The sequence below is a fragment of the Sceloporus occidentalis genome, unplaced genomic scaffold, assembly GCF_023333645.1.
Source record: "Sceloporus occidentalis isolate IW3139 unplaced genomic scaffold, rSceOcc1.0.p SCAF_1, whole genome shotgun sequence".
Taxonomy (NCBI): Eukaryota; Metazoa; Chordata; class Lepidosauria; order Squamata; family Phrynosomatidae; genus Sceloporus; species Sceloporus occidentalis.
Genome location: NW_028316981.1, coordinates 174,446,681 through 174,503,918, shown reverse-complemented (window position 1 = coordinate 174,503,918; position 57,238 = coordinate 174,446,681). Strand labels below are relative to the sequence as shown.

Sequence of the window (57,238 nt, the reverse complement as noted above, 5' to 3'; positions counted from 1 at the left end):
CGAACTGACTTCCCATTGCCCGAAAATAGCTTGCCATTGCCCGAAATTGTGTGTGGTAGTCTATCAAACAATAATGTGAAACCCCATGATTGTGTTCAGACTGATTTCCCATTGCCCAAAATTGTGTGTGGTAGTCTATCACGCAATAACATTAAACCCCATGATTGCGTTCAGATTGCCATTGGATTATACTTCCAATTTCCCTTGTCTGATAACATCCATAGATTGTAAGACTCAGGCAGACTCATATCATCCCTTGCTAACATAACCAACAGAGAAGAATGCTGGGAACTGCAGTTCATTAACTTCTGGAGGGCGATACCATTCTCACCATACTTTCATTTCTGGACAGCTTATTTTGCAGGTTTAAATTTTATTTATAAACAAAATTCAAACATATTTAATCAAAGTATCAGAAAGAAGACATACACACACACACTGGCCAAGGTATACTATGGGAACAACTTAGTTTTTAAAATGCAGAGTCTATCTCATACCTTATGTAGAACAGAGCCTAAATACAATTGCTTGTCCTATCTAGAATAGACTTATCGAATTCATGGGATTTATATATGTCTTAATTTACAGTTTTGACAGTTGAGTCAATGGGTTTACTCAGGTTTGGACGAACAAATAAATTTAGGCCAAAAATCAAGAATGTCACATTTCTGATTTCTACTGATGTGTGTCCATGTGTGTGTCCATGTGTGTGTGTGCCTCCATGAATTTCATAGGATTCACAGGGCCAAGAATACCTAGAAATTGTACTCAGTGGCAAATCAATGCTTTGAAAATCACGCTGTCATTAAAGAGCAACATGTCTCTTTTCCCACACATTCACAGCAGGCTGGGGATTTCAGTGCCTCCCTGAAGGTTATCTCTCTTATTGTGATACACATAATGACAAAGAGTCTTGTGTCATCACTTTGTCTGCGTCTTTGAGATCCAGCATGAAAGTTGTTTGCCCTGGAGGAATAACCTATATTGCACATCTCTTGTGCTGGCAACAAGTAAAAACTTGTATGATTTTAAGTTGTGGAACTACAGGTAAAACTATTTTATTTATATACTTTCTTCCACAATGGAGCTCAAGGGGGGATGTGAGCATGTGCAAAGGGGTTTCCAGGGATCATCCATCAAGGCAGGACCCAAGCAGGGGAGGGAAAAGAAAGATACATTTTACTGAGTACATTTCATTGGGATCCTGTGTGTGTGTGTGTGTGTGTGAACTGTAAAGTCCAAGATGTACCCCATTACAATAAGGGGAAAACTTGTAGATCATAGAATTGTATAATGTTAGAATCTTAGGGTTGGAAGAGGTCACAAGGATCATCTAGTTCTACCCCTTGCCATGCAGGAATACACAATAAAAGTATTCCTGAAAGATGGTCATCCAATTTCCATTATAGACATCCAAATACAGAGAACCCACCACCCTCTAAAGAAGTCTCTCCCACTGTTGAGCAGCTCTTATGGTAAAGAAGTTCTTCCTAATGTTTAGATAGAGTCTATCTTCTTGTAATTTGAATCCATTGGTTCATGTTCTATTTCTCCATATTTACATACTTGCTCTTCAGATTTTTTGAATTTTTTTTGCAGCCAAACAAAGACAGTTTTAGAGGCTGAGCAGAACAAGCAACATGCTCTGTTCATATGTTGCATTTCCATTTTCACTGTGTCTAGCTTCCCTTGGCTCATGCTTCACACATTCCATGTCCCTGTTTTATGTGTGGTGCTGCTTCTGATGGGGTTTGTCTTTCTGAGAGCATTTACTGTTTGCCTTGTCATTTTTTACTGTCCTTAGTTGCTCTTGCAAGTGTGTTTTCCTTTAGTTTAGTATCTATTTCTCTGTTACTGCTCCTGTCCTGCTTCTGTGACAGTTTTGATGTCTCCTCATAGGGTTTTCTAGGTGGGGCATTACACAAGGAGGACCACCTACACCACCCTGTCTGCAGTGCTAACAAGTGTTAGCTATGATGTCCCTGCTGCTCTTCACTTTAGTGATATCCACCACCACTGCTGCCGCCTAGTAGTTGTTTTCCTTTGTCATTCTCTCTCCCCCATTACTGTTGACTTGATCGTTTCCCTACCCTTCTCCTCCCTCCTCTCTTTGCCCTCCTTTTTCCTTCCCCCTCATGACCTTCTTTATTTTAGTCTCTCATCTGTCAACTGGCCCTTGTTTGATTTTCCTTGTCCATCCTCTCTGTTTTCTCCTCTCCTCCCTCTGCAAGGCAGGGCAGTGGAGCAAAGATGGTCTGTGCCAGGGCTGAGATGGACTTAAATGGCTGGGTGGGGATTAGATGTGATCTTTCCCCACCTCTCCTTGCTGCTTCCTGAAGCTCTTTCAGGATGGAGTTAGATGGTGTCTTACCCTGTAGTTTTCCATGGCTGAGCAGAGATTCAAACTCTGGTTTCCAGTTGTAGTCCAGCGCTCCAGCCATTACACCACACTGGCTTCCAAGCATAGCTTGTCAAATTCAATGTGTATTTTAAGAATGTCAGCCAGTCTGCTGATGTGGCTATAAGAAAATATGAAATAATAAAACTCTTCAGCTTCTAAATTTGGGATGAATCCAAACAGCTTCTTATTTCCTAGAGTCTTGGGGCCCAAAACAGAATATAGGTTAGTGAGTTGCTTGACCAGCCTCTTCTCTGGAATGGGCAAAGTATGTTCATACAGTTAAACAAGGAATTCTAACTATAAAGAGAGAAAACAATTCTGTCTGGTGCCTTCAAGGTCATTGTGGTAGGCCAATAAATCATGGAGCTCCAGAGTAGGCCTCCTTGCTATGCTGGTTTGTGATGATGGATGTTGCAGTTAAAAAAATGGAACTTCTGAAGGGCATAACACAGTGGAGAAGGGGGCTTCAGACCTAACCTTTACACACTACACAATTACAGTGCTATTATTCCACTTTAACTGCTTTGGTTTCATCTTATGGAATCCTGGGGTTTGTAGTTTGGTCAAAGGCACATCAGTGCTTTGACTGAGAATGTCCCTCCCTCAAATGCCAAACCCAAGATTTCATGGGATATTGCCATGATAGTCACACTAGTATCATAGTGTTATAACCGAGTGGTTTGAATGGGATCCAGGTCTTGGAATTCCAGTTAGTTATAGTGAAATATTGCGAGTGTTGGCACACAGAAAGTGTATGGCTAACATTAAATGGACAGGAAATGAAAATGAAGGAGAAAGACTGCAGGGATAAGGGTATCCAAATGTTTATTTCTGTCTCTTCCCATTCCAGTGTTTATAAATACAAACATTTTTCTTGCTGTGGATTTAGCAATTGGGGATGGGAAAACCATGAAAATAGTCTGCATGTCTCACTGTGGTTAAAATAACAAGAGTGAGTACATTAAAAAGGTGAGGTCCTTAATACACCCAAATGGCAATTGATGTGGGATAACAGGGAGTCAACTAGCAGAAGGAAAACAGGTAAAGGCTGGCCCAGTCCCAAAGAGCTGTTTCAAAAATATTCTTTCTTCCTTCTAATTTTAGGAGCACGAGTTGTTCTAACATTGTTATTTCATGTTATATTTCTACACTTGGTATTTTACCACTGTACTGAAAGCTCCATATTTGTCAGGGAACCCCTGATCACAGGTTAGCTTCAGAAACAAAAATCAGAATCCAGATCCATTTGATCTGAATGAACAGCTTTTATTTGCAGAAAAGAAACCTTAACAAGCAAGTCTATAACATCTTTGTCAGATCCAAAATCCAAGCATATTAACAATACTTTTATAGTGATATATTAAAATCCCTCCTCAATGAATTGTTGTAACGAAATGATTGGATGGACTTTCCTGCCATAGAACAATGTCATGATGTAATGGTTAATTGTCTGGGTGTCTGGCATTCTGGCAAAGTCCTGGGAAGATAGTTCTTTTCACCACCACATAATCACAACAACCTTGAACAAAAATGAACCTGCACTGACTGGGTAAACATACACCATAACAACCTATATCTCTATCTATTAGCTTCACTGTTCTGTTATATTAAACTCTATAAAATGCTAATATCAAAATATCACTATCAACAATATAAAAGCATATGGGTTTATAGCATTTTAAACTTAACACATTAATCACCCCTCTAGCCAACCCCCTTGCTAAAGACAAGCCTTGAAAGGATACTGCTGCAAAACAATATTGGCTAAAGGTGCATAATATTATAATTAGAGAACTAAACGTTCAAATCTCTTTTCTCCCTGAAACATATTTGCTTGGTATGGTGGATTCAAAATTGCAGAAACAACATGGTAAACTAATCTTCTATCTTCTTACATGGGCCAGAATTTCATATGCTACCTTTTGGAAATCTGACCAGACCCCATCCATGGAAAAGTGGTTAATGAAAGTATTCGAAATGGCAGAAATGGATAAGATGACCTGTTGGATGAGGGGAAAAAATGAAGAATCTATTAAAAAAGAATGGGAGCCTTTTTATAAATTTATAGAAAGAAAATGGGAAAATATTGTGGTCTTGAGATAACTATGTAATATGATACTCAGTATGTGGCGAGATATAGTAATTTGATAGTCTCAGAAATCAGATTGCAATTTGAATTTAGGTTTCCAATTTATAAACGAATATAGAGCCAATGAAACTGAGAGAATGGTCTTTATAACTAAGTTGAAGTTCGCCTATACAGTTTTCCTTGTTTGAAGTAGCTTTATAGGGTAAAAACTGTTTAAAAATAATGTGATAGAAAATCTACTCCGGAAAAATGGATCAAACAATTTGTGTACTTTGTGAAGAAAACAATTGAGTATTAAATTGAGTGTATGCTCTTCACATTTACTTGTAATATGTTCATATAGATTTACTCGCTTAAGGGAAATTACAGGGTAAAAGACTGTTCAAAAATAATGTGATAGGAAATTCATTGTTGAAAATTGGATTGAACTAATTATGCACTTTGTGAAGGAAACATTTGAATAACATGTAAGATAAAGACAATGTAAAATTGATACACTGTATAGAGATCCAGACAGTTGGAAGGCACAGTATATGTTAAGTGTGATTTTATTAGTGTTAAATGTTTAATGATGAGGTAGAGTGGAGTATACATTGTCTAGGTATATGTATATTCTATGTGTTGTTATTGTAAAATGTATTTGGGGTTTTTTTGTGTGTGTGTGTTTGTTAAAAACTTTGAAAACATCAATAAAAAAAGAAAGGATACTTTAGCTTTCGTTTTCTTGTCTCAGACATGGTTGCACTATGTGAACTCTGAGTTCACATAGTTAACAGATCTTGCAGTTACAGATCTTGCTATAGGAATGGGAACAGTGGCCCCAATAAGGTTTAAGTTCCCAGCCGAAGTCACATCAGGACAGGCTTCTCCTATTGCACCATCTTTCAGGGTGGAGAACCTTTTCCAGAGGCAGAACAGTTTTAGCACATGCACCCTTGGACTAGGTGGACTTACAACTGCCTGATTAATGATCCTAAAGATGTGCTATTTCCAGTAGTGGCTAATTAGAAGTAAATTGTTTGATACCTATGCAATGAGGCTGTGATCTGATGCTTGTTGCTGCTTGATTTTCCCCAGATCCTCTGAAGTAAAGTAGCAGCTATTGGCTTTTTACTCAGGGGGGTAGTGAATCCACTGTGGGTTTTAATCCAGATGAGGAATCTTCCCTCTCAGACAACTCATTTAAAGTTTGGACTAAACTCTACAGTGGATTCAGAGCCCACTAATTTGGAAGCCATAAGTCACCATTGCTACCTAACTCAATTTTCTCTGCATGCTTCAGTCAAAGCAACCAGGCCTCTCTTTTACTCCACATGGGGTAGTGTATTTATTTCTATTTTTAATTACATGTATATCCCACCTTTGGGAAGAAGTGGGAAACCTCTAGCCAGTGAATCTGAATTCATTGGCTGCTAGACAGGACAGGAGTGAACCTGAATGGAGGCTTCACTCCAGTTGAGCAGTTTCCTATAAAGGCAGATCCCCAGTGCTCTGGCCTTCAGTTGGATTCAGAGCTTTTTACCAGCTAAGAGAGTATCCTGCTTGGAGGTGTCTGCCTTGACCACACTCCCAGATGACAAGAGAACAATGCAGAGGTGGCTGCCATCCTAGTAGTTTGCCTGGCACATGAGTTAAGGCTTTGACCACTACAGAGATCAATTGTTATCCAGATCCGGATGTACATATGCACAAAGCCTTTGTGCAGCTGTATCAAATAAAAGCTGTGGCCTACCTTGTTGCTACAGTTAGAACAGAATATGCATAGATGATAAAAATTGTGAAATGCTCTTAAAGGCATGGAAGTGCCACTACGTTTGATAGTCCTGATGAGAAATCAGTATTTATGGCAAGAAGCTACCGTTAGAACACAATATGGAAAAACAGAATGGTTCCCAATTAGCAAAGGGGTCAGACAAGGATACATTTTATTACCCTACTTGTTCAAATTGTACACATAAAATATAATACAAAGAGCAGGGTTAGACTTAGAAGGAGGAGGAATAAATATAGGAGAAGCAAACATCAATAATCTAAGATATGCAGACGACACCATACTACTAACGTAAAACATCATAGACGGAACAATTACTAAAGAAAGTCAAGGAAGAAAGCGCAAAGGCAGGCTTGCTGCTGAACATAAATAAAACAGAAATAATGACAACCTAGATAATGAAAAATTGAAATAGAGACATTCCATATCTTGAATCAAACACTGATCAAAATGGAGACTGCAGTCAAGAAATAAGAAGACTAATTATGGGAAAGCTATCCATTAAAGAACTAGGCAAGATCCAAAAGAGTAAAGATATAAAACTGAGCACTAAAGTTAGTATTGTGCAAGCCATCATATTCGTCATCATCATGTATGGGATGTGAGAGCTAGAGAGTGAAGAAAGTAGATAAGAAGAAAATCAATTCATTTGAGATGTAGTGCTAGAGAAAAATGCTGAGAATACTATGGACAGCCAAAAAAGTGGGTCCACGAACAGATCAGGCCTGAACTCTTCCTGCAAACCAAGGCGGGATACAAACCGCCAAATAGTGCATCATCAATACGTACTAGGGTTAGGAAGGGGCGGTGCTTCCGCACCCCCCAACCCTAATACGTATTGAATACGTACAAGATGGCGGCGCCCTGTTCATACGGGTGCAGCCATCTTGACGTATCGGACGCTGAGCGTCCGTACGCGTCGCGTCCTTTGTGACGTAGCGAGTGCGCCCCTGGCGCCTCGCTACATCGCAAACGCGACTCCAAAAGAAGCTCCATTTTGGAGCTTCTTTTTTGCTCCGCGCGGGAGCCGCGCGGTTTGGCTGCTGCAGCTCCCGCGCGGAGCAAACAGCGGCGGCGGGGAAGCGCCGCAAAGCGGCGGTTTGTATCCCGCCTGAGATGATCAAATTAAGGCTTTGGGTACATCATGAGGAGGCACGACACATGAGAAAAGACAATAATGCTAGGAAAGGTAGAGGCTACTAGAAAGAGAGGAAGACTGTATGCCAGATGGCTAGATTCAATCAGGGAGATCACATGCCTTGATCTACAGGAATTAAGCAGAACAGTGGAATAGGGGGGCTCAGAGATGTCTCATTCATATGGTCACCATGAATTGGGGTTGACCAGAGAGCACTTAACAACAGCCACAATCTTGTTCCAAGAAATTGGTTGTGTTTGTTTTTGTGTATAGGTGGAACAGGACTTGTCCATGAGGGTGCAAAGATGGCTTAGGTGGTTTTAGGCCAGGAATCAGCACCCCTGTTCACATGTAAAACATTTAAAATGGCCCAAGATGTTTTGTTGTCTGAGATGGAGCAGCAAATAGTATTTCTGCTCCACTCCTATCCTGTATACTCATGATAAGGGATTTTGTGCCCAAAGTCAGCCATGTTTTGGAGGCACATGAGGCAGACAATCCCACTAACACTTCTTAACATCCTTGTCAGTAAAAATATTATACCTGCCAATTATTTGCCAATTTATGTCACCTACAATCTGTTGCCTCTGCCTTGTGGTAAGGTTGGATTGGCATTTAAAAGGCTAGCCCTGTCTTAGGTTTTGCCAGTGCACCGTATACTCCAACTGTCCTGTTTTAACAGGAAAATTCCTAATTAATACTTTACCATCCCACTTTTTCTGATGCTTTTATAATGTCCCAGTTTCTCTTTCTTCTTTCCAGTTTCCCTTTTTGACCTCAGTTTACTTCAGTTATTGCAAATGAAGTTCAAAGTGCAAAAGTAGTTTGCTCTCACTGAATCATCAGAGGGGAAAAAGGGGCAGAGTGCTGCCCCTCCCAGTAGACTCAGGCAAAAGCAAACTGCGGCAGTCTTTCTGATTAATGACATCTGCCATCTTAACCACACTTTGATATCACTTGGCCACATATGTCCTACATTTCATCTGTGTTTCATCAGGTCAACAGCTATTCATAATCTTTATGCTGGTGCTTTATGCCTCACTTCCCAGTACATGAAAATGTTCAGCTTCCACAGTAATTAGTTACGAATCCTTCTTGTCCTACCTTTAATTTCAGCTTTGTATGGTCCCCCTGACTCCTGCAAAGGGCGTTGTAATGAGAAATATAACCCCGAGGATGTTTGCCATTGCAACAGTAAATGCAAAACGCATCAGAACTGCTGTGAAGACTACAAGACCTATTGTGGGCAAGGTGAGTGGGAACATGTATGCATCTCTGTTTTACTGGTGTATGCTTGGGTAGATAATGATATGGAACAGGCCTGACTATCACCAAACTCTTCCCTCTTCTAAAGAGTTAAGAGTAATGTCCCCAGTTAAAAATGTGAGGAATGGAATGTACTAACCCAGGCTGAATTTGCACTGCAGAAAGAATGCAGTTTGACACCACTTTAACTGTCATGGCTTAATGCTATGGAATCCTGGAAATTGTAGTTTGTTGGTCATCAGAGCTTTCTAACAGAAAAGGATAAATATCTCACAAACCTAGAAACCCCAGAATTCCATAATATTCTACCTTGGCAATTAAAGTCTCAGTTTGGGGTTGTGGGGGCTAGCAGTTGATGTGGTTTCTAGTACTTATTTATTTATTTATATCCCACTCTTTCCCCAGGATTGGGACTCAGAGCGGCTAGTCTTGTCCCCAGTGGGAATACAGCAGATCTACATGGGATGGGGGGATGTTTGAGGGGGAAGTTTTCTGTGTGGCCCCAGATCAGTGGCAACTGTTGGATTCCTTATCAGTGAAGTGGTGGATCTGGTCCAGGTTTTACTCTGAACTTCAAAGGAGCTATCCTGTACCGCAAATAACTCCAACTTCTTGGATAGCGCCTTTAAAGTTTGCACTAAAACACAGAGTGAATCCACCATCCCACTGGCATGGGAACCACAGAGGTAAATGTGTCCATGGCAATTATATGCATGCAGTTGCACAATCTACTTCCATTTTCCCCCACCCCAGTCTCCATTTTTATCACTACTTATGGTTTCATATTGGAAGAGAGCAGTGGGTAAGGTTGCCAGATTGAAAACTGGGAAGGGGCTCCTGTGCCTTTAATGGTTATATAGAAGAGGAAATTTCAGCAGGTATTGCTTGTTACCTGGTTGCATGATGAGCAACATCTGCTCATATTTCCTCTTCTACACAAACATTAAAGGAACAGGAGACATTTCAAGTTTTCAGTCTGGCAACCCTAGCAGGGGCTGATCATAGGCTTAATAGGACTCCAAATTGTGGTTAACATAGTTGGGTTTTCTGTTTGTTTGCCTACTGTCTCTCTGAGGCAACTGCATCTCACATGGCCAATGATGTTTATAAAACAGGTAGGCCTCCTAGTCAAAACTTTTGCAGAAGAGGATAGGAATTGCAAATAGGACTGATTGGTCAATGACTAACCAGCAGCATCAAGAAGGTGAAGGGATTTCTGTGACTTGCCAATGAGGACGATGCGTCTAGGGGCTGAAAAGTTTTACATGAGGGAACTCTTGAAGATACCCCCCTAACACAATACCAGAAAAATCAATTAATTTTCTCCATTAGTTCATTTGTGGTATTTCTATCCCTCTTTTCCACCAAGGAACTCAAAAGGGAAATAGTCAGTCTTCCTCCCCATTTTTATACTTAACAACAATCCTTTGAAGTTGGTTCTAGAAAACTACACAGTTTTCAAAAACTAAAGATTATTGCTTTGATTGTGTATTTTGGACTGGATGGTCTTTATGTTGTCTTCTTCTGAGAAGAGGTATTCCCAGGAATCACTAGGAGTCAAATTAGATGATGATGGTGATGATTATGACGATAATGCTTTCCCCCCAATATAGGGAAGGGACTCAAGGTAGCTAACAACAAAGTTAAAACAAAACAAATTAAAAACAACACAAAAGTGTTTAAAAATAGAAAGCTTTAAAGTCAATTAATGTCTTGTGGAACATATATTCCTGACAATGTTTTTCTTCCCGCAAGGGGACTTGCTCAGAGATGCATGAACCAGCAATTAGTCTTGCAAAGTAAAGCCTGTGTCTATCTTCCAATGACCAACTACAAAACATTAAATGCAAAATACATTGGTGAGAAAAATCATGCCTTACAACAAACACAGATTTTTCATCACTTGGGAAGCACTTCTAAAAAGTTTCTAAATCTATCATCTAATTGTAACCTGAGGTACTCTTTTAAAAAATTCAAAAAATGAAATTCTTGCTGGCGAAAGAATGTTGAGATGGTTTGGTTTTCATGAAATTATTTCTCCCTTCTTTTGCAGGTAATACAGATGAAAAAGAAATGGGTGAGTACCTTTTTTTTTTTTTTTTGATGAGAGGTATGCTATATATACTAAGTACAGGCTCCCAGTAAATGACTTGATTTACTGATGTAATTGATCCCTCTTGTTGATATATCAGTAAAAGAGTTGGTAACCACCAGGTGATGATGCTAATAGCAGAGACAGGTACATGTAAGTGCTAATTTACTAACAGTTCCCAGATTTGACAAGAAGTGCTTGTCAATCAGCAACCATATACTTGAAGAGATTTCCTACCTTCATTACTAATAAGGATGAATAGTTTTCTGTGGGGTTTTTTGGGCTGTGTGGCCATAATCTGGAACAATTTATTCCTATCTTGAGTATTTATTTATTTATTTATTTATTTATTTATTTATTTATTACTATGGATGCTGGCCATGAAAGCCTTTAACTTCACAGTAAAGATGAACTTTCACCTGTGGTTTAGTGGTAATTTTGAAATTGTATGTGCTCATCCTGACCTCCCCCATAGCTAGGCCCCTAAACTGAGAACAAAAATGCCAGTAGCTGAATGAATTCATATCAATAAACATGTTCTACCACTTCCAATCTGTTATCAGCAGTGAGTCTTTTGCAGATGTAAAGAGTCTTGATTTCTCATTAGAAAGCCCTATTTTTTTTTTTGAAGAGATAGTTTCTGCTGGAAAACTCTATTTCCTGAAATCCTACTAGCTACTGTGAATATTGAAGTTAGAAAGAGCAAGGAAACCTGAATGAGGTGGAGATGAGTGGGTGTGGGCAGTGGTGTTCCACACCGGGTGACATCCAGTGTGGGAAGCAAAACTTCCGAGGGGTGGGACTTCTGGGCCTGGATTTCCAGTGGGGTTTCTGGGGTGGGGGGGTACCCAAAAAAGCCCGTCTGTTGGGCCGGGGCACTAGGAAATGCCTCCATGCAGGGGGGAAGGGAGCTGACCTGGTCTCACCCTCCTTCTTGGGTGTCACCCCCTTCTGGGGTGTCACCCAGTGTGGTCTGCACCCCCTGCATACCCCCCAGTGATGCTACTGGATGTGTGGACAAGGAGTAAATTTCTCCTCTCCCTGCTATTAAAAAAAATCACCTTATTATTGGCTTTCATCTCTCCATACTTGACAATGAGCAGCAGTAGGTGCTTTCTTTCTTACAAGGAAGCAGCTCATTGCCCTTGTCTGACTGAAGCACTGAATCATTAGCCATTATTTGCATAGGTAATTGTGATTTTAGCTAGCCAGAAATCAAATATGGAAAGTACTCGGAGGAGGGAATGGATGGGCAAATCAATCCATTACCAGTCTATGCAACTTTCAGATATGTTCACAGGCAACCAGCTCTGTCTTATTTCCATACTGATTTGCACCAAAGGGAGTGAGGGAAGCTATGTCAGAATGTACATTTAAATATCAATTTCTAATATACCATTGGCATTACTGAAATTTATAAATGTAAAGATTTATGCAGCAATGGGATGTTGTTATTAACTGTTGCCAAGTCAACTTTGACTTATGGTGACCATATGAATGAGAGACCTCCAAGTCATCCTCCTATTAGCACCCCCTACTCGGGTCTTGCAGACTCAGGTCCTTGTTTTCCTTGATTGTGTCTATCCATCTGGAATGAGATCTTCCTCATTTCTTACCACGTTCTACTTTACCAAGTATTACTGTCTTTTCTAATACAGTGGACCCTTGTTATACGCTGGGGTTTGGTTCCAAGATCCCCCGTGGATAACAAAATCTGTGGATGCTAATTTCCCATTAAATATAATGGCATAGCAAAACGGTCTCACTTATAAAAAATGGAAAATCAAGATTTGATATTTGAAATTTATGCTTTTTTAAACATTTTCAAACCATGGATGCTTAAATCCGTGTATAAAAAATCAGTGTATAAAGAAGGGCCGACTGTATGTCTCCATGTACAACAGTGTCAGTTTAGTCATCCTGGCTTTTAGAGAGAGTTCAGGCTTGATTTGTTCTAGGACCCAGTCATTTTGCCTTTTCCTGTGGTATCTGTAGAACTCTCCTCCAACACCACATTTTTAATGAATTGTTATTCTTCCTAGCAGCAATCTTCACTGTCCAACTTTCACACACATACATAGAAATCAGAAATCCAGTGGGCCCTTGGTATCTGTGGAGATTTGGTTTCAGAACCCCCCACCCCACCCCCCACACACGGATACCAATAACTGTGGATGCTCAAGTCAGTATTTAACATTTAAAATTACCTGGGCAACAAGGTCTGGCCACCAGAAAGGCAGTCTTCCTGCTGTGTTTCCCACCTTTCCATCACAAAGGCTCTGCCAGAATTTAGACCTTTTCCAGACTTTTTTTCCCACCTTCTCAGCCTTCCCATTACAAAGCCTCTGCCAGATGTTAAACCCTTTCCACCTCAGGGAGGAGCAGCTGAAGAAATGGGGCAAGCAGATATAGTAGCAACAGGCTTCCTTGCAGAAAGTAGGAAACAGAGGCCTAGAACAGACCAGTGCTAAATGCCAGCATCGGGGCAGAGTGGGGGCGTGGTGACCACGCTGTCTGTAAAGCCCCAGAGTGAGACAGGAGTATAAATTCTGGCAGAGGCTTATTTGTGAGAACATGGGAAAGCAAGAGTTTGAATTCCAACAGAGGCTTCCTTGTGAGAGGATGGGAACTGAGTGAGACAGGGGTTTAAATTTTGGCAGCAGATTTGTGATGTGAAGGTGGGAAAGAGACTGAGGAAGAAGTTTAAGTTCTAACTGTGGCTTTGGGGCGGGACTGCCTTTCATGAGGAAAAGAAGCATTGACTTGTCCCAGTCTTGCTGCAGCAGCCTCTCCTATTGCCCTGGAACCACTTCTCAGCCTGGCCATCACAGATTTTTTTTAAAAAATAAAGGTTTCTTCATTTCAGTCTGCAGTTGTTCAAATCTGTGGATATCAAATTCGCAGATACCGAGGGCCTACTGTACTATGGCATGGACAATCCTGACTTTAGTATTCAATGATACAGCCTTGAGATGTTGTGACTGTATTAATGAACATTTGTAACCCTTATCAATAAGCACTTGTGACATCGTCACAGACCAGAACATTATCTGCAGATCTCTTTGCCTGCATCTGCATTAGAGAAATAATCCAGTTTGACACCACCTTAACTGTCATGTTTCAATGATGCGGAATTCTCAGAGTTGTACTTTATTGTGGCAGCAGAGCTCACTGACAGAGAAGGATAAATGTTTCACGAAACCACAGTTCCAAGAATTCCATAGCATTGAGTCATGACCGTTAAACTGGTGTCACACTGGATTATTTCTGCAGTGTGGACAAGTCCCCCTGTCTTGCTAATATATGTGGGTGGGTGTGTACATATGATCTCTTTGTAGCTGCTTTCTACTACTCATGAAGAAGAGGTCCTGCTCTTTTGGACCCACCCTGGTTTCAGGAGTACATGAGATCTATCTCACCCTTGACAAAGCACATATTTGTAGCATCATGTCTCATGCTACAATAATTGTTTCTTCCAAAGGAGGTTTTTCCAGTAGTGATGATGCAATCACCAATGAAGAACTACAGCAAGCATCTGAGCAGCTTTACCAAAGTGACCACAACCGGGCACAGGAGTCTGACATTATCCTTAACAAGCAACACGTAGCCTCAAATACTAAGGAGCAGGAAGACCAGTCTCCAGAACCGTGAGTTTCTTCACAGAAATGCAATGCATATTTTTTATAAACCCTCTTGAGATGCAGGTTGTTGCCACACTGGTTTGACACGACATTAACTGCTATGGTCAATGCTGTGGGATTCTGGGATTTGTAGTTCTGTGAGATATTTAGCCTTCTCTGTCAGAGAGCTCTGGAGCTACAACAAACTACAAATTCCAGGATTCAATAGGATGGAGACATAACAGTAAAAGCAGCACCAAACTGCATTAATTCCGCAGTGTGGCAGTAGCCACAGAGTCTGAAAAGTGCAAAATGAATGTATGCAGACAAGTGACTACTGCAGGAATACATTCTGTAAAGTGAGATGGGATGGGGATAGTTAGCATTCTAGTTTTTACCTTTGAATGGGAAAAGACTTCTTGAAAGCTGCATGTGGATATCCAAGATCTAAGGAGTTCTGTTCTTACAAGTGATTTTTCAGTTTACAAATAATGAATACATGAGTAGATGTTTAAACAAAGGCAAAGGGACTATTCTTTTAATTAGGTTTCTGTGTATAACTACCTCAGATGCAAGACTTGTGTTATAGCTAAAATTAATAGTTTTCTGAATGGCAAATATGAGACTTCTAAAACACCTCTTATAGCACTACATGTACATGTGTAGTATTTGGTACCAAAACATTTTTGAGGATTTCAAACAAGTTTCATCTACATACATCTGAGTCTGGAACAGGACAATTTCCTCCAGGAGGTCATGAAGACCGAAGTGATGAAAGTGCTTTACAGTTTTCCTTCACAACAACAGTCATGCTTGATTAACGTTGTAAGCCACTAGATTGCATTGCGTAGAGGGGCGGATAAAAAATAATAATAATTATTATTATTACTATTATCATCATATCATTATGTATTTATTTGATTAAAATATATTCCACTTTCTCCCCAAAGTGGGACCCAAAGCGTGTTTTAATATACTTTAAAACAAGACAGCTAAAATAATACATTGTGGAAAAATTTAGTCAGAAATAAATCTCATTGTGTTTAAAGGGACTTAGGGTACATTTATACTCTAGAAATAATGCAGTTTGACACCACTGTAACTGCCACGATTCCATCCTACAGAATCCTGGGATTTGTAGTTTTGTCAGGCACCAGCACTCTTCGGCAGAGAAGGCTAAAGACCTTGTAAAACTACAAATTCCAGGATTCCATAGGATAATACTACAGCACTTAAAGTGGTGTCAAACTGCATTATTTCTACAGTGTAGATGCACCCTAAGTCTTCAGTAAATTTGCAGTATCTTTAGCTTTTGGAGAAAGGAATTAATTACAAGCATTGTATTATTTATAACAAACTACTTCCAGCTCTGCTTACTATACTTCAGGAAGTACATTGTGTAGAGCAAAACAGAGGCTTTATTACCCTGCATCTAAGATGGAATGGTTTGGGAACATAAAAGGCAGAGGAATGGGACTGCCAATCTTGGATGGTGGCTCAGCTGGCAGTAATGTGATAGAGTGAGCTAGTGGGTATAGTAAGGTAGCAGGTGTAATGTCTCCTATGGCACCAGTTCAGTGGTAGAAAAACCCTTACTAGATGTATCTCTGACACATAACTTGCAAGTGTATAAGAGACTGCCTGGGGCAAATAAATTGGCAGGTTCTGTGAGGACCAGCCAGGCTACTATTGCATGTCACAGTGTCAAGATACAAATCTTTATTTATTTTGTTCTTACAAGTAAGAGCAAAAGTATCAAACTTTTTCTCTCTATCATCATCATCATCATCAGGATTTGTAGAGCCTGTGTGAAACAGTCCCACCCCACCAAGATTTTTGCACAGAGATGAGTTTATTGCACAAAATAGAGTATTTCTTGTTTAAATGCATTGTTTTTGTCACAAACCAACAGGTGCAAATGTTACCCATGCTGCTCCATATATATTTTGGTATAAATGATAACCCTTAATGACCCCTAGATGAACTCTAATAGCCTGTCCACCATTGCCAGCAAGGCATGAGGACAGGTACATACACCCCTGAGGGGCACCCACATCATCATATCTAGAGAGTCGCATAAGAGGATTATCATATGACCAGGAAGAGCAAATGTTTGCCTTGCCTGAGGCTCTTGCCCCCTCCCCAGGTCTGTTGTCCGAGCAGCTTAAGACCACTAAGACAATCAGACAGGGACATCCAGGTGAAAAGCAAGTAATTCAACACCTTTGTTCTCACCATCAAGCACCTTTGCCAGAAGCAAGATTTTGCCTATAAATACTCCCAGATTTGCTTGTTCACTGGGCCAGTCTGGATTTCAGGGGGAAGCTCTGTCCCCTTGAACCCTGACCTGGCTCCTGGCCCCTGATTCCTGGCCAGTCATTCCATGGCTGAGCCTCATGCCATCCTCATCATATTCCATTTGGATTCCTGGAGGGAGTCTACATTCTGGTACGTATCACCCCAGTGATGCCTAAAATCCTATTCCATGCTAACCTATGCTTTTCCTGAGCCTTGTATGTGTGTGTGTGTATGCTAGTGAATCGTATGTGTTTTTCCCCTTATAAATAAATTGGTTATTAATTCTAAAAGTCTGTCCCAGCTCTATTTAGTGGGATCCCCTGGTCTACTCCGTATACATATCGGGAGACGATCTCGGTGGGCTCTTGTAGCCAGCCCCCTCTTGCAATATTTGGACTAATAACAACATAATAAAATTCCCCTACGGACCCTTGGCTACAAAAAAAAAAAAAAAAAAAAAAAAAAAAAAAAAAAAAAAAGCCACATTATAAATTTTTGCAAAAGTGCTGATCAGCAGTTGGCATTTTTCGTTGGAGTGCCTCACTGTGACAGGATATCCTTTCTTGCTGAAAATGAGACAATTTGTGAATATTCTTTACATCCTTGTCTTGGGGAAGGCCTCTGTTCTGATTTGTCCCTGTCGGAGTATGGGATGCATCCTTTACTGGTGAAAGAATAGCCTGTGGAGAGAACAGCCATCTTTATAACTAGGAAATGATGTTGTTGTTGGTTTGTTTAATTATACAGGCTCTTCAAGTATGTCAATGAGGAGAAGCTCTTCTCTAAACCAACATATGCCAGTTTCATTAAGCTTCTGGATAACTATCATAAAAAGGTTGGGACGGAGGAAGAATTCACAGCAGACCAGCTAAAGGAACAGGACAATTTCCTCCAGGAGATCATGAAGACAGAAGTCATGAAAGAGCTGTACAACTTCTTTCACAACAAAAGTAAATCATTCATTCCTATCGATTTAATGATTTTATTTTATTTCTATAAAAAAAAGAAATCTCTCTCTACAATTTTGTTTCCCATGACAGAAAAAAAATAGCACAGTTAAAGTGATTTAATGGAATAATGAGAACACAGAGAGGTGAGCAAACGTTTCTTGGTTCCACTTTTGATAATTTACTGGAAAAGTTAATTGTTGGACTACTACTCTCAGAATCCTGGAAGTTGTAGTCCAAAAACTGTTCCAAGCTCTGATTAAAATTGGATGTTACCTAGAAAAGATATTTGTCAGTCATTTTAAAACAAGAAAAAATTAACTCCTCTCCATAAACCATTAAACCTGGACCCTAAGCAGGTGGGCCATGCCCATGCTATCCCGCCCTGGGTCGGTCCCTGGGCCGCTTGGCAACAGGCAGGTATTTGCACACTTGCCCACCACTGTGCCATGGACCCACTACTACCATGCGCCATGTACCTGCCTTGCCATCTCATCTGGTGAGGAGACCCACATCATAACTTAGAAGGGCAAAAACAGGGTGTCTGGTTACACCCATCTGCCAGATATTGACCCAAGGCTAGTGGCCTGTGTTGTCCAGACAGGATGATGTGAAGCTGGGAGGAGCACATGACTTTTGACCCATGAGCATAGTCCCCTGGAGGGCTACCATGCCCCCATTTCCCCTTCTTTATCAGAGCCAAATGTTCTGTCTGTGTGGATTGTTAAAATATCGGGTGATTTTTAAAATGTCTGCTGCTGCTTTGCTTCTTGCACCCCAATGCTGCTTGAGAGCCATTATAGTGATTGGTACTTTAAAGTAATAAGTCTGTAAATGTGTCCTCTTTTTTGCTTTTCAAAATGGTGGTAACTCTTGACTTAAAGCCTCCCATCACAAGTAATGAAGTTTGCCACTCATCTAGATATTTCTCTTGAAAGCAGGTGTGGGGAGACTTTGACCTTCCAGATGTTTTCATCAATAGCTCCTCAGCCCTACCCAACATAGCCAAATAAAAAGATTGCAATAGTTGTAGTCCAAACATTTGTGAAGCCAAGTATTCCTTACATTTTTTTAAAAAAAAGACAAATTATGAATTTGATCTTTCTACAGTTATTATTATCCTAATAAAATCCACCCTATATCAGAAGCCTATCAGCAGTTATATACTTCTAAATGGGTGCTAAGTGGGTGCTGAAATGGCAGCTTTCATGCCCCAGTTATAATCTTCCAAAGCTACTGCTGCAGATAATTTCAAATAGAAAGAGTATTTGAAAATACCCCCCCCCCCATGATCAAAAAGTATCATGTTGTATAAATAATGCTGTTTGCTACCACTTTAAGTGCTGTAACTCCATCCTGTGGAAACATGGGATATGTAGTTTACAAGGTCTTTAGTCTTCTCTGCTAAAGCATACTGGTCCCTTACCAAATTACAAATCCCGGGATTCTGTAGGATGGAGCCATGGCAGTAAAAGTGGTGTCAAAGTGCATTATTAATAAAGTGTAGATGCACCCAAGGAGAATCCTGGTACGACTAATAAAAACCTTTGCAGTTTGGAGCTTATTCTGTGCATAATTGATACATGGAGATTTTTGGCACAGAAAACAGCATTATACATGCAGGAAACAAACATTATTTCTGCACAGGAAATAATTTTTTTAGCAGAAATATTATATTCTGCTCAAACAATTCTATTTCCTGTGCAGTAAATGCTGTTTTCTGCACAAAAAGTTGAAAATTAGTGTAGACTACGTCCTAAATTATATTTTCTGCACAGGAAACAGCACCCTCGCTGCTGTGCGTGATTCAGCTTTGAGTATGGTTGGCATAATCCTGTATACTCTATAGTTCTCTTGCAGGTATGGTTACTTTTGTCTTATTTCAAGGGGCAATTCCTGCTTCTGAATGCATCATTCTCCAACACAGTTGGAACCCTATGTTTCATAATAACCCAGCTATGCAGAATAGGAAAGGCATTCTGACTTAGTAGCTTTTAGCCTGACTTCTTGTTGATAAAGAATTAATAACTTTTCATCTACCTTCCCTCTGCAATCTCTCTCCCAGATCGCTATGACACAGAGTCAGAATTTGTTGCTGATCTGAAGATGATGTGGTTTGGGCTTTATTCTCGGGGGAACGATGAAGGTGACTCCAGTGGCTTTGAGCACGTTTTTACAGGTAGACTCAAAAGAGCATGTAAACAAACAAACAAAAACAAACTCTGCTCTCTGTCCCTTTGAGCATTCTTTACACTTATTTAAAGTCACCATTTGTCTCTTTTTGGTCTCTTCTAGTTTGGTCTAAACAAACATGAGTTCTTTTAATATAGAACTCCTTGGATTTTACCAGTTGGTGTCGCCTCCACATTTACTTGTTCCATTCTTTCTGTGGGCTGTTTGTATCAATATCTTGTATCTGCACTAGGCCTATTCCTAAATTAGTTTGTTTAAATGGAGAAGCATGATGTGTTGAGGTGACCTAAAAGAGAGCCAACATTGTGCAGTGGTTAAAGTGTTGTACTACAATACTGGAGATCAGTGCTTGGTTCCTTGCTTGGCCAGAAAACCCACTGGGTGAACTTGGGAAAGTCACACACTCTCAGCATGAGGAGAAAGCAACGTTGCAAAGAAAACGCCATGATAGTTTCACCTTAGGGTTGCCATAAGCCGGAAATGACTTGAAGGCACACAACAACAACAACAACAACAACAACAACAACAACAACAACAAATTTGTCCTCTCTCTCTTTTCCTCCCCCCAAAATATATCTTAGAGTATTTTATTTTATTTTATTTATATCCCATCTTTCTCACAGTATGGGACCCAAGATGTGGCTTACAGTTACACTAACGGTTACAAACAAAATGAAACTAAGCTAGGGTTATAGTGTTCTTAGCGTTGCCAGACTAAAAACTGAAAATCTTGTACTTGTAATGGTAGTATGGAAGAGAAAGTTTCAGTAGGTGTTTCTTTTCATGCAACCATATGACAAGTAAGACCTTTTGAAATTTCCCCTTCTACATAACTCTCTCCAGGTTTCAGTCTGGTAACCCTACTTGTGGTGTAAAAGTGCCATTTTGCTGATTTGCTGGTGCAGTATGGCTGCATCTACACTGCAGAAATAATGCAGTTTGACACCACTTTAACTGCTGTGGCCCAATGCTATGGAGTTATTTGATCTGTAGTTTTGTGAGATATATAGCCTTCTCTATCAGAGAGCTCAGCTTCAACAAAAAATCTACAAACCCCCATATTTCATAGGATGGAGCCATGACAATTAAAATGGAGTCAAACTGCATTAATTATGCAGTGTAGCAGCACCCTTGGTTAAATTGACAAGTTTTGTTAGTTCCCCAGGGATCCTTTTGATCTGCTGTGTGTTTTTCAATTCACCAAAGCTACTTTGAATAGAGATCACAACTGTTCCTGTTAGGATCATATTAAGAACTGATCTTCCTTCCTTCCTTCCTTCCTTCCTTCCTTCCTTCCTTCCTTTTGTTACAGGAAGCATTCTTGAAATATTCATACTGTGATATGGTTTATTGCATACAAATTACAAATGGGACACATTCTTTGTTGTTTAGGTGAAGTCAAGAAAGGAAAGGTATCTGGATTCCACAACTGGATTCGTTTTTACCTTTTAGAGAAACAGGGTGTTATCAACTATTTGAGCTACAACTATGATGGGCCGGTGAGTATGGGTAATACTATCTTGGGGATATAAATACATCCAGTGGTGTCACTAGGGAGCGGCGGTGGTGGTGATGGGGTGACCACACCAGGTGACACCGTAAGTAGGGGGACACCACTGCTCCCCAAACACCTGCTTTTTGGCAGAAACAGGCTTTGACATTCAACTGCATCTCTTTAAAATATTTAAGAGAAGGTGTGAATGTGGTGAGGCTCAGTGGGAGGAGAAATGATAGGCTCAGGTGTATTTTTAAAAATAAATTTTACATTTTAAATGTTAATTTTTTTAAAAAAATCTATTTTTTAAAAAAATATATTTTTATTCTTTTAATTTTTTTAAAAAAATATCTTCACTTTAATCACATGAAAAGGTGGATATGTAAATATATTTAGGCTGTGAATATTATATTGTAATTTAAAGGTATAATTTTAAATTTCCTAGTTGTTTCTGTCACAACTATTGCCATTACATTCAGTAATATATGGGAATTATGATTTATGAGGAATATTAGTACAAAGATTCTGCATAGTTTGGTATGGGAAGAGATCAATGGGTGTGTGTGACACCATAAGTTACCATACTGGGTGATCCCAACCCTAGTGACGCTACTGAGTACATCTTTTTTTAAAAAAATGCCACAGAATTTGGGTGACAAATAAAATGAAACCCATCAATCACTTGTTTCTGAATTCCAACATATCTTTAAGGCAGTGAAAGCGACTGAAGATTTCTGTGGCAGATTCAGAGGGCATTGCTAGACTAAGTCCCACCGGATACAAATATGCATTAAAATTCCATGTTCCATGTTACAAATGCTGGTTTTGTAATCTATTACATATGAAGATCTATTCTATAGCAACAAACATGGCTTTCATTTAAAGTGCCTTACTACAACAAGATTACCCAAGGCTGCCACCTAGTGATGGCTACTGGTAAGGAATGGCTAGAAGATAACAGCATGGTGATTATTGTGGCAAGTCAATTTTGATTTATGGTGATCATACCAGGGGGTTTCTTAGCAAGATTTGTAATCTGTCATCATCACAAGTGCTCATAATAACATCACCATCAGGGCAAAAATCAGGGTTGAAATGAATGAGGGAGTCAGTTTCTCTCCCTATACCTCTGCCTCCCACATACACAGTGCTTCATAGGTTCGGTGATTTTAGATGTGTGACCTTGTTTCCTTCCATGATTGTGTCTCCAGGCAAAGCACAGGGAAACAGGTTGGAGAGGAGAAGCACTTTCAGCTGGCAATAGCAAGTACATTTCTATACCGCTTATCAGTGTACTTAAGCACTCCCTAAGTGGTTTACAAAGTATAAGCTAATTGCCCTCAACAATCTGGGTACTCATTTTAGCAATCTCCTTGGAAAGATGCAAGCCTGAGTCAAGCTTGAGCCCTTTTGCTGGTATTGAACTTGCAACCTTATGGTTTGTGTGTGAGTGGCTGCAGTACAGGCATTTAATGACTGCACCACCAGGGCTTTTGTAGGGTCTGGGTGAGAATGCAGGAAGCTTCACTCTCCCTTGCTTTTCCTGTGCTTTATCTAGGAAGAAGGAAGGTAGGAAGAGAATTCCTTCCATCTCTGGGTGACCTGAGATATTAAGGATAGTAAGGATTCCCTTTTTCTTAGGCCAGAATACTTAGGGAGCAGCCCAGAGTATTCTGGCACTGGAGCTGCCAGGACTTCTCCTCATTACCTGGGGCCCTCTATTGTGACACTCAGTGGCTTTTGAGACACGCATCCCACTGTGCTATCTGACATAGTGGCTCCGCCATGCATCACCTTCTCTGAGGCCCAAAACGAGGAGCCCAGCATCGTTCACATGACTGGGCACTTTGTTCAGACCTCAGAGGGAGCAACATGCAGTGGTAGCTTCCTGGCATTGCAATGGAGGGCTCCGGATCTTCCAGGAGGATATGGAGCAAAAAGAGAGGGTTTTTTTTTTTTTTTTGTGAAAAGCATTGTAATGGGTTTGGTGCTGAACTAGCTAGATGTTGTCTGGACTGTTTGCACCAGAACTGGGGATTGGGCACTGCGTCGTCCAGACTCCACACTGAGAGGATGGGGGGAAGATGTTATATTTGGACTGTGTGGACAACACATTACACTTCAGGGGTTGAGTTTGAGGGACGAGAGAAGTTTAACTGAAGACCTCAGAAGGCCAGATTAGAAACCTCCATGGGTTGGATCTGACCTTTGGGACAGACATCCACACCCTCCCCATCCTGACTGTGCAAACTATTTTGTGATATATCGTTCAGGCTTGGAAGATATCTCTCCTTTCTTTGGAAATATTTCCTTTTTGCAACTATCTACCAGGAGTCCTGGTAGCACAGTGGTTAGATACCAGTCCTGCAGCCATTCACAGCCACAAGGTTGTGAGTTCAATCCCAGGCAGGACTCCAGGGTCCACTCAGCCTTGTATCCTTCCGTAGATTGCTAAAATGAATACCCAGTTTGTTGGGGGCAATTAGCTTACACATGTAAACCACTTAGGGAGTGCTTATGTGCACTGGTAAGTGGCATAGAAATGTACTTGCTATTGTTATAGCTATAGCAAGCCTCTCAAGTATTTTCTGATGAATTCTTTCCTTCCTCCTCCCCAATTCAGTGGACCTCGTATCCAGATGTGCTGGGAATGCAGTTCAATTGGGATGGATTTTACAAGGAAGTTGGTACATCATTCATTGGAAGCAGTCCTGAATTTGAGTTTGGCCTCTATTCGTTGTGCTTCATTGCTAGGCCAGGGAAAGTGTAAGTATAAATTGCCAGAGGCAAGAGACTTTTTCCTGCAGTGAAACAAAAAGGACACTGAAATGTCAACAAATAATATAGTATTAGATCAACAGACAGTTTTGGAATGTTCTACTTCTGTGACGTAAATCAATAATATATCAGGTTCTGAATAAAGCAGTCAGAACAGTCCTGTTGAGTCAGAGCCAAGGTCCTTCTAGTACAGCAGTTTGTGGTTCTCTGTCTGTTGTTGGGTTGCAGCTCCTGGCAGCCCTAGATACCAAAAGTGAGTTTGCAGTCCAACAACATTTTGAGGGTGGGGGAATATACCCCAACCTGACCTAGTCCAACAGTAATCAGCTAAGCATAAAATCAGAAATCCTCTAATATTTTTGGCCCTGTTATCTGATAATTCAGTGGTATACTGCCTCTGAATAGGGAGGCTCAATTTACCTCTTATGGCTAATAGCCATTAATAGACCTATCCTCTGTCTAAAAATTTTTTGTGAAACCCCATAGCATCGCTATGGCTACATCTTGAGACAGTGATACTCATGCATTGTGTTGTGCAAGGTATTGTACAAATCCCAAGCCTTTCTCTTCCCCTCTACTTGTGGGGAAAAAGTTGTGGACACAAATATCCTTTGTCACTTCAGATGACAAGTATCTAAAAGAAGTGGAAAATTCAGCCTAGGTATTTGGCAGGGAGCATGAGGCAAGTGGCTCAGGTATGCTAACACCCAACATGCCTATACAAGTTGGGTTTCTGTTTGTAGGTGCTGAAGTGATTTTTATGAATGTTCAGGTCACAGCCCAAGGCAACCTTGTTCAACCCATTTTTAAAAGATATTTGAGCTGTGACCTGGACATTATTTGTAATGCTGAAGCCACACTCTCCAATCCATTTTTAAAAAGAGAAAGACAATTTGTGATGAAGGCAAAAACAATGGTTTGCAGTAATCTACTTAATTCAGGCTAGTATTTTCCCTGTTTGAAATTATTCTAAATTATGAGTTGCAGGTTCAGTTAGAGTGGGGCGAGGAAACTGTGGTGCTCCAGCTTTTCTTTGAACTATGGCTCATAGTCCTTTATTATTGGCCAAGTTGGGTGAGATTGATGAGAACTGATATCCTCAATACCTAGAAGGGCAAAAGTTCTCAAACTCTGAAAGAGCAATGACATGTCCATTTTGTGTTCTCCAGATGTCGCCTGAAAATTGGAGGTTATGATTTGGGGATCCAGACATATACTTGGGATAAATCCACCTACGGCAATGGGAAGAAGTACATAGCCACAGCTTATGTGGTGTCCCCATGAGATGACAAGAGATTGAGTGTGAAACATCCAAAGTGACTTGCTGCAATCCACGTGACTCCAACTGTACCCTTGTTTCCACCAGCAGACGTTCTGGAATGAGTCTGTTCTCTGATCATCCAGTTCTACATTAATGTTTGTTTGCCCAGGTCATGTGGAGTCTGCCACTGGGTGCTGAAGTTGGAGCTCTGTAAATCCTTGGACCTTGGAATAATATACATTGTGCTCTGAGCGAGTGTACGTCATACTTCAGAGGCAAAATTCATATTTGATCAAATTCCGAGGAAATGCCTGAGGAATTTTAGTAAGATATTTGTTTTTGGACAGCAAACAACAATGAGGAGGAGGAGGAGTGACAGTGGCAGGAAGATGCTGAATACAGTCAAGTTTCTATATCTATGGATTCTACATCCATCAATTCAACTATCCACAGCTTGAAATTGTTTTTTTAAAAAAATCCAAAAAGCAAACCTTGATTTTTTCCATTTTATATAAGGGACACCATTTCAGTATGACATTGCATCTAATAGGACTTTTGGATCCAGTGATTTTTTTTAATCCACAGGAAGTCCTAGAACCAAATACTAGCAGATACCAGGATCCCACTGTATTCTATTAACCAAAACAAAAATCTGAGGTCAAATGGAGATTCCTACTTAGAAAAAACCACTTAGAAATTTCAGAAATAAAATCCTCCCAAATATTTTTTGATAAAGCAAAGAAAATTTCTCAAGAATATGTTACACTCCACTGCCTGTAATTCAACAAGTTTCAGTTTACTGTGATGTGACAAGATTTCTTCCTTGTCTCTTTATCATTTTCACATTACCAGTGTCATGCCTGATTCACTCTGAACTCCATAGTAAAGCTCCATTTTCTAGATGTATAATTTCAGCTTCAGAATGTGTATACTGTTAAGCCTGCAGAAGCATAAAATGTCTTGATTCAACTGTAATGCTCCCTGCCTGAGTCTCTGAAAGCCAGTACAGTTAAACATAATCCTAGGAAAAGTAAGTTCAAGAACCATGCTGAGCCAAAGTAGCTGCTCTCAGAAGGCCAAGCTGTCTTATCTTAGGTCTACAATGTAAAATAGAAAGAAAAGTTGTTGTGAAAATGGGTGAGAGATGGAAAAAAAGACACCTGTATTTTGGGGTGGGCAAAGGTAAATCTTGGGATCACACCAAGAATGTTTTTGTGGCCCTTCTGATTAAAAAGAAAGAAATGAAACCATAAATTGCCACATGGGAAGCCTCTTGGAGCAGCTCAGTGCTATGGAATTCTGAGATTTGTATTTTGTTGTGGCACCTAAGTACCTCACGAAACTACAAACTCCATAGCACTGAGCCATGGCAGTTAAAGCTGTGTCAAATTGCATTATTTTGGCAGTGGAGATTAGCCTTAAGACTCCCTGTCCCTCTATGAATGTATCCACATTGCAGAAATAAAGCAGTTTAATACCACTTTAAGAGTCATTGCTCCCTTCTGTAGAATTTCAGGATTTGTAGTTTGGTTAGTTATTCAGCCTGGTCTGTCAGGGAACTCTGGTGCCTCACCAAACTACAGATCCAATGATTCTGTAGCATAGAGTCATAGCAGTTAAAGTGGTGTAAACAGCTTTATTTCTGCCTGCCATGTGGATTAACTGTATGCCTCTCTCTGGTTTTTCATCACTTTCCTCACCATCCTAAATTACCATGATGTTTAATCCTTCACCACATAGCTGGTATAGAGATTATGAAGATTATTGCATATCGTTCTCAGAACGTTCTGAGACGAACGTTCTGGGAACGGATATTACCGCATTGAGGAAAGGGGAACGGGATGGGAACGGGAACATATTTTACCGCACAGTGCATCCCTTTTTCTTGAGAACATTCCCAGAACATTTTCCACGGAGGTCCCTTCAAGCGGAGGGAAAGCAAGCTGCCAAGCTGCCAGGGAGGGGACTGGGCCAAGGGCAGAGCCCCGGCAGCCATTGCAGCTCTTTAAACCGGTTAGAAAGGAAGTGTCCTCTGCTGTCATCCCAATTCCCCTTTTTGGCAGCTTGTCACCCTTTTGCCTCCTGTGTGTGTGCATGTAAGATGTGCCTTCAGGTTGTGAGCTTCCCTCCCTGCTTTGACTCTTGTCTGGCTTTTTGCTATGGAATTCTGTTAGTTGTTTGCTTGCTTTTGTGTGGTGCTCCAAACAGAGGAGCCTTTGTGAGTTCCCTGCTGGAGGGAAGGAGGAGAGGGTCCTGGGCATCCCTGGCATCCCTGCCTCCTGCATGCTGACAGCACAGGAGCCTCGCTGGACATGACACCAGAGGCCCTCCTTTTCCTTTGTTTTGCCCTCCTCCTTCACTCCCTTTCTCGCTGCTTATCCTTCCTTCCTTCTCTCTCCCTCTTTCCATTTTCTCCTTCCCTCTCTCTTTCTCTCTCTTTCCCTCCTTTCCTCTTCTCTCCCTTGTCCCACCTTTCCTCCCTTTTCCCTTCCTTCCCTCCCTCCTTCTTCTCCCCCCCTCTCTCTCTCACACACAAACACACACACCTTCCCTCACTGCAGTCACTCGCCTGCCTGCCTGTCATTCTTTCAGCCAATCAGGAGACGGAGGAATGAGAGAACGGATTTGAGAATGGATAAGAATACTGCACAGACCTCTTTTGGAACATTCTGAGAACGTTACAGCTCGCTGGGAACACATCTAATCCGTCCCCTCCCTGGAACACATGTAGAACACATTGGGAACGTGATGGGAACCCGATGGGAACACATACGTGCGGTATACTTAAATGTGTTCCGTTCCCATCGGGTTCCCCGAACGTTCTGAGAATGCAGTGCGGTATTCTTCACTGTGTGCAATTTAGATTTGCATTTTGCATACACATGCCTCAAATACATAGTGAAAAACAACATTAGTAAATGGACAGCAATGGTCCTGGTAGTACTCGGATGCGAACAGCACCTCCCAGTGAGACCACGAAATATGAGGGTCATGTCAGGTTAGCCAGGGCATGAACAGCACCAACAGAAAATGCAGAACTTTCACCAAGAGGAACTGCACCTGTTCCACAGGGCTCTGGAGCTCAAGGGTAAATACTACCCCATCTGGTGTGTCACTGGTCCCAAATGCAGGAGCCGGCTGTCAGTGGTCTCCACCGGGTAAGGCTCTGGCAGCATCTGCCATGAAATGTGGTGCTGGGTGGTGAACTCCATAAAGTTGCTGGACACCCCAGAGTCAGTCATCACCCCAACATGGGCTGCCTTATCTTGGGTGATCCAGAGGGTGGCAGCTACCAGCAAGGGGTCTTTTTTGGGCTCCTTGGATGGCTCCGAGGGGTCGGTACCACACCTCCAAGACTAGCGAGCCCACCTAGGCCTGCGGGCTGGGTTTCCTGGAGATGAGGTAAGGCCCTGCCCTTTGGCTGGGCAATTCCGGTCAAAGTGGCCTGCTTCGCCACAGTACAGACATAGACCTGGTTGTCACCTCCGGTTGTTTTCAATCATAGAAAGGCGAGGCCGTGCCCCTCCCAACTGCATAGGCTCGACAGGAGCCTCTCCTGAGGCAAGCATGGGTCTCGGAACCACAGGAGGCATCCAGGTGGGCAAAGGAGTGGGTTGGGGAGCTACTGGAGGTGTCCAAGTGGGCCAAGCGGTGGGCCTAGGCACCGCCACCTGACGAGCTCGACGTCCTGTCTCTAGCTTCTTATCAATATGCAATGCCTGTTCCATTAGCAACTGTAAAGTCACTGGTGGTGATGCATAGGCTAGTTCATCCAAAATGTCCTCTGCTAGTCCAGACCTGAACTGGCTCTGGAGGGCAGGGTCATTCCAGCTCAAGTGAGGAATTAACATCTTGAAGGCAGTTACATACTGCAAAACAGTACCTTGGCCTTGGCAAAGCCTATGGACCTCCCATTCAGCGGTCTCTGTTCTTAAAGGATCTCCCCAAGCTGTCTGGAACTCCCTTACAAATGAAGCATAGTCATTCAGCAGCGGGCTGTTCTGCCTAATCAAGGGTGTAGCCCACTTGGCTGCAGGCCCAGAGAGGAGGCTGATAAGGAGGCTGACAACTTTCACAGTATCTGTAGGAAAATCCTCCCCTCTCACATTCATGTACAATTGGCAGTTAGCCAGGAATGCTTCCAGTTGCTCAGGCTCCCCTAAGAACTTGTTAGGCAAAGCAATAAGCACTTTCCATTGAGGAATAGCAGGAGCAGGAGCCACCAGCTGTGGCTGTTGTTGGAGCTGGTTGATCTGTCCTTGTAAGGTTTTTACAGCTGCAACAAGCTGTGTCACTTGGGCAGCCAGCTCTTGATTTTGCTGTTTTAGTGCCTCCATTAAGCCTTCCTGAAAAGATTTATGGGTTGGCTGACAAGATTGTCCTGTTTTACCTTATCTAGCCGACTGAAAAAGGCAAGAATTCAGAGTAAGAGTCCAGACTGCAAAGTCTTGGCAAGTATCAATTAAGCAACAAAAAGAGTTAAGCATAAACAAAGTCTAAAGTCCATTCTGAGAGTCCAGAGTCTAATTCAGGGTATCAAAGCAACAAGTAGCTTTGAGAACAGGTAGTCAGCCACAAGGGAGTGAGGCATCTAGCTACTTTTAAAGAGCCTCAGCATGCCTCAGCTGTTGTCTATTAACTCTCCTCTTGGCTTCCAGCTGGAAGGAATGTCTTAATGATTCTTTGGCTTGTTTTCTCTCATAGGGTCGTGGAATTGACATGGTAGGATCTGTTGCTTCTTCCTCAGAGCCTCACTTGTCCTGGGTGACTGCAGGGAGGTCCCCCAGCCTAAGATCTGTCTCTGCTACAGACTCACAGTCCTTGGAGTCCCTCTGCTCCTCAGACCCAGGGTAGTCCATGACACCTTCAACACCTGACATTCCTTGTTGGTCTCCCATCCATGGAAGACCTTGCTTTGTGTCCAAGATCAGATGGGATCTGGTGCTTTCAGGTTAGCCTAATACCCTCCTGAAATGCCAGAGTTGTAACATTACTCTGTTCCAACTGTTTCTCTCATAGAGTTGGAAGAGACCAAAGGAGGATACTCCACCACACTCTAAGGCACCTTATTCCACTGTAGAACACCTTACTTTTAGGAATTTCTTTCTGGAGCTGTAGAAAACAAACTTGCTCCTTCTTCACTATGGCATCCTTTCAAATATTTAAATAGGACTATCATATCATCTCTTAACCTTCTATTCTCCAGGCTAAACATATCCAGCTCTCTATGTCACTCCTTTTTGGTTTGTTTAGTCTTAAATCCAAAGACCCTCAAGAAACCAGTGTTTTCTGCATGTTGCTGAACTGATGTCCCTAATGAATAACCCTCAGCTGCAATTTTCACACTATCAGGACTGAACTAGCTACTGGACCACAGACTGGAATGGAAACAAAGGAAACTGACTTTTACTGAGTCAGTTCATGGATCCATCTAGTCAAGGTTGATTGACAGTGACCAGTTGTAGCCTCCCAGGGTTTCAGGCAAGAGTTTTCTCAAGAGTTTTGCCTTCCCAGGAGTTTTCCCTTGCCCTTCATGGAGAAGCCAGTGCTTGAATCGGGGACCTTCTGCAAGCAAAACATGTACTCTACCACTGAGCAGTGTAGCTCCTTGGGTCATCATCAGACATCTACAAGATATCAATGGTGTGAGGGAATGAGATGCAGGTGGGAAAGAGTTTTAGTTGATTTCCCCCACCTCTCCCCACCCTAAACAAACACATGTAGGGATATCCTGAATATGGTAACTATGGCCCTGGTGCCAAAACTAGGATTCGGGAGAGCAGAGTGACCGCACGCTCCTGAATCCTTATACATAATGGTGCTGCCATCATGGTGGCCTCCCATCCACATGGGGGCCGCCATCATGACGCAAGTGAGACGCAGTGTCAGCATGATGCCACGCTTGTGGCATCAATGTGTGACAATGCACCAGTGACGCACTCCTGGCATCCACCATATGCACCGAAAATAACCTGCTTTTAGCTGCTGCGGTGTTTGGCTGCTGTGGTGTCCCTCAGGAGCAAGAACAGGCACCTTCAGCCCCCCTTTTCGGGGCGGACTGTCTAGCCCCTATAATGTAATTAACAATCAGGTAGCCTTCTATTACCTTTTTTGAGTTACTTTTATAGCGCATTATCATGACCTTGTTCATAAATGTACAGTGCAACAATGTCATTATAACCTGTTATAGCATATTTAATATTATATTAAATATTATATTATAAGCACAATGTGTGGCTGTAAAGAAAGAGTTCACATATAACTACAAAGTTTATAGAAGATCTATGCCAACTGTCCTTCTGTAAGTATTTTTGTAGGATACTATTGAAAAGTCAACAATGTTTTTAGGCATCCAAACCCTGGATGTAAATGTTTCTTCCAAGGAGTAGCTGCAGAAGTGAGAGGATTGATAGTGAAGTAGACGTGAAGTAGTAGTAGCAATAAAGAGCTTGATTACCCTCACATATTTCTTTCCTTCTGTTACACACAACAAGAGTTGCAGAAGGCTTAACATTTTGTAGGATAGTTCTTCCTTGGGTAGTTAATGAGCTGTTTCGTCCTCAGGGATTACTTCATCAGTTTAGAGGAATTACACTTTCAATAAAGAGTTTTTATTGTTCTTACATGTTTCTTTCATTCTGTAGTATCCAGTAGAGTGAGACATGACAATTTGCTATAAAAGTGAGCTTATGACAATTTGCTGTAAAAGAACCTTTATAAATGTAATAGAAGGCTACCTGTTTGCTAATTGTATTGTAGTTTTCCCACCCTACAACATCAGCTGGGATTCTGAATGTGTGTTTGGTGTATTGTGGGAGAAAAGAGAGGCCAAGAAAGATAGCTGTGGAGGGAAATTTAAGGCTATAGCTATCTTATTGGCGGGATACAGACCGCCCCTTTCCCCACCGGATCGGGGCCTAAGCAGCCACAGCGGCAGCCCCGGAGGCCCCGATTCGCCACTTTTCCAGGCCACTTCCCCCCGGCCTGGAAAGGGGTGTCCTTGGGGCTTCATGCCCTGGGATACCCCAGGGAGCCACTGCCGGGAGAGAAAGGGGCCGCTCATCCCCTTTGGCCCGGCTTTGTTCCCACAGCCGCTATGTGGCTGCAGGAATGAGATGTTCCCCAGGAAGGAGCTCCATTTCGGAGCTCCTTCCGGCGTTGCAAATAGGGCGCCCTATGCACCCTGTAGTGGCGTGAGCATGTCACGGCCACACTGTGCCGTTTGGACGTGGCACGGCCTTCATGTCAAAATGGTGGCACTCATCTGTACAGGGCACCTCCATTCTGACCTATGGAGTACGTGCTAGGGTTAGGGCCCGTCTGTAAAGGATGCTCCGAGGCAACCCTAGCACATACTCGGTACGTGCTAAAAGGCCCGTCTGGAGAGAGCCATTATCATTTTTTCTCTCTTTCCCACCCCTCCCCTGGCCCTTACATCATGTTTTGGCCAAAACTCCTGCTGCTGTTAGATATAACCATCCTGGAACCCATTCACACCACACAAAGTCCTCTGTCTCATTTTAATTGCTATGGCAACATTTCATGTAACCCTGGTGTCTGAAGTTGAGGGGCTTTTGGAAACCTTCTCCAGGATACTCCTCCTCTTTCAAAATTACAAACCCCAGGATTCCATAGAAGGCAGCCATGACAGTTAAAGTGGAATCATAGTGCTAAAACTGTGTAGTGCAAAAAGGCTACAGACTTCTAGTATTTGGAGAATATTTCACATCAATATTTCAGGTTGATGCTCAAATGAGAATTACTGTATATACTTACGTATAAGTATAGAAATTTTAGTCAAAAATTGACCTCAAAAAACCTGAGTTGATTTATCCACGTGTCAATGTAATTACTTTTAGCTGTACTTTAACTCATATAAAAAAAGGAACCATCCCCTGGTGAAGGGCAAATATGTAGTCTGTCCTAGAAGCACTGACCTCCCCCCCCCTGCACTCTCATCTCTCCAGCTTTTAGTTTGAGCACAAACAATAATGTCTGTTGGAATTTTGAAAGTTGTTTGGCATTATTTTCCTTTGCTTCATCCTTTAGATTCTTTGTTACGTGCCCCTATGTTTTCCTTATCTGACTTATCAACGTCATATGAAAAGCCAAAATTTTGGCCCCCAAACTTGCCCTTGACTTATACATGAGGCCAACTTATAGTGGAGTATATACAATGTTCTCTGAGCATTCAAAATGATTGTAGAGAGGTCTGCAGCCACAAGGGGGGGCCAGTACACACCACTTACAGCCCTGGCTTCTGGCAGAATTGATCCATAGCCACATTCAGAGGAATCTGTTTTAGCTATGAAAAGGCCTTTTACTATTTGCTGGACAGGGAATAATAAAAGTGAAGAAATATCTTCCCTTTCTCTTGTTTTTGGAACTTTATCACACCAGCCCACAATATCATGCTAGTATAAGAATGGAAGCAAAAAGGTTTGGCATTCTTTCTCACACTTTTCCTCACTATAGTGCTTTGGTGATCCATGGTTGCCTGATCTTTTTTCTGCACTACCAAATGTCGCCTTCCAGGAGGAAGAGAAGGAATGAGCAATTGCTGCCTTCTGGGGCGAAGGGAGAGAATGAACAATTGTATCTGCCAACCGCCTCCCGAAGCCAGCTGTTGTGTGAATGTGGGCACAGCAGCCGGCTTTGGGAAGGTGTTGGTTGCAGCAATCACTGCTTGGCCTCCCACCTCCTAACTTTTCAAAAGTTAAGTTCCTTTCCTATCTAACCAAACTGGCCCTGAGGAAAAAGAGCAAGGAATTCTCCCTCAGCTGGGGTTGCCAGATGAATCTTGTACATTCAATGATTGTGTATAAGAGGGAATTTTAGCTGATGTTCCTTTTCAGGCAACCAGGTAACAAGCAACACCTTCTGAAATTCCCTCTTTTACACAACCATTGAAGGTACAGAAGATTTTTCTACTTTTCAGTTGGGCAACCCCACTCCCCACAGAGTTGTGGTTTCTCTTCCACTGCTCCTGGACTTGATTTTTTGTTTCCTATGGGAGTGAGAAGGAGAATAGGTTAGAAATGCTCCTGTTTCTCCCACACCCCAAAGACACTAGAGAACCAAAGCTGAAACTTGGCTTCTAGTTTTCAGCCAAATCAAAGATGTATCAGTTGGAACAAGCAAGGAAGTAACAGTAAGAGACTCTAGCTGTTCACACATGATCCCTTAGTTCAAACAAGAAGTTTTCTGCAGCCCTTCCTGTCCTTGGTGGCCCAATGGCTAGTTTGGATGGATAGACCCAGCCCACAACAACAGAGTATTTCATAAGCCAAGAAGCTATTCCAAAATTATGCTCAACATATGGTTTAGCTACACATCAAAACAAAGATTCATCATCTAGACTTGACAGATAGCTGCTCTTGAATGTGGCAAAATTTTTCTCAGTGGAATGAAATGTTGGGCAATGACTATTTTATGTTCTGGAATTTGTTTTGAACAGGATTTAGTAGATGCATGTCTCAGATATGCACCTGTGTACACTGGCCACCCTACCTTCAAGGTGGTCGTAAAACAAGGATGAGAATCATGTGTCCCTCCAAATGTTGGACAGCAACACTCAGAAGCCCTAGCCAGTACAGTTAATGGTGAGAAGTTGCAGTCTAATAACATTTGGACAGACACTGGATAAAATAATGGAATCACAGAAGAAAGTACAAAAGCCTTCCAGTCCAATCTTCTGCCATGCAGGAAGACACAATTGAAGCACACCCAACAGATGGCCATTCAGCCTCCAGCTTACAATACCTGCAAGGAAGGACACTTCAACTGCTCCATGGTCTAATCTCTGGAGCAGCAGAAAACAAGTTTGCTTCGTCCTCAATATGACATCTCTTCAAATATTTAAACATGGCTACCATGTCATCTCTTAAGCTTCTCTTTCTCAAGCTGAACATGTCTGGCTCCCTAAGCCACTCCTCAGAGGGAATGGCTTCCAGACCTTTCACCACTTTGGTCGCCCTCCTCTGAAATGCTATCCCTATCCTTAAAAATGAGTGCAACTGATGTTGGCTTGCAAATGAATAGAATTCTGTTCATCTATGGACACTTATAAAGCAGGTTTCACAAACATTCAGAGAGTTCTGCTCCTATAGAAGCAAACATGAGTAGGCCTCCTTTACAGACTTTGACATTCAGAATGCAAAGGAATAAAATGAAGGATAGAACCCTGTATCTTTCTTATGTCGTAACTACATTCAGACTGAAAGCCTGAAAAGAAATATACAGGAAAAAATATATTTCTATGACAGCACAAAAAGGGCTGCTTGTATATTATGTGTACAACTGCTCTTCTTGTAAAAAGAGCAGAAAATGTGGGAACCAGATTTTAAAAAAAAACATGTCCCCATCAGTGGCATTCCTAGCATTTGTACCACATGATGTAGGTGCTGGGAAGGCAGTGACAGCAGTTTCCCCCCAGCCACCTGAGGAGACCAGCCATAAGCTAGCCAATGTAACAGGGAAGGCAGGGGGCAGGTGCACACACACACACACACACACACACACACACTCACCCCTCCTTCTCTGCTGCCTTGTCTTCCTTGGTGGTGAAAGCCAGGGCAACAGAGATGGGGTGGATGCCAGGAGCAACACTGCACTCCCTCACAGTGGGGGAGGATCAAACTGGATGTCACCCCTCCTCTCAGGTGTCACCCAGTGTGGTCTGCACCTCTCTAGGGACACCACTGGCCCCGAATGGTTTCCATACCAGTGGTTTCCATTGGTAGCCAAGGATTCCATACCAACAGGTCAGTGAATCCACTCTGAGTGGTCCAGACTTTAAAGGAGCTATTCAAGGTTGCATGTGCACTGCAGAGATAAAGTTTGACACCACTTTAACTACCATACTCAATGCTATGGAATTCTGGGACTAGTAATTTTGTGCGATATTTAGCCTTCTCTGTCAGAGAAGTTGCTACAAATTCTGGAATTCCATAACATTAAGCCAGGGCAGTTAAAGTGGCATCAAACTGCATTATTTCTGCAATGTAGATGCAGCCCAAGATGCTGAATTATCACCATCCCAGTGACATGGAAGTCACCAGTGAAACTGGCTAGATGTGAAGAAGGTCTGGAGAAAAACAAACCTCATACTTTTCTTATATTGTCTAGTGACTAGAGATACCTCTTATACTGGAGAGACAAAGCAGATGTTTAAGGCTGGTTGAGATTATCAGCTGGCAAATGGTTCCTAGGGACTTTGCTGCAAGTGTGTCTGTGATGGACATTAACCAGGCTACCAACAATCAAATCAGCTGGTTTATATGAATTAACTAGGTTTTCATAAGCCACAATTTCCCATACCTATATATATTAAGGAATGATTGTCCATTCAGGGTTTTCAATTTTCTTAACTCGGACAGTGGTGTCACTAGGGTTGGCATGCCCAGGAGTGGGGGTCATGCACCCTACAACCTTTTCCCCTTGGTAATGTAAATTGTTATTTCCTGTATATCACTGAACATAATGATAATAGTTGTGACATAAACAACTAGCTAAATTAAAATGATATCTTTAAATTAAGATATCATGTCTATCTAAATATATTTATGTGTGCATAGTTTAGTGTGGCTAAAGTGAAAGCTTTGTAAGATGTGATGTCTTTAAAGAAAATTTAAAAGGAATTAAATTTTTAAAAGATTTAATTTTTAAAAATAAAATAAAAAGAATTTTAAAATTGATTTTTAAAAAACGGGGCTGCTCCTCTCTTCTCCCATTGAGCCTCACCCCACTAAAACTATCTCTTCAGCATTTTAAAGGGATGCAGGTGAACACCACAGCCAGTTTCTACCAAAAGACACATAGTTGGGGAGCAGTAGTGTCACCCTTCCTTAGGGTGTCACCTTGTGTGGACCACATCCCTGCACCCCTTAGCGATGCCCTTCCCATTGGATGCAAAGTGGGGTGAAAGAGGTCTTTTGAAATTATAAGATTTGTTGCAGCTCAGTCTAATGTTACACAGTAATATTAGACTTGTGTCTGAACCAGATGACTGTTTTTAGTGGGGCTTGTTACCAAATAAATAGATTTAGGACTATAGCCGTAATAAGGTGTACACAATCCATTAAATGACACATCAGAGTGCAACTCTGGATCACATTCTGGAAACTTTAGCTGTTGTGAAGTTGTTTCCTATGATAATTTATCCACAAGGACAAGATGGGTCCCCCTATTCTTCCTACAGAAGCCAACTGGACTACTAAGTCAACTTTTCTTTGACATGGACAATAGAATAGCCTGCTTCATCACATCAAGGGATAGCAAGCTGGTGCAGTAGGCACAAGGCAGAGAGTAAGGGAATTTAGTCCTTTTCTCCTACTGACAAGAACAGCCAGGAGGTTAAGCAAGAACAGCTGGTGTGCAGGAACAAGACAGTGTGACAGAGTGGTTTGAGCACTGCACTACAACTCTGGAGATCAGGCCATGGAAACCAACTGGCTGACCTTGGGTGAGTCACATATTCTCAGCCTCAGAAAATCCTGTGATTGGATCACCTTAGGATTGCCAGAAGTTAGAAATGACTTGAAGGCACACAACAATATAATCAGGAATAGTTAGGGTGATGTGCTGCCACAGCTACCGATCTGCACCTGCCACTTGAGGCATTCACTGGTTTATACCCTAACATTGGTACAGCTAGCCCTGATCAATGTGAATAGTGCAAGAGGTTAGCCTTACACTAGGGCTCATCTACAGTGTTCTTTAGCCAGCATCTTCATGGCATCTCTTTAGCCTTTCTCTCCCCACCCATCCTATCCAGTATGAGAGAAGAGCAACAGCAGCAGAAGCAGCCGCCAGAGCTCCCAGGGTGGAGACGCAGCTTGAGCAAGGACCTATTGAATGCTAAGCTTCCAGTTGGAGCCGCTGGGAGCTGGGATGTGAGTGGCTTGACAGATGGCTCAGCTGCAACAGTTTCTGAACAGAGGGGCGGGCCTCCCTCCACCATCTGCCAGGGGGGTCACAGGTGACACCCAAACATTGCAGTTGTGGTTGGGAGGGGGCAAGAGGAGAAAAGTCAGAGAGAAGGGAGGGAGAGAAAGAGAAAGAAAGAAGATGCCAGGGCTTGATATACAAAAATGCATTGGCCTCCTGAAGGCTGAAGCCTCATGTTTGCCTCCACAGGGCCTTGGCAGAATAAGAGCTTGTTTATTCCAAGTGACCTTGCAGCCTGTTTACAGCTGTGGCCCATGTAGGCTTCCCTAGTAGAGTGGGAAGAGGAGGGAAGGCCATGATGTACCCCTGGCTGATATGGCACATTCACTGGCATGAATGTGCATGTTGCTGAACTGGCCAAGAGGGACACAGCATCCTTTGGTTGGCAGAGTCAGCCAAGGTTTGGATCCCTTCCCGCTGCTGTTTGCCTTGCGGGATTTGGCCTCTATCAAACCTCTCTGTCTTGTGGGGAATCTGTTTTTGATTCCTCAAGCACAACACAGGCACAATGTTGTGTGTGGCATGTTTGCTGTGCTCCATGTATATGTGTTTCTTAAACCCCCCAGGATAGCTCCATATTAGATTTGCTGCTTACATTCAATAAAACAGTGACAACACAATTTGGCATTGTTCTCAAATACAGTCTCAGTACCTCAGATGCCTTCTTGAATTATTTTTAATCCATGCTTTCAAGTTTTCCACTGAACAGTCACTTTAGCCTAGGAGATTTTCAACATCACCACATAACAATTAATTTTGTATATTCTTACAATTGCTGATTTCTTAGGATGCTGTATTCCTTTGGGGATTTAGTCATATTCTCTCCAGAGTATCTTGTGTGCAAGGGTCAAACATGTGTACTTGAAAATAATTCAGTGCTTTTATATTTTTAAGGTTGCTGTGCCCAAAATGTAGTGTGATACTTAATGGAATTTATGCATTAGGTGGGGAAACCTACAAATTGTCTACACAATTCCATGGTGCAATATGACTATGAGCAGAAATGCATGTGTAGGAACATTTAGGTCAACATGGACAACTCAATAACTTAACAACTAAGTAACAAACAAATGGTATGAGCTCACAGCAGTTCAACTGAGGCAGGTTACAGACCGCCATTTAGTACGTGCTCCATGCGTCCTAGGGTTAGGAAGAGGCGTGCTAGGGTTAGAAAGGTTCTCACCTTCTTAACCGCCCCTCTCCCTAGGACGCGCGGAGCGCATACTAAATGGCAGTGCCCGTCCACATGGGTGCTGCCATATTTACGTCTTGGACGCATAGCATCCAGACGTGGCGCGGTGGAAGTGACGCCGCGAGTGCACGCCTCACAGTGCCTCTTCCAGGGGCTAAAAAGGAGCGCCATTTTGGCGCTCCTTTTTAGCTGCACCGGGAAGCCTCGTGGTCTGGCCACTGGGGCTTCTTGGCATAGCTAATGGAGCCGGCGCCAGACCGCCTGCTTTTGTGCGGTCTGTAACGCGCCTGAGTGACTGAATTGTCAATGGAATTGGGAATAATAGCACACAAGTGTCTTACAATTTAGCTCTTGGACACATTAGTGCAAGTACAGTGTTAAGATATTTCTCAAGTTTGGAATGCCATGGACACAGGATCCAAAGGGTTAGCTGTGTTAATCTGTTGTGGCAATACAAATTATGGCTAAAATCCTGACATAACTATGGTTATGCCAGGATATGTACTTTTGAGGGTGTGGTAGAAGGAAAAATTCAATATCTCCTTCTGCAACATCTTTATCCTGGATAAGCAGCAGCCAGGGGGTTCTCCAATTGGACACTGGGGCTGTACAGACATTCCAGAAGGCACTGGTCTTTAATACTGTTTTAAAATCAGTGTATTCAGCTGTTGAATCTCTTCTGGCAGGTCATTCCACAGTCTGGGTGTTGGACCTTCCTCTTGGACTAGCCCCAGATGACCTGCCCTAACCTGGCAACAGTAGATTAATGGACTGCCCTCTCCATCACCTTCACCAACATGGTCACACTGTAGAATTGTAGGAGTTTAGTCCAACAGATTTGGAGGGCACTTCATGGGGGAAGCTGGTGCAAGCTTTGCTTATGCAGTGTTATGTTCCTGTTGGTATATTTTCCAGAGGGGCTAAGTATTAACCTCTTCAGTCAGAAGACATGGTGGAAACAGGTCACTGGATCTTCAGGGATTGAAACAGAGAATGCTAGAAAGAGGAGCTCAAGCCTGGTCTCTAGGGAGGATGCAAGGTCTCTTTTCAGGCCAAGAGGAACAGTGTAGAATGAAAGGATGGGGTCACCTAGCATCTGTAAAGGCTTCTTTGAGTTTAAGGAGTCTCCTCAAGACAATGGTCCTACTTCTGGAGAGACTATATCTGCTGAATAGTGTGGAGTGGTTTCCAGGAATGCATCTACACTGTAGAATTAATGCTGTTTCATACCACTGTAGCTCCATCCTATAGAATCCTGGGATTTGTAATTTTACAAGGTTTTAGCCTTCCCTGCCAAAGAGTGCTGGTGTCCCACAAAATTTCAAAGCCTAGGATTCTGTAGGATGGAGCCATGTCAGTTAAAGTGGTATCAAACTCCATTGTTTCTACAGTGCAGTTGCCCTCTTGTAGCTCCTCTACAAAAAAAGCTCTAGTATGTTCAATTTTAGACTCTCGACTTTAAAAAAAGAAAAGAAAAGTGATCAGTTGGTGCAGGTGATATGAAGGACCTTGTGCTTGAGACCATGCAAAACAGCTGCCAGTCAAAGCAGGCAGTAATTGGCAAATGGTATATCTTGGAAGTATTAGGTAACTGGCTTCATTTATAGATCTTTTATAGATCTCCCAGACAATCAGAGAGTAGCAAAGATGTGTCTTCCTTAATTGCCATCAAGTCAACTTCCATTTATGGCAATCCTATGGACAAGAGATCTCAAAGTGTCAGTTACCAATAGCCCTGCTAAGGTCTTGAAAACTCAAAGCTGTGGCCTCTTTGACTGAATATTATATGAGTTGTCTAGCTTGCCTTTCACCCCAGAGCATGTCAGCAACTGAACATTCTTTTGGCGTGAATCCGGATGCATCATTAGTCACAGTGCTACCCGTAGTTATCCTTTGCTGTATCCCAGTAGCTCCTTGAATGTCATCTGACCTGGGAGCTTCATCTTCTGGTGTTATCTCTTGTTTCATTTTACGTTGTCTCACCATAGGATTTTCATGGTAGAAGACATTTCAGTTGTGGTTTACAGCTGTCTCCCTCTGTGCAGTACTAACAAGCATTAGCTATGATCCCGCTGCTGTTGTCTCTGAGAGATCCTCTGTCAGCATCATGCTCCACTGCTGCTGCTGCCCAATAGTTGTTTGGCACATTTAGTCCCATTTACTCCTGTTTGTTTACTCCTATTTTCTGTTCCTCTGTCAGATGTTTCCTATTTGGAGCAGAAGGAGGAAACTGTGTGTGTGTGTGAAGTTAAACTGGGGGAATCATCCAATGTAAGAGTAGGCACAGAGAATATAAAACAAAAAAAGAACTTGAGCATACAACAAAGGCCTGTGCAATGGCCTGGGAAGAGAGGGAGGAGCAGAGGCTGGCAAGCTGATTGTCAGACATCTGTTGCCCAGGGCGGGATGATGAACCAGAGTGTTGGAGGCTCCCCCAGGCCTGCATCTGACAAGGGGAGCTTTATCTCTCAGAGGGCTTGCTGGAGCCTCACACCCCACCTGAGCGCAGCCAAGTTGGGGAATTTAAGATGATGATGATGCCAAGCTGGCTCCTCCCACGAGGGCCTTGGGGTCTCCCCTCTGAGTTGCATTTGCTTCATGGCTCTGCAATGGAGCATCTGGGTGATGGTTGGACAGCCGTCCCTGTAGGTTGTTCCCTTGTGCAGTTCTGAAACAGCAGAAGGGGCTGCCAATGAGACAATGGCTTGGTAAAAGAAAAGCATTCTTCTCAAAGTTATTCCAGCTAACAAGCACCTTCACTCTGATTGGGATAAAGGTCTTGTTTTAATAAGTGCCTTCCCACTGGTAGCTGGAACAGAGCTTTCTACCTTGAAAGGTACTTTATGGGAGAGATCATCCTAACATATTCCTTGAAACCTTTGTGAATCATTCAGCACCTTCAAGTGTAGCTTAGCTCACAGGAGGATAATCCTCAGATTTGTAAGATCTATTTCATTGTTGTTGTTGTTTTAAAAGAATTTTAGGAAGTAACCTTTAAAAACTGAGTTGTTTTTGTTGCAGTTCCAAGGCAGCCCAATAAAAGTACTTCTTAGAGTAACTTTTTTAAAAGCCTTTTTGTTATATATTAGCTAAAATAACACTTGACCTTCTACCATGCAGGGATAGCTGTGTTGGCCATTTAACAAATACAAAAATAAAAAATAAAAACAACAACAATTGTATATGTTAGTCCCATGCTTACATGTTTTTTCAGTCCTTAGTAAAGATGTAGTGCTAGGGAGGATATATTTTGCAGGCAAGCTCCTCCTCCTGGCCATGCAGCAATAGGGAAATTTTCAAAGTCCAGGAAATTTCAAGTCCATTTACATATCAACAAGGACTCCTCTTTTGCAATCCAATATGTCTCCATTCCAGTGATGTCACAGGCATCTTTGTGGGCAGACAGCAATGGCTTCCTCAAGAAGTCTCCATGTTTTTGCATCAGGAACATTTTGGTGGTGTAGAGGTAAAACATACGAATTCGGTCCAGATTTAAGAAGAAAAAAATTGTTTTACCTTGGTTGAAGTCCTAGTCCACAGGCTGCTTCAGAGATCCTCTGTTGCAGCTACAATGTGGTATCTCACAATACAGAAAACAAAGGACTGAAACAACATGCAGGCATCTGACTAACATCTCCAATTGTTTTCTCTCTCTCTGCTGTTTGGTTTTTAACATCTTGCTTGATGAAGAAGCCTGTGGAGCTTCAAAGATTGCAACAAGTATAGTTTGCATTTCGGTTGGCCAATAAAAGTATCCCTGATGGATTTTTGTTTGTACATAGATACAAGTTGAGTATCTCTTATCTGGAATTCCAAAATCTGAAGTACTCCAAAAAAACCCCCACAACATTGTCTATTTGAGATAGTGACACCTTTGTTTTCTGATGGTTCAGTATATACAAAATTCATGCACAAAATTAAAAATATTACATATAAAATTACCTTCAAGCTATTTGCATAAAATGTAGATGAAACATAAATTTTTCTTTGATCCCACCTCCAATTCATCTCAATATGGATATAGAAATTTTCCAAATTCTAAATAAATAAATAAATAAATAAATAAAGTAAGTAAGTAAGTCTAAAGCAGTTCTGGGCCCAAGCATTCTGGATAGGGAGATTCAGACTATTTCTAAATTGCCACTTCCATCCACTTGAATCATAAGTCCACCAATTCAAGAATTCTGAGCTCAAGAATTTGTTCTGAGTACCAGAAAGGATGAAATTCATGCAGTTTGGGAAAGTTCCTTTTTTGGGCTACAACTTCTAGCATACCCTAGCCAGTATAGCTATTCCAAAGTCAGAGGTTGATTGGAAGAAGTGCAATGGTAAGTGTATATGTGATGTCAGTCATGATGACAGTCTCCATAACCAGACACTACAAAAGAGTTTAAAAATGGAGGTAGCTGTGTTGATCTTGATCAGTAAACCAGTTCCAGCAGGATTCATTTCCACTGAGAGCTAGCCCTTTGTAAAGCTCATGGGCATAAATCTAATTTTTAGTTCCATTAGCAGATATGCACAACTTGACAGTAGGTAGGGGCCAAAATTAAAATGGGCTCAACTTCTTTGGGCCACAGATAGGTTTTAATTAAATAATAATTAATTAATAATACTAATTAATATTGATTATTAATTTTAATTAATAACATTAATTAAAATTAATTAATATGGATTCCCTCCTCCCCTTCCTCTGCATGGCACTCTCCTCAGGAGAAAGCTGAGCAGCAGGGGAGCCTTTCCTGTCTTTCTTCTCCTCCCCTTGGACTTCTCCTCAGGAGAAGGCCAAGTGACAGACGAGCCTTGAGGGGTGAGCATTTGTCCCTCTTCCTCCTCTGATACCTAGCTTTGTCAGGAGAAAGCTGGGAAAAGGAGGAGCCTTGTAGGGTGAGTGCTTGCCCATCCTCCTCCACCTGTCCTTCTCCTTAGGAGAAAGCTGAGTAGCAGAGGAGCTTTGCAGGTTGGGTGTTCACCCATCCTCCACCACCACCACCACCTTCTCCTCAGGACAAAGCAGGGCAGTGGAGGAGCCTTGCAGGGCAAGCATTTCCTGTCCTCCAGCTCCTCCTCCACCCAGTCCTCCTTGGGAGAAAACTGAGCAGTGGAGGAGCCTTGCAGGGTAAGTGTTTGCTTGCCCTCCTCTTCCTCAACCACCTGGCCTTCTCCTCAGGAGAAAACCAGCTGGCAGAGGAGCCTTGCAGGGTGAGCATTCGCCCTTTCTCCTCCTCCTCTGTATGGTCCTCTCCTCATGAGGAGGCCAAGTGGCGGAGGTGCCTTGAAGTCGTTGCACATCCATACAGGGCACCCAAAATCCTTTGGCCAGTTGCATGTGGCCCCTGGGCCATATGTTGTCCAGGCCTGCACTAGAGGAACTATTGATGATTTTCCTATTTATGACTTTCCACTAAAGTAGATCAATTCAATAATTCTTGAATGGGGGTCAGAATGTAGCCAATCCCAATTGATTTAATGGCTCTATTTAGGATTGCCAGATTGAAAACTGGAAGGAGCTCCTCTCTTTTTAATAACTGTCTGGAATTTAAACAGGTATTGGTTGTCATGCAACTAGGTAATAGACAGCACTTGGTGAAATTCCTTCTTCTGCACAACCATTAAAGGTACAAGAGTCCTTGCTGGTTTGCGGCAACCCTACCTCTAGTCAGGACTAACTACATTGATTTAAGACTTTGTTGGCACAGTGTTGAATAGATTTTAGAGTCTTGGATCAAGGCACTAAAGATAGCTCACAACAATACAATTTCAGGCTGTTAGTCATTTGGAATGTGGACAATAACATGGAATCCCGACATTCCTTGCTGTCCACCATGAACTGTGGTGCAATGGGAAGAAGATAAATTGCAGATAAAATCCCTCTCCCCCACAGCTACAGTGATGGTTGCAGTTAAATTCCAATGAAAGTTTGGAAAACTGGAAAGTTTGGTGTGGCTAGCCGATGACATCCTCCCTGCACTGAACCTTCTTCCCATTGCATCATAGTTCATGGTGGACATCAAGGAATGTTGAAATTCCATGTTACTGTCAACTTTCCAAATGACTAAGGGACTGAAATGTAAGCAAGGCCCATATGTGTGGATCATATAGGGAGCATTGTAGTGAGAAGATGAGGCAAATTTTAAAAATTAAAAATAATAATAATTAGGAACCCCCCATTCATTTTTTAGAGGAACAATTTTCCATTTTCAAGTGGAACATGTGAAATTTGGAGGGACAGCCATGTGTGTATGTGTGCCTTCAAATCACCTGTTGACTTATGGCAACCCCATAAATTTCAGAGTTTTCTTAGGCAAGGAATATTGAAAGGTAGTTTTGCCAGTTCCTTCCTCTGAAATATGGCCTATAGCATCTAGCATTCTTTGGTGGTTTCCCAACCAAGTATTCACCAGACCTGGCCCTGTTTAGATTCCAAGATGGGACCTTCAGGTTATTTAGGCTGTTGTGGAACAGGAATATATATAATAATACATGTTTGTTTGTTTGTTTGTTTGTTTAAAAATAATTTCTGTTTTTAAATGATGATGCTACAGACAGTTATTTTGACAGCGAAACTCTTATATTTTGGGACTTACAGATAAATCTGAGATTGAAACTGATAGCCAGAAGAATGGATCTTCAAACCCTGTGTCTCAGGATCAAGGCTTGAGTCCTTATATCAGCATACATCATTAGTATAGGAACCAGAGGATTTGGCACAAGAACTGAGTCATTTTCAAAGAGCTGGATTTGAAACAGAGAAACCCAGCAAGAACTCTGAAACCAGAAAATTGTAACTTTTCCAGAATGAATGACCCCCTGACAGAAAAGTGTGAGGGATTTGATTATCCAATGTGCACTGATGCAAAATCCAGATTAGTGACACTGAAGTCCCAGAGATTATGCTAATAGCAGCAGGCCAAGGAAAATGAGACTTGCCTTGCATGGCAGAACTTGGATTGAAGAACTGTGTGTTTCTTGTTGAAATGGAAAGAATTATAGTGCTAAAAGCAGAGTGTGTGGGATTGCACTTATGAAGGCAAGGAGGACCAGCACCATCTCTGTGCCAGTGTCTATCTCTGAAATATGAAGCCATATATATCACCACTGAATACTTTGGGTTGTATCCAAACCTGTGAAAAGTTACCATTGGATCAGCTATTGTGGAGAACTGTTGAGGCTGTGGTCCCAAAAAGACCCTTTCCAAATTCTAGCTGTACTTTGGACAAAATTAGAAAGGAAAGCATGCCATGTTATAAAGATCAGTAGTTTAATCACTGTAAGGAATTGTATGCCTCTCCTAATTTTGTTGAACTGCAACTCCTGGCAGTCTTAGCCAGCATAGCCAAGGATGAGGAATGCTGCAAGTTGCAATCCAACCACCCTAGAGTCCTGCACAGTTCCCATGCTGCTTTAAAGTTTTCCACATTATGAAAGTTTGATATATTGGGACTAGGGGCATAGCCACAGAAAGGCCAGACTCCAGCAGGGAGAATTTAGTCTCCTCCTAGAATTTTCAGGGTTAGTTTATTAAAAGGTAAGAGAACAACATGGCAATACTCTGCAGGTGGGTTAAAAGGAGACAGAAAGTTTTGTCTGTTGAAGGAGAGAAGCCCAGCAGGTTGGAACTGTTATGACCCTTTAGCTTGACTCTGGTTTATGGCAACCTTCTCGTAGGATTTTCTTGTCAAGATTTATTCTAAGGAGGTTTGCCATTGCCTTCCTCTGTGGCTGAGAACATGTTATTTGCCCAAGGTCAGCTGGTAGGTTGCCATGGCTGAGAAGGGATTCAAATTCAGATCTCTGTGGAGTCCTGGTCCAACACTCAAATTACTACACCACACTACAATATTAAATCTTGCTTAATTCTGACTGCATGTGTATGGAAACTAGGGATAGGTGATAACTGAGTTTCATTTTTCATAACAATTTATCAACATGCACAAATTACTTCAAATGCAGTATGGAGAATAAAACTGGATATGGGAGGAAACTGAAGAGGACAGCTTGTCCACCCAGACCCAGGGCTTTTAGTGGTTGACTAGGTTTTGATCTCTGCATATTTAGCCATGCCAATGCTAAAGTAGAATTGTCATCTCTTTTTTTTTTCTTTCTTGAGAGGCAATTCAATCCTAACAGCTTTGTGAAGGCAGGGATATGCTCCATGCTAGCAAAACTTTGCTTATTGAATCTGGCTGGTTCCAGTGGAGCAGAACATTATTTCCCATTCAGTCATGTAAACCCACTGGGTGACCTTGGGCAAGTCACACCCTTTAAGCCTCAGATGATGGCCATGGAGAACCTCCTGTGAAGGGGACATTCCAAGAACACCTCATGATAGGGTCACTTTAGGGAAACAGCTTAAAGGCACACAACAACAATAGAGAGTACATTAAGAAACGGTATAGTGGTTTAAGTGTTGGACTGGGTCTGGAAGACTGAGGAAACTTGGGTTCAAATCCCTGTTTGAGCATGGAAACTTATTGAGTGACCTTGGGCAAGTCAGACTCTCACAGATTCTGAAGAATGTAATGGCAAAGCTCTATGAAGACATCTTGCCAAGAAAACCCTTTGATATACCTTAGGGCTGCTATAAGTTTGTAATGGCTTGGAGACATACAACAACAGCAGTAAGGACAACAACAACATGAGGTACATCTATTGTTTTAATTGTTGGTGCTTTGTTTTGTTTTTGTCTCAGAACCACTCTCATTGCTAAATGATACTAGGTCATCTGGTCAGAGTGCAAGAGTGATGCAACAAGGTCATCATTTGGGAATCAGGACAGCAGACGTCAATGTTGCTGGCTCTCTACCTTGTATCCAAAGAGAATCCTAACTGCTATAGATTCAGCAAAGTGAGGATGAGGGGCCTCCTCTGAGCCTGATTTTAGTAAAGCTGACTGCATTAGACACTAATCCCAGAGGCCTTTGGGATGTTCACTAATCCCTTCCAGTAAGTGATATGGCTATAACTACCCTGATGGGACCCTGGACACATCTGGTTGCAAACCACATGGGGAAACCCAGGATGTATGCATATATGTGAGTGTGAATGTGTGTGTATATACACAGAGATGCATGCACCCCTCTGTGTGTAGCTCTCTACATGTGTAATCTCCTAAGAGGATGAGACATACATGAGAGGGCTAGAGTATTGTATGATTCTGGGGTGATGGAATAGTTTAAAAATATAGGGTGATTGGATTTAAAAAAGAGAAATAGCATCTTCTTTACCTTTCAAGCTGGATAGAATTCTCAAGTTGTACCTTCCATTTTTGGGGTTGAAATGAGGAGAGATGGAGAATCTATGGTACCAATATAAAGGTTTCTGAATTGAGGGGCAGAGGCAAACCCCATTTATAAAATGGCAAATCAAAGTTGTGTCTTGAGATTTTTTAAAAAACATTTTAAAGCCATGGATGGTTGCATCTATGGATGCAGAATCTGTAAATATGGAGAGCTGGTTGTACACAACAAAGGTACTTCCCTTCTCTTTTTAAAGCTTTTCCAGGCTCTTTCCCCTACTGTTTAGATTGTGCCATGCCCTGGGGCACATTTTCTCCAGCTCCACCAGTGAACAGTGGATCAGGTTCTTTAAAGTGCCTCCTCCCCATACATGGCGGGAGCTGTCCCCATCCCTCTCTTTCTCCTGGGAGCAGCTAAGAGCCCTTCCTGTATCCATATGGGATAACTGCCACACATTCTTCTGTTCAAAAGAGCACAGTTTCCTCATTAACCTTTGCTCCGAGTTGCTTTGTTTCGTGCCCAGCTGTCAACGAGCTGCCAGCCAGGCTCAGGAGACCTGCTGCCTGACCGAACGCCTGCCCGCTTGCCTGCCCCCACCCCATGTGCTCTCCACATAAAGAGTGGAAAGTAGCGTGCGGGGGGGGGGGGAGGGATGAATATTGTGTGCAGTGTACCAAGTGGTTCAACCTGAACACTGGGAGAACTCAGCTGCCTCCCTCTTTCCCTTGTGGTTGGCAGACGGAGTGATGTCAAGGCTCCATGGATCCAGTTTCAGAGGGAGCAGAACTTTGTTTCATTTAAATACAATTCAGATACTTCACCTGCGAACTCCAAAATCTGAGGCCAAAATAAATTATTATGAAATAAACATGCTTCTGGTGGTGTTTGTTTTGAAAATGTTCTTCTTTACAAAGTGAGTGGCCCAAGCTCTCCTGCTGCCTGAGGCAGAATGCAAAAACTTCCCTACAATCACAGTGGCATTAGTAAATAGTGTGCCTGTATGCACATGCACATGCACACATATACACATGCCTCTCCCTCATTCTTTATCTGTCTGTCTGTCTGTCTGTCTCTCTCTCACACACACACATACACACACACACTACTCAAATCCTGTGAGCATGTCCTATATTTCTGTCTATCTCTTCCCTTCTCTCTCTCTCTCTCTCTCTCTCACACACACACATGGGATAGAAACAATATTTGAAAATATTTTGTGATGGGAAGGTTTTAAAAAATGTATTTCTTGAACATGGAGAATCCTGGACTGATAAACATCTTTGCAGTCAGAGCCTTATTTTACACACATTTTTGACTGTGGTGGTGATGGAGAGTTGCGCAGAAAACAGCAATTTCTGTACAGAAATACTAATCCATGTCCAGAAAATGCTGTTTCCTTTACAGTGAGAAAGCTGGTTATTGTGCAAACTAGCCACATTCAAAATTTGTTCAGAGGAAATCCCAAACTGTGAATAGTCTTTGTTAAATACACAGTTTTGGAAGACTTTTTTCACAGCAGAAATAAATAAGCTAAAATACTTGTTACTTTCTTGAAGAAGAAAAAATTAGCCAAGAATTGCATAACACACACACATGCACACATACACACTCCCCCACTACTAAAAGAGGGTATTGTAGAGCCAGGAAAGGTGAGGAAAGGGAAATAAATACAAACAGAGAAATGGGAAGATTGCCTTCTGATGGATTTGTGTCTCTTTTGGATAAAATGAAGGCAAGTAAGGGGATACTTGATTGAAATGTGTGAAAATTATATATAGAGCAGAGAAAATGGGAATGGAGATTCTCCTCCCCCCCCCCCCCTCAGTCTCTCACATAACACTAAAACCTGTGATCAGTCAATGAAGCTGATTGTCAATATATTCCAGACAGTCAAACAGAAAATACTTATTAATTCAGAACACAATTAATGATGATATTCACTACCACAAGTTGTGGGGATGGCTTTAAGGGATTTGTGGGGGTAGTGATTCATGATCTGGAGAAAGTGGCCTAGCCTCACTTACAGACACAGGCTAGACTGCTGCAATGTTGTCTATTTAAGTCCAGCCTTAAAGATAGTAATAAATAAATAAATAAATATCAATTAAAAATAAATACTTCAACTGATGCAGACTTCAGCCATCAGAATGCATTTGGTATGGGTTAGACTGTTCGATGATGAAGCTAAGTTTGAAGTTGCATAACTATTAATATTCAAAACATGGGATGTCTAGGATCAGATTGTATGAAAGAGTCTCTGCAGGCATATAAACCTGTTGGGCTCTAAGACTGCTGTCTTAAACTAAGACTGCTAAGGCAGGAGCAGGTCTTCTTCAGTGGTAGCTCTGCACTTGTGGAATTCCTTCCCTTAGAAACTCTGCTTGGCATTTAAGTAGCCTCTGTAATTTCTTTTGGTTGCTGATCTTATTACTCTTCTGCATAAGATTATATGCATTATTAAATAATTTCTTCTTCTTCTTCTTCTTCCAGGATTTTATGCAAGAAGACAGTACTTTTGATTATGTCTCTTAAATTGTTTTCTGGACAATATTATTGCCAGTGCTTTTCCCAGCCATTCACTTATTTGGGAACACCAGAGGGGTAGCAAAGGGGGGAAAAACCAGCAGATACCAAGGGCCCACTGCATGTGGAAGCAAAGACACTGTAGTAGTTATAGTGTTGTATTGGCACTTGGGAAATCAAGGTTCTAGACCCAACTGAACAGTGAAACTCACTGGGTGAGCTTGGGCCAGTTATACCTTCTTTACTGGGGAGGAAGAGGAACTCTATGGGTTGCCTTGAGTTTACTGGGGAGAAAGCAGGATTTTAATGTAAGTACAGTGGACCCCTGGTATCTGCTGGAGTTTGATTCCTGGACCAAAATCCGTGGGTGTTCATATCTCATTAAATAAAACAGATAGTAAAATGTCTCTTGTACAAAATGGCAAAATCAAGGTTTGTGTTTTGGAATTTATTTATTTTTAAAAAAATATTTTCAAGATGTGAATGCTTGATTCTGTGGATAAAGAATTGTTGGATGGTGGGGGGCAACTACAGTAACTAACTAATTTACAATTCAGTTCAATAGGGACTTGTACAGGTTAAATGTGTGAGCCTTGTTCTACCAGACATCTGCATAGGAAGAGTGACACAATCATCTTGACTCTTTGGCAGCAGCATCCAAAGCAGACAAAGTTGGCTGCCTAGATCAGGTGGTTACCTATTGTACTGACAGTAACTTTGCCATTAATTTCTGAGAGGTTTTGAAGAAGAAAACTCATAATTGATAGAAGAATGGCAGAAAACTTGTGAAATGCCTGTCAAAATACCTATAAAATTCTTTACAAGTAACTTTTGAAAGTAACTAGATACATTTCCTGAATCACTATGCTGATAAAGTTACTTTGCTCTTATCCATTATGTTACTTTTCAGCATACTTTTTGAGGTATCCACTCTACAAAGAAAAAAATTGATCCACTATAGATGACATGACCTCATCCTAATGGAATTCTGGGATTTGTAGTTTGGTGAGAGACAAATTGACAAATTGCTATGATGCTGTAGTTCAGGAACTGCACTAGAGAATTCTAAATCCATCCCAAACTACCAAAACAATGTTCCTGAGAGCAAACTTTGATTGTAGTGGACAGACCTTAAATTACACTCTCATTACTCCCAAATAAACTAATTATCTGTAACTTGTTACTTCTGAGTTCTGACTGTATATACATCCCAATGAGCAGTGACAGCTCTAGACTTTGGCATCAATGGGATGGGAAATCTTCTTTGGTGTCAATCTGAACTGGAGAGGAGCTGTCCAAGGTCCTGAATCCAATCTCACAAATAGGTTCAGCACCATGGTTAGCATTTCTAAAATCTATAGATGGAGGACTCTGATACAGATTCACTGATTTGGGAACCACCTCATAGTGGGTATTGTGGAGAATGTATACAGAGCAGCCTATTAGTGCAAAGTTGGAGTAAACAAACTTTTGAAATCAATAAGCTTTGTGTGAATATGAAATTTTGGCACATTGTTTAGTAAATGCTGGTGATGTTGGAAGAGAACCAGTGTGGTGTAGTGGTTTGAATGCTGGACTAGGGCTGGGAGACCAGAATTCAAAACTTCACTCATCCATGGAAACCCACTGGAGGACATTAGGCACCTCATACCCTCAGCTTCAAAAGAAGGCAACAGCATAACCCTCTGAACAAATCTTGTTAAAAAGAACTTAAGATAGATTTGACAAAGGGTCATCATAACTCAGAAACAACTTGAACACACAAAATTACAAGTGAGGTTGAGCGTGTAAATCTAGGTGCTAATTTTTTACCCTGAGACCATGTGACCTGCCAAAAACTCTACCACCCCCTAAAAAAATATTGAAGGAAGCCAGGTGTCTACTTCTGATTTTGAAAAACAGGTGGTGCATTACTAGATTTGGAGACTTCTAGGAGAGGGAATTCATTCAGGGGAGGCAGGCAGGAAAAGGGCAGTCCAGGAAGCATGGAGGGTTAAGTGCTACAAAAATAGCTGGGAGGAGGGCTCTGCATATGCCTCCAGGTCCACACTTTCCCCACCCCTGATATAAATGTGTATTTTAAGTGGACATATGGATAATACTTACTTGGACCTGGTAATGTTAAGTCTGCCAAACTGGGCATATTCCCCTGTTTTGTTCAAAAAGACTGCACAGTACCTTAATTTTGCCATGTGCAAAATCCTTGACAAATTTCATTGATGCATATTTTTCATGATTCTGAACAACATAGAGAACTGCTTATGTTTGTACACATTTACCATTCAAAGCCAGAGAAATGACAACAAGATCTATGCACAACAGGACACCAGATAAGGAGTGCTGATGTACACCAGGATGCCCTTGTCAGTATCCTGTTGTGCATCTTCGCAATTCAATAACAGAGTTAGTGCCTCTGCTAAATACCTGTACAGCTCTCTGCATGGCCAAGAAGGCATGAGGCCTAAATCTGAATCAATCTTCCCTCAAGTCCATCTTAAACTCCATTTTAAGCAAAGACTTCAAACAAGATGTAGGCCTGTGACTCTGATGCTGCCATTTTCATTCTTCTGAATGATTTTTTAATTTAAAAAAACAACTTTGTCGGATGAAGAAGCCAGCAAACTTTGAAAGCTTATCTAATGTATTTTACATATTTTGGTTGCCCCGAAAATAGTTATCATCACAATGTGTATTTTAAATCTTATTCTATGTTTTTGCATGGGCAGCTTGGCCAATACTAAATATATTTCCCCAACATCACCAAGAGGTAGTCACCATTGTATTTAACAATATGAAAGTAACTCTTTTATTTTTTGTTATTCAGAAGTACCTGAAATGAATGCTTGCTTTCAAAAATCAGATTGCTAAAAGTCCTGGTTTGTGCTTTCAAAACACACTTAAATAGTGAGGTTGAGGAAGTGATGTTGTTCCTTTTTATATTATACCTGTAATGTAATTGAGTTGGTACATTAAAGGAAATAATAAGAGAAATAAGTTTCTGTGTGTGTGTGTGTGTGTGTGTGTGTGTGTGTGTATACAGCAAATGTGAGCTGATGGGAGACAAAACTATGGTGTGTATGCCACACCATGTGCCCTGGGCTGCCTGCTGTTATGGATGATGCTATCTTGTTGCTAGATGATCTTGCCTGGTCTGGTTCATGGAATGGGAGGGAGTTATGATTTTTTCCTTGATCTCAGTTGGGAAAATATCTTGAAGTGGCTCTGCAGGGATACCTCTAAACTCCCTTCGCTGCATGGGACCGAGACCCAGTTGTAAAACAAGAGACATAAATAACCAACAGACTCTAATAAATGAAAAATGGAGAAGCAGTCACTTAGGCAAGTCTCCGTCACAAAAGCAGGCAGCTGTAATCCTCAATGCGTTTCCAAGAGATAAATCCCACTGAACACAGGGAACATTGATTTTGCCTAAACATACAAAAGATTGTGCTAAATGGATACTAGTGTGCTCCTTAAGATGCACTAATGAGCATATTTATACCCCTCCTTTCATCTAAGGTGTTCACAACAACCCTTTGAGATAGGTTAGGCTGAGACAGAGTGGCTGGCTTAAGGTTACCCAGGACACATCTACAGAGTAGAAATAATGCAGTTTGTCACCACTTTAACTGCTATGGTTCCATCCTGCGGATTTGTAGGATCTATGGGATTTGTAGTTTGTGAGACACCAGCACTCTTTGGCAGAGAAAGCTAAAGACCTTGTAAAACTACAATTCCCAGGATTCCATAGGCTAAACTACATCACTTAAAGTGAAGATAAACCTTCAGTGAGCTTTGTGCCTCAGCACTGATTTGAGCCAGCGCTCAGAAAAGTTTCTGTGTATATGTGTGTGTGTTTAGTACAAAATACCAGAATTCTGGGAATTATAGTCCAAAAATAAAAATGTTTTCTAAGCATTTGAATCTGAGTCTTCAAAATCTTTAGTTAACAATGGCCAAGTGATTTAGGAGATTATCACATTGACAAATAACCCACTACTCCCTAATGGGATGCAGCCAGGTTGTGGGATGCAGGTGAGTATTACTGCCCATAATTAGCCACTGCTGCCGCTTGGTGGCAGCATCCCAACTGCATCTTAGGTCCCAGCCATGCTTCGGAGACCACTTTTCGAAGCCGAGAGCTTTCCGACTTTGAAAAGTCGGCTAGGACCTGGGATGCAGCCTTGATGCAGCCACCTGGCAGCAGCAGTGATGAATTACATGCGGTAATACCTGCCTGCATCCTGCAACCCAGCTGCATAGGGAGCAGTCCAGTTATTTGTCAATGCAATAATCTCCTTAGTTTTGAACATGGTTTCTGAGAAACATACCCATTTCCAATGAATTGTAATGGAATAGGAAGCACAAATGTGTATTCTTTATACTACTCAGAAAGGAGTGGTATATCATGGTGAAGGCAATGCTTTGTTGATTGCATTTCAACTTCTTTTTGTTGCTGTTTTCAGTACTCAAAGAGCAGTGAGTACTGAACCATTGTGCCCTGGTGGCATGATGGTTAAATGCCAGAAATGCAGCCACAAACTCACAAATCACAAGTTTATGTGTTCAGTCCCAGCCAGGGGCTCAGGGTTGACTCAGTCTTGCATCCTTCTGAGGTCACTAAAATGAGTACTGAGTTTGAGGGGGCAATTAGCTTACAGTTGTAAAATGCTTAGAAACTGCTCAGTGTGGTATGAAGCAGCATATAAATGAAGCCGCTAGCTGGTAAAGCTCTGCTTGAGACATATGACTGCTGTTGCTAGGTAGTTAAAATTAGGGAGAGATAGATCAGTCTATATCTGTGAGCAGCCTTGGGTCTCTTTATAGTAGAAAGGCAGCATATAAATTAAATAAATAAATATCTGGTCTTGGACAATTTTGCACATGCTCATGTAGTCAGTTCCATATTATTCCTTTATTCATCTGCCATTTTTAAATAACAGCATGAAAAACTGTATTTCAATACCTATTTGAATATGTCTTTTTGAATACATTTTCTGGAAAAATGCAAATTCTTAAATGTATCTCATCAAAAAGTATGCATTCGTAGGTGCATTGTGGTGCTTTTTTCTTTGCTGAGAAGTGCATCGCACTATTTGATAAAGTACATCTTTAAGACAAAAGTTTCCTGTTTTACACATTACTCCAGGAGGGATGAGCCAGGTTGCTTCACTTGAAAATGCAGGCTAAAAAAAATCTTCAGCCAATCCCACATTAAAATACAGTCGGCCTAGGTAGGCATCCCAGAGATTTCTTTGCAGCTAAGCCTATGTTCAGTGAATATCTACATTTGTGGCTTTGTGAATGATGAGCAAAAGGCTGAGTTTTGCCAAAAGGATGTGAAAAATAAGGATGACAGAGCCTAGAAACAGGAAGAAGAAAATAAGGGAGAGAAAGGTTGGTGCTTCTCTTTGCTGGAGCTTCTTTTTAATGACTGGCTCTTCTTGACACTCCTTGACCTCTCATGCATGGCCTCCATGCTGGGCCGAATGCAGCCAACTGTTCCCCATGGTGGGGCTGGCGGGGGCTGTAGCAGCCCCTGTCCTAATCCAATCTATCAAGGAGGTAATGAAGTATAAAAGTGTGGATTCAATTAAAAGGGATTTTGATGTAGGACGGAGCCTGTAGGCAGGCAGGAACAGAAGCCTGCTCTGTTTTTCAAAGGGGCCATCTGTGCCACCATGTTGCTGCTTTTGTCTTGCCCTCTAAGGGCAACTGCACTTGGCAAAGAGGTTGACAACGCTGGCCCTGACCATGCCTATTGGACTGTCCCTTTAAACTTTCCAACCTGTTCATGAGAGGAAGGGGACACGTGGCCTTCAGATGCTCCAAAGCCTTGACCTCTTTTCTCTCCATGTCTTCTTAGCTTGTCAGTCAGAGGGCATCCTTGCCAACCTATTTGAGGGCCTTGAACTGCTTTGCACACATGGAAAAAAAATCAGTTTATTTGGTGCTTAAGCATTTGTTGTTGTTGTGTGCCTTCGAGT

At 41.8% G+C, this 57,238-nt stretch overlaps 1 protein-coding gene across 1 annotated transcript; it reads left to right on the top strand.

Annotated features, from left to right (window-relative positions):
• Window positions 1-7,791: 7,791 nt before the first annotated feature.
• ENDOU (endonuclease, poly(U) specific) lies at window positions 7,792-25,372 on the top strand. The gene is made up of 9 exons (XM_089531344.1): window positions 7,792-7,806; window positions 8,482-8,650; window positions 10,719-10,742; window positions 14,239-14,404; window positions 17,423-17,625; window positions 19,688-19,801; window positions 21,208-21,314; window positions 23,934-24,076; window positions 25,258-25,372. Exons 1-9 carry the CDS (start codon window positions 7,792-7,794, stop codon window positions 25,370-25,372), a joined length of 1,056 nt encoding a protein of 351 aa, XP_089387470.1.
• The last annotated feature ends 31,866 nt before the right edge of the window (window positions 25,373-57,238 follow it).

Coding starts and splice junctions, on each gene's coding strand:
- ENDOU (XM_089531344.1), top strand. Junction 10,743..14,238: donor TACAGATGAAAAAGAAATGG/GTGAGTACCTTT, acceptor TTTCTTCCAAAG/GAGGTTTTTCCAGTAGTGAT. Junction 19,802..21,207: donor CTTTGAGCACGTTTTTACAG/GTAGACTCAAAA, acceptor TTTGTTGTTTAG/GTGAAGTCAAGAAAGGAAAG.